We start from the raw sequence: 72,089 nt of genomic DNA, 5'->3' as shown, positions 1-72,089 counted from the left end.
TTTTATCGTATTGGAAACATAGAGAGGTGGAGATGTAGTTCCTCTCTCATAATAATTGCAAGTAGGAGCAGCAAGCACATGCATATTATATTCATCAAAATCATCATGTGTAATAGTAGAAGGCAACCCATCTATGTAATCCCTAATAAGAGCAAACTTCTCCGATATAGTGAAGTTGGGAGAGTTCAAAAAGATAATAGGACTATCATAAGTGGGTGCGATAGAAAAAATTTCATGTTTAACATAAGGAACTATAGAAAGTTCATCTTCATAAAAATCATTCATATTGGCATCATGGCCACAAGCATAGCAAGCATCAAGTTCATCAAAAAGGGATATTTCAAACGAATCCAAGGGATCATAGCAATCAACATAGCATTCATCCTTCGGTAAGAACGAAGGAAAATTAAACAATGTATGAGTTGAAGAGTTGCTCTCATTAGAAGGTGGGCACGGGTAGCTAGTCCACTCTTCCTCCTTTTGTTCTTCGCTCTCCTCGTCATCTTTTTCATCTAATGAGCTCACGATTTCGGCATTTTCTTCTTCCATAGTTTCCTGCAAAATATTAGTCTCTTCTTGGGAAGCGTAGAATTTCTCCATAAATTGATAAATATGGGCATTATATTCATAATTAGTATAACAATAACGAAGCATAACCAATTTTTCAGATCGGTAAGCATCATCATCATTATAATCACACCCTTTAAATAGAGCTTCAATTTCATAAGCACCCATAAAAGCAACAAACTCTTCTATTTGTTCCACATCATAGTAATCATATATACCATTAGCATAAGAAGCCAAGGTTTCATTAGCATTAAATTTGCAAGAAAAGGGAAGGTGTTTAGCCTTCATCCTGGAGCAACAAGTAATATCATATCTCGAGCATAGCTCCCAAGCATACCATTTCAACAAATGAATTTGATCCCATAATAGTTTCCCTTTTCGAGTCAAGCGATAATCCCTAAAGTATTCACGTTGATCCAATGTGTATCCCATTATATAATTTAACGGGGTTTTCTCAGGATTATTAAAGAAGTGCATAATATTTTCCATATAACGAGCATCGAGGGTTTTAGGAGGTTCCCCATCTCCATGAGTAGCAAGTACACCTAATTTTTTTGGTATTTCGTGTTCCATATCCATAACTAAAGATAGAGAACAACTTAGAACAGCAAATAAATCTACTTAGTGATAAAGCAAACAAGCACACACGAGAATATTCACCCCACGCTATTGCTCCCCAACAAGGGTGCCAGAAAAAGGTTTTGATAACCCACAAGTATAGGGGATCAATTGTAGCCTTTCTCGATAAGTAAGAGTGTCGAACCCAACGAGGAGCTAAAGGTAGGACAAATATTCCCTCAAGTTCTATCGACCACTGATACAACTCTACGCACACTTTACGTTCGCTTTACCTAGAACAAGTATGAAACTAGAAGTTCTTTGTAGGAGTGATAGGATAGGCTCGCAAGAAAAGAAAGAACACGTAAATAAAACTAGGGGCTGTTTCAATGAAGAAACAATTACATTAGTCTAACGAGTGTGGAAAAGTGGTCGTAGGAATTGCGGAATTGTCCCTAAGCAATTGACTACGTTACTAGACCGATAGCAAGTTTTATGTGGGAGAGGCCACTGCTAGCATGGCATCCCTTACTTGGAATTCTATGCACTTATGATTGGAACTATTAGCAAGCATCCGCAACTACTAACGTTCATTAAGGTAAAACCCAACCATAGCAATAAGATACATTGGTCCCCCTTCAATCCCGTATGCATCAATATCTATGCTAGGCTGAAGCTTCTGTCACCTTTGCCCTCCAATACATAGTCCTATCAACATACTACTAACCCTATGGTGTGATCCACGCGCGCGCTCATATGATGGGCACCAAAGGACAGCAACATAACCACAAGCAAATTAAACGAATCATAGCAATTCATCAATCACCGATAGGACAACGAAAATCTACTCAGACATCATAGGATGGCAACACATCATTGGATAATAATATGAAGCATAAAGCACCATGTTCAAGTAGAGGGTACAACGGGTTGCGGGAGAGTGGACCGCTGAATATAGATGAGGGAAGATGATGGAGGTGTTGGTGGAGATGAGGGAGGTGTTGGTGTAGATCACCGTCACATGATGATGTCCCGGGTGGCGTTCTGGCGCCACCGGGAGAGAGGGGGAGAGAGCCCCCTTCTTCTTCTTCTTCCTTGACCTCCTCCCTAGATGGGAGAAGGGTTTCGCCTCTGGTCCATGGTCTCCATGGCGGCGGAGGGGCGAGAGCCCCTTCGATATTGGATCTCTCTCTCTGTGTCCTTTTGTTTCTGCGCTCCCAGATTTTGCCTTTCACCGTTTCTTAAATTCCCGGAGATCCGTAACTCCGATTGGGCTGAAATTTTAACACGATTTTCTTCCGGATATTATCTTTCTTGCGGCGAAAGAAGGGCACCAACCGCCTTAGGGATTGGTCACAAGCCTGCAAGGCGCGGCCCCACCCCCACGCCGCGGCTAGGGGGCTTGTGACCCCCTCGGGCATCGTTTCGCGTTGATTCTTCTTCCCAAAAATCATAAATATTCCAAAAAAATTCCCGTAGGTTTTTATTGCATTTGGACTTCGTTTGGTATGGATAATCTGTGAAAGTAGAAACATGCAACAAACAAGAACTGGCACTGGCCACTGGATCAATATGTTAGTCCCAAAAATAGTATAAAAAGTTGCCAAAAGTATATGAAAGTTGTAGAATATTGGCATGAAACAATCAAAAATTATAGATACGAAGGAGACGTATCAACTTGCTCAATGTGTTGAATGACAATTCCGTCAAAGTCGTCACTAGAGGCGGTAGAATGACCCAGGAACCCTTGTATCGTGAGGGTCATCCGAAGAGAATTGAACAAGATTCTCAAGGAGTTAGCACTGATGCACCTAGTCATCCTAGAAAGAAGAGAGACGATAGGAACTTGCACGCTAGCAACCCAGATGTTGATACACCTGAGAATCCAAACGATGCCTCTATTTCTGATGCTGAGACACAATCTGGTGATGAACATGAGCCTAATGATAATATCAATAGTGATGTTCATGTTGATGCTCAATAAGGATGTGGAGATTGAACCTGTTGATCTTGATAACCCATAGCCTAAGGCTAGGAGATACGATAAGAATGACTTCGCTGCTAGGAAGCATGGTAAAGAAAGGGAACCATGGGTTCAGAAACCCATGCCCTTTCCTCCCAAATCATCCAAGAAAAAGGATGATGAGGATTTTGAGCGCTTTGTTAAAATGATTAGACCTGTCTTTCTGCAAATGCGTTTGACAGATATGCTCAAAATGTCTCCGTATGCTAAGTACATGAAGGATATTGTTACTAATAAGAGGAGGATACCTGAGGTTGAGATTTCCACCATGCTTGCAAACTATACCTTCAAGGGTGGAACTCCCAAAAACTAGGTGATCCCAGAGCCCACTATACCTTGCTCTATTAAAGGTAACTAAGTTAGGACTACTTTATGCGACCTTGGAGCCGGTGTTAGTGTTATGCCTCTCTCTCTTTATCGTAGACTTGAACTGGATAAGTTGACACCCACTGAAATCTCTCTGCAAATGGCCGACAAATGAACTTCTTTCCCTATCGGCATTTGCGAGGATGTGCCTGTTGTGGTTGCCAACGTCACCATCTTAACAGACTTTGTTATCTTGGATATTCCCGAGGACGATGCCATGGCGGTCATCCTCGGAAGACCTTTTTTAAACATTGCAGGGGCTGTTATAGATTGCAACAAAGGCAATGTCACTTTCCATGTCAACGGTAATGAGCATACGGTGCACTTTCCAAAGAAACGATATCGAGTACATTGCATCCATGCTATCGAAAAAACTTCATCGATTCTTATTGGGAGCTTTGAATGCCCTATACCTCCTGTCAAAATGAAGTATGATTTGCTTGTTGGGGAGATACACATCCCCATTGAGGTAACCTAGTGATTATTTGAAAATTCTTTGTTCTCTTTTGCGATTCGAAAAAGTTTGTCAATGAGACTTGATCAACCTCATTGACGGGATTTCTCTCGATGACCATGAGATGGATGAATCGAGGAGTCATAAAACCTCTGTTCCAAGCTTTCACCTTCGGTTGCTTAGAAGAAAAATGATAGGTTTAGTTTAGTTTTCCCTGTTTTCTGTTTTAGCGTCCCGTAGAAAAGTACCCCGAAAATAAAAGTTCTCCGAACGTCCTGAAAATCAAGTATGATTTTTTCTAGAATTTTTGAAAAATACAGAGACGAAGAGCTAGTCTGGGGGATGCGCGAGTGGGTCACAAGCCCAGGATGCCCCCCCTGGCCAGGCCTGGCAGGCTTGTGGGGCCCACATGCATCCCCTCCACTTATTCTAGCTCTCATCCAGTTATCCTACCTCAAAAAAAATTCATTTCGCAGCTCAAACCCATGTTCTCAACTTCTATTGATTTTCAGGACGTTCGGAGAACTTTTATTCTAGCTTCCCGAGATTTTTCCTTCCACTTGAGAAGTAATTTCTCAGCGTCATAGGCATCCTTACACGCAAGAAAATCCTCAGCTATCTCTCCCTCCATAACGTAACCCTCACGTATATCAGGCAATTCATATCTAGGAGAGCTAGATCTAGCAGGAGCAAAAGCAGGTTCTATCTCAATAGTATCGGTAGTATCAGAAGCATCACGAGCATTGGCAGTAACTCTAGCAATATGAGCATCAAGGAACACTCCTAGTGGAACATCAGGCAAAGGAGTATCTCTAGCAGTATCAAGCATAGCATCATCAGGCAAAATATCATATCTAGCATCATCAGGCAAAGCAGTATCAAGCATAGCATCTCTAGCAGTATCAAGCATAGTATCATCAGGCATAGTATCATCAGGCATAGTATCAAGCATAGCATCTCTAGAAGTAGTATCACAAGCATCATCAAGCACAGGCGACATATCAAGATTTCTAGCAGGAGGTGATGTCGCAAACTTACTCATAACTGAAGGTGAATCAAGTGCAGAGCTAGATGGCAATTCCTTACCTCCCCTCGTAGTTGAGGGCAAGACTTTGGTTTTCGGATCCTTCAGATTCTTCATAGTGATCAGCAGATATAAATCCCAAGTGACTCAGAGAATATAACAATACCTCCCCGGCAACAGCGCCAGAAAAATGTTGATTTGCAATCTCTGGCGATAGCTAGATGAATGCTGATGACAACAAACCTTCCCTTGCAACGGCACCAGAAGAATGTTGCTAGCACTCCCCGGCAATGGCGCTAGAAGAATGTTGTTGATGGCCCACCAGTGCGTGGGTTCGTAGCAGTTTTCGAGGGTAGAGTATTCGACCCAATTTGTTGGTTTGCACAACGGGAGGTGAGAGAATACTCTCAAGTATTAGCAGATGAATTTGTCAGATTCAACCACGCCTGAAAGATTAGTATCTGCAAGCACAGTAGTAACAACAAAGTAGCGAGTAACGGCAGTGCAACAAGCAAGAGCAGCGACAAGGTCCAGCAGTAGTGACAACAGTAGCAAGCGACAATAGTAGCAACAGTAGCAGCAGAGCAAGACAAGTAACAGCAGTAGCAACAGTAGCAGCAGCAACAGAGTAAGACAAGTAACAGCAGTAGCAACAGTAGTAGCAGCAGCAGAGCAAAACAAGTAACAGCAGCAATAGGACAAACTCGTAGGCAATGGGTCGGTGATTTGTTTGGATGATATTCATCATGCAACAGCTATAACACGGAGAGATATGTGGCTAGCTCCCGTTCGTCAATGTGATGTAGGCATGCATTCCGTGTGTCGTCATACGTGCTTAGGGAAAAGAACTTGCATGACATCTATTGTCCATCCCTCCCGTGGCAGCGGGGTCCAAAAGGAAACTACGGGATATTAAGGTTCTCCTTTTAATAAAGAACCGGGCCAACGCATTAGCACTTGGTGAACACATGAACTCCTCAAACTATGGTCATCACCGGGAGTGGTTCCGGTTATTGTCACTCCCGGGTTGCAAGATCATAACACATAGTAGGTAACTACAACTTGCAAGATCGGATCTAAAACACACATATATTGGTGACAACATAATAATTTCAGATCTGAAATCATGGCACTCGGGCCCTAGTGACAAGCATTAAGCATGGCAAAGTAGTAGCAACATCAATCTCAGAACATGGTGGATACTAGGGATCAATCCCCATCAAAACTAACTCGATTACATGATAGATCTCATCCTACTCATCACCGCCCAGCGAGCCTACGAATAGATTACTCACGAACAACGAAGAGCTTCATGGAATTGGAGAGGGAAGAAGGTTGATGATGACGATGGCGACGATTTCCCCTCTCCGGAGCCCAAGACGGACTCCAGATCTGCCCTCCAGATGAAGAACAGGTGGTGGCGGTGCCTCCGTATCGTAAACGCGACGAAAACTTCTCTTTTTATTTTTTTCTGGGACGAAAGGCAACTTATAGAGCTGGAGTTGGGGGCGGCAGGGCCGTGTGGTCCCCACAAGCCTGCCCATCGCCACCAGGGGGTGGTGGCGGAGCGGGGGCTTGTGGCCCACTGGCCCACCCCCTCAGGTGGAACTTGGCGCATATATTTTTGATATTTTCCAAAACTGCTCCCCGTAAATTTTTAGGACGTTTGGAGAACTTTGATTTGTGCACAAAAATAACACCAAGGCAATTCTGCTGAAAACAGCGTCAGTCCAGGTTAGTTCCATTCAAATCATGCAAATTAGAGTCCAAAACAAGGGCAAAAGAGTTTGGAAACGTAGATACGATGGAGACGTATCAGTAAGTGACTCCTCCATTGGTCCAATTAGTTTTTGCTCTAGTGCCTTATACTTCGCGTATTTTTGCTGCATTGGTGACCATGTTCTTGAGCTTTGCATGCTAATTCTAGCTGGTCCCAAGTAGTTTTGATGCGTAATATGGCCTCTAGGCACTTGTGGGAGTAGTTACTACGAGTTTAGTTGAGCCTTGTTCGCTTTTCCTTTGGGTCACTGAAAATTTCAGAAAAGGAAGATGTTCAGGAGAAACTATCATGGTGGTTCCCCAAGCAAGAGAGGTCCCCGTCTTGCGATTCGGGAGCCCGATCCTTACCAACCGAGGAACGCGCCGGTACAACCATGTGAATGGCCTTCTGATGAATTGATGATTGAGGCAGGCTTCAAAGACGAGTTTGATGCACTTGTTCACAACGTCGGACTCGAAGAATTCATCTATGATAAATGTGAACAGTATGTTACGCTCACTGCCTCTTTTGTTCGTAGATTCAAATTTTCAGTTGGCCGTGATACATCCGTACTGTTTGATCTCTATGACAAATCGTATACCATGGATTTAGAGGATTTCAATAGAATTTGCAAGATACCTATTTGGGGTAGTCTCAATGATCCTCCTAAATCTTCGGTTAGAGATTTTTTCTCTAGTATAACTATTGGAGAAACTAGAGATATTACGCAGGCTACCATGGGGAGCATTCATTTTGCTGCCTTGCATTACTTTGCCCTCTTCATAGGCAGATGCATTAATGGCAAGATTGATCATTGTCACCTCTACGCACCAGACCTTAGTATTCTTAAGAGCGCAGTAACGGGTGATAGAAGTTTCAACATGGGAGCTATAATAGTAAGGAGGCTGAATAATAATGCTAATGAAGGGGACTTCTTTGGTGGGATCTATGCCACTCGCATAGCGAATTTACTTGGAGTACTCATCCGCGAAGGAGATCCCCCGCTCCATACAACTATCCTTGACTGCGTCGCTTTGACACGCTACCAGTTCCTTGAGAGGGATGATGAATCCCTACTATACCGCTTAATATTTAACCGGCAGCGTGTTTTCCATATTACCCTTCCTGCTCCTGACTTCTTTGACTTTCAGGTAAAATGGAGATATTACATAACCAGAGGAGAGGTAGAGGAGTATGAGAGGGAGGCAAAGGTTGCTCGTCTCCGAGAGGCAGCTAATCAGGTAGTGGCTGCAGCGCTCCCGTACAACCCCCATTATGATTTCAGATATCGCCCGGACCATCCTTGGGAGTAGACCAACTTAGGCCAAAAGCCTAAGCTTGGGGGAGTACGTGTTTTTCACCGACTTTACATTCTTGCTTATGCTTTCACCTTATTTGTCGGTGTTCACACTTTGCCACTGTATCATCCATGCTAGTTTATTTCTTTTTCTCGTTTTCTTTTCGTGTGTCTGTCTAGTTTGAGAAAACCCAAAAAGATTTTCTTGTTCTTCTTTTGCTTGTTGGGAGCTTTCCCGTGTTAATATTTTTCTTTTTCTTTGGGTCAAGGTAGAAGATCATGGTTACAATGTTTAGTGGCTCTCGCATGCATGTCTGCTTATCTGTTAAAGAGTCATATTACTTTGTCTTCTCTTTTGTGTTTGCCTGCAGATTCCAGCTTTAGTCCAATGCACGAGCATGCTTATTATTGTTCACATCATTCGGTCGTGCAAGTGAAAGGCAATAATGATGATATATGATAAAGTGACTGAGCCTGGAAAAGCTAGTATGAAATCAATCTATTTTGTTTTTGTAAATATGACTAGCTCATCGTTCCTGATTCAGCTTTGTTGTGAGAGAAACATGTTTGCAATGACAACTTAGAGATCATAGTTGTTGATGCCATGCTTAATTAGCTAGGAGCTTATAATGGTTTGTCTTGGATGCCCACATGAATGTTGAGATGACTATGATGTAGTGTGATAGGATGGTATCCTCCTTTGAATGATTCAAGTGGCTTGACTTGGCGCATGTTCACGCATGTAGTTGAAACAAAATCAACATAGCCTCTATGATATTCATGTTCATGGTGATTTATGTCCTACTCATGCTTGCACTCAATGTTAGTTAATCTCAATGCATTTTGATGACTGTTGTCGCTCTCTAGTTGGTCGCTTCCAGTCTTTTGCTAGCCTTCACTTGTACTAAACGAGAATACTGCTTGTGCATCCACTTCCCTAAACCCAAAGTTGTTCCATATGTGTCCATCATACCTACCTATATGCGGTATCTACCTGCCGTTCCAAGTAAATTTGCATGTGCCACTCTCTAAATCTTCAAGAAATAATCTGTTTTGCATGCCCGAACCGCTCATGTGGTGACAGGGGGCTATCAGTATCTTCCATGCTAGGTGTGTTATCCTCAATATGTGTTTATTCACTATCAGTCACGAGAAAGGGGCCGATAATTGGAATTCCCAGTTCCATGATCAAATCGAAAAGATAATTGCAAACAAAACTCCCCCAGGATTGATGTTGGTATGGACGGCACCCGAGTATTCAGCTAGTCGTGGAGTGTGATTGATTGGTGGTGTGGGAGTCAAAACTTTACTTTTCTATTTGGGAACCGCCTATAGCATGTGTAGCGTGGAAGATGGTGAGAACTCTTAGTCATTGCGTTGACAATGAAAGCATGCCACCCAAAATTATTATCTCTGTTTTCAAAGCTTGAGCTCTGGCACCTATGCAAATCAATGCTTCCCTCTGCGAAGGGCTTGTCTACTTATTTTCCTGTTGAGTCATCCTCCTCTTATAAAAGCACCAATTAGATAACACCTCTGTCATTTTTATGCTTTGCTTTTAACTGTGTTGAGTATGACTGTGACTGGATCTTCTTTGCCATGAATTACAATGTTTAGTCAGCCCTTGGTCTTTGAAGGTGCTCTGCATTTATGTTTTGCGGTCTCAGAAAGAGGTAGCGAGATACCATCTGTTCGTACTGCTTCATGATTGTTTTGATTGAAGTGTTGACGTTTGAGACCTATTATTATTTGCTCGCTAGTTGATTATGCCATTGATATGAGTTTACCGTGAGACCTGGATGCCACTTGCTTTCGTGGTTTGCTTGTGATCTTGCTGAAATTCTGGATATGAGTTAGGTATAATTGCAACAACAAGATCAAACAGAGTTCGTCAAAGTTTTTTCTTTTGTGTCTTTCAGTTTGTCAACTGAATTGCTTGAGGACAAGCAAGGCTTTAAGCTTGGGGGAGTTGATATGTCTCCGTCGTATCTACTTTTCCGAACTCTTTTGCCCTTGTTTTGGACTCTAATTTGCATGATTTGAATGGAACTAACCCGGACTGACGCTGTTTTCAGCAGAATTGCCATGGTGTTGTTTTTGCGCAGAAATAAAAGTTCTCGGAATGACCTGGAAATCTACGAGGATTTTTTGTGGAATATATAAAAAATACTGGCGCAAAAATCAACTGGAGGGACGGAGCCAGGAGCCCACAAGCCCACCAGGCCCGCCCCCCCCTGGCCGGGCCTAGCAGGCTTGTGAGCTCCTCGGAGCTCCGTCGCCCCCAATTCCAACTCTATATATCCTATTTTGTCCGGAAAAAATCAGGGAGAAGAGTTCATCGCGTTTTATGATACAGAGGCGCCGCCACCTCCCGTTCTTCCTCTGGAGGGCAGATCTGGAGTCCGTTTTGGGCTCCGGAGAGGGGAGATCGTCGCGATCGTCATCATCAACCTTCTTTCATCGCCAATTCCATGATGCTCTTCACCGTTCGTGAGTAATATCATCGTAGTCTTGTTGGACGGTGATGGGTTGGATGAGATCTATCATGTAATCGAGTTAGTTTTGACGGGGATTGATCCCTAGTATCCACTATGTTCTGAGATTGATGTTGCTACTACTTTGCCATGCTTAATGCTTGTCACTAGGGCCCGAGTGCCATGATTTCAGATCTGAACCTATTATGTTGTCGTCAATATATGTGTGTTTTAGATCCTATGTTGTAAGTTGTAGTCACCTACTATGTGTTATGACCCGACACCCCCGGAGTGACAATAGCCGGAACCACTCCCGGAGATGACCATAGTATGAGGAGTTCATGTATTCACCAAGTGTTAATGCGTTGGTCCGGTTCTTTATTAAAAGGAGAACCTTAATATCCCGTAGTTTCCATTAGGACCCCGCTGCCACGGGAGGGATGGACAATAGATGTCATGCAAGTTCTTTTCCCTAAGCACATATGACTACATACGGAATACATGCCTACATTAGATTGACGAACTGGAGCTAGTTACATATCTCTCCATGTTATAACTGTTGCATGATGAATCACATCCGGCATAATAATCCTTCATCGATCCAATGCCTATGAGTCTTTCCTACCGGTCCTTGCTACGTTACTTTGCTGCTACTGCTGTCACTGCTACTGTTGTTACTCTGTTCCTACTGCTATTACTTTGCTGCAGATATTAAATCTTTCAGGTGTGGTTGAATTGACAACTCAACTGCTAATACTTGAGAATATTATTTCGCTTCCCCTTGAGTCAAATCAATAAATTTGGGTTGAATACTCTACCCTCGAAAATTTATGCGATCCCCTATACTTTTGGGTTATCACCCCCTCTGGCCCATCTTCGGTGATCCGGAAGCTTCTGTTTCGCTGATTTTTTATATATTTTTCTTGGAATTTTTCGGGCTTCGGAAAATTGGGTAAAAGCCCCTGTAAAATAGACATCAGCAGACAAAAACTGGCACTGGGTGCACTGAGTTAGTAGGTTAGTCCAAATATGTGTAAAATGATATAAAAGTGTAGCAAAACATATAACATTGTCACTCAAAAGATTATGGAATAAGCAGAAATTATAGATACGTTTGGGACGTATCAACATCCCCAAGCTTAATTTCTGCTCGTCCTCGAGTAGATAAATGATAACACAATAATTTTTGTGGTGACATGCTAACACACATATAAAAACTTCAAAGTAAAGCAAGTGAGATATGCAATTCAAGTCAAGACAATAACAAGCAAGAGTTTGTATCTAGTATTGAGATTAGCAAAGTAAGAACATAAAGATGCAAGAGCTCTCGCTGTGCGTGACTCGAATGTCTCCAAATGGTGTTTGCGTGCAAGAAGCGGGAGATGGGTTGGGATCATAAACTATTTTTTAATTGAGAACTCAATCTACTAAAATTTCATACTTGGTCTCCTTCGAAATCTTATTTTGACTCATCCCCAGACCACTAGTCAGACACAAGTCAAAATGATCCTCTCCCTTTCGATTTTGAGCACTCATGCAATGGATGAGTGTAAGCAAGATATGTTGGTAGTTATGATGGAAAATAGAATAATGATGGGGAAGGAAGACAAAAAGGTGTGAAAGGCTCACATCAACGAGGACAACCATAGGCGGGAGAAAGCCAAATGATAGATATGATGTGAGGAGTAGGGATTGCCATGTAACAGATGCACATATGAGCTAATGTAAGCTCTCCAATGGAACTAGTGGGGGTGCATCCAACTTGTTTTCTCATGAAGACCTAGAGCTCATTTGAGGAGGCTCATCATTGGAATATGCAAACCAAGTTCTATAGTGTAAGGGTCCCCACATAGTTATGCATGAATGATAATCTCTATGTAGTACCAATATAGCAATGGAGTACGAGTGTGGATCTTTCAAAAGGAATAGTAGTTTTGCCCCCTTATCTCTTTATATTTATATTTATATTTATTTTCTTTCTTTTATTTTTTTATTTTGTGTGGCCTCTTTGGCTCTTTCTTTTTGTCTCTCGTTTGTTCTCTTTGGAATCTTTTGATTTGTCCTCTTTAGGATCTTTTCCTCTCTTAAGGGAAACACTATATGTTTTACATGAATAAAAAGAAAAATCATCACACTTTATAAGAAGTACTCAACATAAATACAAGTGAAAGCTATCATGATGTATGCAAATGTATGCCTCTGCCAGTGTAGAAGGATATGCAATGATACTAGCGCGTCATTTAGCAATAATAAGGGCAAGGCCCAACTATCATGCGGCTCTACGATCAAGCAAAAGCATGTATGACATGAAGATCAAGTCATGAGATGGTGGATGTTGCATGACAATGTATCTCGGAAAGGCTATGGAAATGCCTTATTAGGTAGGTATGGTGGCTGTTTTGAGGAAAAATATAATGAGGCTTATGTATGCCATAGCATATCATGTCATGGGTTTGGATGCACCGGCGGAGTTTGCACCAACTCTCAATGTGAGAAAGGGCAATGCACGGTACCAAAGAGGCTAGAAAAATATGATGGTGGAAGTGCCAACAATCGAATACTCACATTAGTCCGAAGAACTCATACTATTATTATCGGTAACTCTCTATATAGTTAGAAAATTCACAAAGAGACAAGTACCCCGAGGAGGAGTGTTTGGGGGTTTGGTTATCCTTGCGCATCCTCGACTCATGGTAAAATGAGGGTACTCTATATATTCCAACCCCTCCAGAGGTTAGCGATCAATTTAGTAGCTAGAGTTCTCAACTAATTTTTAGTTTTCGAAAAAAAACACAGATTTCCCAAAATACGATACCTATCACTAACAGGCTCAAGCTCTTGGCACCAATAGTCCAAACATTACTCAAATCAATACCTCAAAACTATTGCAAGTTACTACTATACTTAAATAGCAACCTCAATTACCTACTCATGCAAGACACACAACTCAGTGCAACGAGCCAACTCTCTAAACAAGATAAGCATGATAACTCAAGAGAGTTCCAGAAGCAACCTAATTAAAAGCTCTTATAAAGATAAGCATGAAAACTAAGAGCTAAGCATGACAGTAGCTATGGAAAGGTAGAGAACACACAAAAAGAATAAGCATGAAAACCTATGATGTGTTCTAGAGTGGAATGGAGCGTGTTTCTCTCCCAAACAAGGTAGGATAGGTTCCGACTTGTTATGAACAGCAAGCAAAACTAAAACAAACTAAAAAGTAAAGAGCGGGACGCTCCAAGCATAGCACATAACATATGAAGTGATAAAAATATAGCATGGAGATGGACGAACTGATGATTGTTGATAGAGAAGGGGATGCACGGGGGCATCCCCAAGCTTATACGCTTGAGTCTCCTTTGAATATTTCTTGGGGTGCATGGGGGCATCCCCAAGCTTGAGCATTTGACACTCCTGTATCTTCTTTCATCATCTCCCATCACATACTTGAAAACTCCCTTCATACAGAACTCATCATAAGCTGATTAGAGTGGTCAGTACCCTTAATAAAATAATTCATTACCTACTTGAAATAATTATTTTCATGAAAAGCTACTATTTCTCATGATTGCCAAAAGTTTTTTGCAAAGGAAAAGCAAGCTTAAGATTTGCAAAATGATGAAAACGCAAAACATGGCAGAATCCGTGAAAAACAGAACAACAGGTAGTAAATAATTTATTCGGGGCACTTCTGCAACCCAAACAAAAAAACTCAGAACAGGTGCCATAAAGGAAATCATATATAGCATGCTGTCAAAAAAATTCAGATCAAAAATATGATCTGGTGATGTTTGGCGAATTTTTCCGTCAGGCAGACATAATATGTTTCTGGACAACATGTCACAATTTTTGAACTTTCTTGCAATCAGAGGCTATAACTTGGCACAAAGCTTGAAAATAAAGATACAATGATGTTGCTATAGTTGTAACAAGCATCAAGACCACTAAAACGGAAAGTAAAAACTAATTGGGTTGCCTTCCAACAAGCGCTTTCTTTTATGCCTTTGAGCTAGGCATAATGCAAGAAGATCAAGTTGTATCAATTGAACCATCATCAAGATCATCAAAAAGCTCTTCAATAATACAACTAGCCTTAAGAGGACTCTCAAAGAGAGGCTTAGTGGCAACACTTCTAGGAGCAAAAGCAAAGGTAGTAAGACCAATTGGAATTTCATTTCTAATTCTATTTAAGAGAGGTATCTCTTCCAAGGTCTTCACAGTTTCAACACCCTTAGCAATATGTATACTCGTTTTGGGTTGAGGAACCTTGGGTACGTTAACGAACCTAGGTCCCTTCCTTGCGGGGGTCTCTACCTTTTTAGTCTTGATGGAGGATAGAGTAGTTCCTAAAGTTTCAATAATATCCTCGATCTTATCAATCCTAGAAGGATCCACATCATGGGATTTAAGGGTCTCCAAAATTTTGTAAATTTTGTTCCTGGAGCTATCAAGTCTATTTAAGTTCCCTTGAATCCTACGATCTACTTCATTAATTTTACTCATGCTTGGCATCTCTAGCTCTATCTTCTCAAGTTTACTCATAACATGAGATAAAGTGATATCATCCTTTATGTCAACAATAGGTGGGATTCCGACAGGATTTTTCATAACGTTAAGAGCCTCCCCAACGGGAGCTTCCGAGAAATTCCCTCCTATTGTTGTGTCTAGAACAAACCTATGCCAAGAAGTAATACCAACATAAAAATTTCTAAGCAAAATAGTGGTGGATTGCTTCCTGGTGGCTCTATCTTGAAAATTCTTAATTCTATACCAAGCATCTTTCAAACTTTCTCCAACCCTTTATTTGAAGGTGAGAATCTCTCCTTCGGGTGCAACACTAGAGGCAAATGATTTAGACATACTGACTAAACAAAGCAAAGTAACTATTTTTTTGTGGTTTTTGGTATAAGACTCTAAAGCAAAAACTAAAAAACAAACTAACAAGACTAAAAAGGAAAGGTAAAGGATAGCGTGCAACTCCCCTATCTTGAAGACTGGAGTCCCCGGCAACGGCACCAGAAAACTTTGCTTTATGACGAGATGATGTATGTACTTCTCGCACCTCGTTGGTTACCCCGAGTGGAAGGTTGCGATGTAGTCAGCAGCAAGTTTTCCCTCACACGGGAACTTTAAGGTTTATCGAAGCAGGAGGACTCCTAGGATCAACAAGTAGGTGTCTTCCACCCAGGCGCTAGCAAAAGACGTGAACCTGCACACACAACAAATAACTTTGCTCCCAATGAGTACACAGAGGTTGTCAATCTCTCCGGCCTTGTAGTTTGCAAAGGATCAAAACACAAGCGGGAAAGTAATAGTGATTGCAACGGAAAAGTAAATGAAAGCGGTAAATGATGGAGGTGTAAACAATGATGGTGATATGGACTGGAGTCACATGATGTTCACTAGTGATGTCTCTCTCCCAAAAGACGATAAACAACTATGCTTGGGTAAACAAATCACAGTTGGGCAATTGACAGAATTATGAACGCACAACAATGCTAATTATGCTACTTGATAGTTAGAGGTTCAATAGTAATGGGCAGTACGTCAAGACAAGTACACCGTTTATTCATCAACATCTACTTACTAATCATCCATCTTGAGATATCTATCCAGAACATCTCGCCGATATTAAGTTGCGAGCCCCACCCAAAGTGTAAACTCAAAGCAACGGACAACTGCATTAACGAACTATGCGTAAGGTAAACACTCCTTGCAACCGTGGTCACAATCACCGTTGTTTTCTCCCTGGTGGCAACAACACATCCCCAACTCTCATGTTTCTATCACTCAAGCTAGACATCGAGGGGCATGAACCCACAATCATGCATAACGCTCCCTCTTGGAGTTACAATCTACTACCCGACCAAAGCAATAAATAGCAACAGAGAACATGCATGAATCACTAAGGAACATAATATAAAAGGATAATCAAATATATAACTCACAACAATCTGAACATAATCTCATAATCCATCGGATCCCAACAAACCGATCATAACAGTAGCAATAGAATTACATAAATGCCTTGATCATGTAGGGCAGCTCACAAGGGCTAAGCATTAAAGCACAAGATTGGAGAGAAGGCATCACATAGCTACTGGTCATGGACCCATTGTCCAAGGAGGACTACTCACGTCACGTCCGAGAAGTGTCCATGGCGGTGTAGAAGCTCCCGGAGGTCAATCCTCCCTCCGGCAGGGTGTCGGGAAGAGGTCTCGTGACGCTCCCGATCTCGGAAGCGCTGCGACGGCGGAACGATGGAGAAATTCATGATTCTGGAAGTTGTGGAAGGGTTTCTCTCGAAGGACTAAATATAGGCCAAAGGAGGGCACCAGAGGAGCTGGGGCCCACCCAGGCGGCCTCCTGGCGCGACCTAGGGCCTGGCCGCGCCAGCAGGTCGCCTCGACGACCCCATCTTCGGTGATCCGGAAGCTTCTATTTTGCTGATATTTTATATATTTTCCCTGGAATTTTTCGGGCTTCGGGAAATTTGGTAAAAGCCCCTGCAAAATAGACATCAGCAGACAGAAATTGACACTGGTGCACTGAGTTAGTAGGTTAGTCCAAATATGTGCAAAATGATATAAAAGTGTAGCAAAACATATAACATTGTCACCCAAAAGATCATGGAACAAGCAGAAATTATAGATACGTTTGGGACGTATCAACAACGTTGCCTCCTTGTGTTCCAAGCACATCCATGAAGTGAGGGTCAAGACTCGCTAGGGAGGCCTCCATGTTTTACCCAATCAACCAAAATGACCCTCAATTGAGCGCAATCATGCGGATATCGTATGACGTAATTAAACCCATTAAGCATCGCATGAAGTGCGGCTAACCAGCTATGCCACGTGGCGCAAGTTCATTGACCGCGGTAAAAAATCTTCTACAATTTTTTTGATGAAGGTGAGAATTATTTTTTATCATTTTTATTTATTTTAGATGAAAGTGAAGACCTCTGTTATTTTTTAAGTGAAGGGTTATGCAAAGTGACACTCGCTGATAGGTTATGATGGTCTTTTTTATTTTTCTAGATGAAGGTATGGACTTTAAAAAAATATTATTTTAGTTCTTTTAGGAAAGAAGGATAACTCCGTTCTCTGCATATGAGAGATGCATGCGGCCATTTTATTGTTTATTTTCGAGAACCTTACAAAATAGTACAACAACAAGATATTATCTCTCCCTGATAATAAAGCAAATAGGGTTTCTGGTCGTCCGTTGTGGCATTTTTGTGAAAACATCCCTGTCGTTTCGGGTAATTAACCCACAGTCCTATTTTAAGTGGATACTTTGAGAAAACGTTTCGTTCTTACACACAACCCCCTGTAGTTTTGCCTACTCAACCCGTGATCCCTTTTCACCTGAATCTGGATCGGGTCAACGCGGCGGCTCGAGCGGCTGGGGCGATGCGGCGACTCGAGCTCCCCCTCCCCTCCCGATCCCAGCCGCCACCGGGCGGACGACCCTGGCAACGCTCGATCCGGTACTGCCCCAGCCGACGCCCTTGCCTCCCGATCCCAGCCGCCAAGAGGTGACCGAACCCGATGACCCTCGATCCGGCATTACGCCGGCCGCCAGTCGACGCGACGGCAGGCGGTGGAGCAACCTCGGCGACGGAGGGCGGCGCTGGTCAGTCCATTATCCTCTCCATGCTCTCACTATCTCCCCTCCGTGGCTCCATGTGCGGCACCCCGCATCCTCATTCTCCATTCATTACTTTCAAGAGAATCAACATGCATAGCCTCACAAGCCTCAACAGCAATGTCGTCCCCCGCGACATCCCGAAGCCCGCCTCCGCCGATGAGCTCGCCAAGAATGGCAAGAAGAAGAAGTCCTTCATGTCCAACATCTTTCGCAAGAAGGGCCGCAGCGGCGCCGGCGCCGGCACCTCCGACAAGCACTCGCCCTCCCGCCGGGACCAGGACTTCCTCTTCGGTGTGTGCGTCGCCGTCATCGTTTTTCAAAGGTCATCGTTCTCCTCTGTTTCTGACGGGCGCGCGGTTTCCTTGCCATGGCCGATCAAACCTGAAAAGTTCAGTGAAGATTCAGATTACATATGGATTCATTTTTTTGGCCTATAATGCTATGATTACGTTAACTATGTGCATGGAGTACCAGAGATGCAAAAATTGCTTGCTAATAGGCTACCGTGAGCATGCAGAACCGTCGAGGAGGCCAAAGCTAGCGATAATCTGGTTGGAGTGAAGTAATTGTTTAACGTATTTCAGTCTCCCTGGTGCTGGAGACCGACTGCCCAGTCCGGAAAGGAGATCCTATACCTACCCAATTATTATTGGCATTAAATCTGTGCCGAGTTTTAATTAGTCATATCACAACAGGACTATCAGAAGGACAAACAATGGGTTGGCTCATGAACTAGCCAATATTGCTAAAGCTCATGGAGACCTTGTGGTTGTGGATCGTGTCCTGGACCAACAACATGATGTGCTCTGGAAGGAACACGATGCAGCCTTGATGTCAGCCTAAGTCTTGATGTAATCCTTAAAAAAATATTGCTTGCAGATAGGTTATACACAAACATGCATGTTGTAGATCTGTTGATTTTAAGTTTAGAATATTGAGATATGTTCAGATGAGGACTGAAGTTAGTGGCTAGAAAGCCAGCAGACAGTACCAAAGTTTGTTGGTTTTACTCAACTTGGTGTTGCTCTTCATCAGTACTCAATCAAGATGAGGGTGACCATGATAGCTGGTGTTGAGTATAGGTATATGCACTGAATTTTCCGTTGTGCCAAAACAAAAAATGGGAATCTTTCTATTTTCTGCTACCATATTTCAATGTAAGAACATGATGATGCAAATGAACCTCATTATGTAGCCATATGTAATGTCAGTTTTTTGCTATGTAAATTGTGATAGGAGTAGGCCCACATAAATGTGTATCCATTTAGCCTTCTATTAATCTATGACAAAAGGGATGTGATAGACTGAATGGCCGTTGCTATTGGGAACCGGCAATATTTGAATCAATAGAGGTTATCTTTCATATGGATTTTTATTATTAGATACTTGCATATGTGTGTCACTTCCTTAGGTCATGATTGATTCATATAACCATCAGTTATATTTATGCCACTGGCAGCCCTGCACATTCTTTTTTATCTGTTATAAAAATATTTCGGTTTATAAGCATCATACATTTCAGTCTATAAGTAAGATTATGAGTTTATCCAGTGCCGAAAACAAATCAGTTGAACATGTTTGTTCTAGCAGTTTTATACAATAATTAATGTGCATATGAAGTTCCATTCCATGTGAAGTCAAAGATTGATTTCTTATGTAATTCTTCAGGTTTGATTGGTGAACCTACATTGAGCAAAGAAGATATGTTTATTTGTGTTGAATATTTTGTAGGTAATATCCATCCAGCCATACATAACACTGATATTCCCATTCTTTATCAATGTGTACTTGGCCTCTACTGTGTCGTGCATTGACAAAAGGCTGGGACATCTATTATTGTTTGAATAATCTTACACTATAAAATAATTTATGGTAGGAAACATGTTAACCAGGGCACACATTTTGTTTATTAAATAATTTTAGAAGTACTATCAACTTTTTGGCTGATTTCCCGAACTAAATAATGGCTAATTCTAATTCTTTTAAATCAATTAGTTGTGAGCTACGGAGTAGAACAATTATTATTCACAGTATATTGTAATTAAGAAACAAGAGTGATTTAATGCTAGAAAATTACAAGATAAGTATTGCACCGCTACAATATCTATGTCACCAAGCCTGATGTCCGTACCTTTTATCCTTCCGTTACAATGCACGGGCATTTTTACTAATTTTAGACAAAAAACTGTATATTTTTTTATATAAATAAAAATATGCGCACATCTTTCTTTGACGGTTTCTGTGTGCCTCCTGACCTAAAATTTCCCCAATTTGGAGCACCGAAAACTCCAGGAAATCTGCGAGGCCCACCGCCGCCTCTCTATAAGCTTTTCTGATTACATCGATTTTCTTTTCCATTAATCCCATTTCGGCTTCGAAGCCCCACTAAGCCGTTTCCGTCTCGTGTCTCGCGCGCGCGGCATCGCCGCCACCACCACCACCGGAACCCTACGAAGAGACCCCTGGCCGTCCCGCCGCCTATCACCCGCCGCCGCACGCGGCGATGGGGGCGGCGCGGCGGGGCCTGCTGCTCGACCAGTGGCGCGGGATCCAGGAGGACGAGGAGGTGTACGACGACCGCGGCGACCCGTCCGCGGCCAAGCATCGCCGCCGCCGCCTCAACCAGGCCAAGGAGCAGTGGTACGGCCCTGGATTGCCCCCGCGCCTAGTCGCTCCCCGCTTCACGAATGAATCGCGCGGGTTTAGTGGCCGCGGCCCAGGTTTAGGGTACCGCCGGTTGGGACGAGCAATGCAGTAGTAATGGTTGCGCTGATGGGGATTAGGCAGCATAGCTGCGTGGCGGACATCCTCTGAATTTCTTTGGTTGGTTGGATTACGTAACACAGATAGAGCTAGCTATGCGCCTATGCTGTGCGATGATAAGTCCTGCAGACTTTAGAGTTTATTGACAACGCGAGTAGGAGCATTGATACCGTGGAATTCATACTTTTGGAAGTCGACAGTTACTATTCTGGGTTGCTAGGAATTGTGAACATCAGAGTTTGGAAATCACATTGTTCAGCATATTTGGAATGCACACAAAAGTAGACCTGTGGGCACCGAATTTGGAGTGCAAATGATATGTTGTACATGCGCTTCTGATATGCAAAACTGAATGATTACGATGTAGACTTGTTGGGTTTGAGAACAGAATTTCTTTTAGGGAGATCAATTTGAAATTCGAAATGTTATAGCTGGCCATCAACTGATAGAATACTCCAAAAATAGACCACTTTTTGGATACCAAATTCAAGGATCTAGATTCAACTTGTCAACAACATCCCCACATATCATGAGTTCTTGTTTATGTACTCCTCTAATTGTGTTTTCAGGAAAACAAACTAACCTTGCTACTTTTTTCTACATTAAGAAAGCAGCTTGAAATAATATGTAGCCAGTAGTGATAGAGGCTTCAGTTTGTGCAGTTGTGTGGAAATTGTGTCGTGTTACTTTGGTTAAAGTTTTTGGTATTTGGTCTATACTGGAAACTGACTTGCATCGGAACACCAAAAATAGTGGAAATGGGTGAATTTGTTCTTTTCCCTGCAACGTGCCTTAATTTTCTAGTCAAGAGTTTCTCAGCTAGTTGATGATACTCTTCATAAAATTGAGAATTTCTCTGATGATCCTAACAAAACCTAACTTGATTTTTCGAATCACCTGCAGGTTTTCACATTGTTTTGATTTTCTAGAAAGTTTGCCAAAAGAAGAGCATATTTGGTGTGGATATGCTGATATTATGGGACCTTTTTTAGAAATGTTCCATGGTTACTTTGATGAGCAGGAAAACTCACTCGTTAGAACAATATGGTCACGGATTTCTCAAGAACTGGACATCTGTACACAGTGTGTGTGTGAACACCACCAGGCACAGGAATCTTTTGATATTGAATGCCGGTCAGGTAGTATTGACCCCCTCCAGAAAGTATTACGGCATCTTGATGAAGAAAGGGTTACGAAGCACCTAGAAAAGATAAATGCAATGATTCAGCTTAAGGAATATGACCCTTCCTGTCATGGTGCAGAAGTTGTTTGCATAATGTTCGAAGTATGTTCCATTTATGTTATACCCCCCCCCCTCTCCTCTTATGCAACATTAACAGTACCGATTTCCATGTGAAACATATCTATAAACTTTTATTGCCAGCCTTATTTTTCTGACAAATATCAGCATGAAGTACCTTTGTAACCATACACCAGTGACAGCACTATTGGAGAATATCTACCCATGCTAGTATTATTCAGCATTGTCTTTCTCCCTAATTGCTTTTGTAAGACACACATCAAAAGAGCCCTACATGAAATGCTCAGCGCATGCCATACAGAGGGTTATTTTTATGCAGTGATGTGCAGTTTTTTTTTGGGAAGCTCTGTACTTACCAAATTAGCTGATTTTTGACATGCAAAGTGGTTGAAATCAGTATATGATGAATCATATCTCTTTGTGTAAAACAGTCACATAGTTTTCAGGGTCATAAGCTTTCATGGTGACCATGATAAATTGTTGTTTTAATCTATTTACAGGTTTTGATGTATCCTGTTCTATTAGATGACCAATCACTGGCTAATCAGTTCCAGAAGTTCATTGAAACAATTGATGAATCATATGAAGTGAGCCTTTCAACTAATCAGCAATATCCTGTAAGTTGCTTCTTTCCGTTTATGTATGCTCATAACAGTACAAGTTATGTCTCACTCAGTCATGTCACCACTTGGTGCTTGGGAGATGGATAAAGAACTGTCGTTTCGAACAATCAAGTAGTCCAGTATTCTGCTTGTCACCATTATTTTTTGCTTATTGCTGGAAATATAGTTTCTCACACCATGTACAATGTAGGGTGTTTACGCATTACTTTTCTTCAAAAGTGGTAAAGCTCGGGCAATTGGTCTTCGCTTATCCCGATCCATGGGGAAATTAAGGTGACGTATCTGCCATTTTAATGTTCGTTTTGATTCACAGAAGTTACCAGTTGTGCAATGTACGCTTTAGCTAGGCAAAAGTAATAAACTGTGCCCAGAGCTATCAAGCATGTGGTTGATGATCCTGTTTTTGGTTTTCTCATAGTTGTTAATAAACCCTACACTTGCAGTCTTGAAATCCATGTTAGTCTGTTCTCCCTCTGTAAAGAAATATAAGACTTTTTAGATCACTATAGCCTTAAGAGGTACCAGCCCTAAATGAAATATGACAACATACCAAATCAATGTACTGTTACTATTAAGGTGAGTATCATGTGGAAAGTGCAGTTTGTTCATACGTATCTTCTCTGTACTGTCTAAAATTGAATTTCTATATTAGACAGTGCTGGGTAGGTAACAGGCTAACAACAAAAACTAAGCTTGAGGAAACTAATCTCCTTTCATGTATTGGTTACTTTTAGCACCTCACAATAATTAAGATAGGTGGTAGTGCTACCAATTTTTTCTTTCAGGACATGTTGCCAAGACCAAATTCACAAATATAATGTACTCCCGCCGTTCCAAAATATAGTGCGTATAGATGTATCATTAGATAGATCATGAAACATATTTTTATATTGTACTCCCTCTATCCCAAAATTCTTGTCTTAGGTTTGTCTAAAAATGGATGTATCTAAATACTAAAACGTGACTAGATACATTCATATATAGACAAATGTAAGACAAGAATTTTGGGACGGAGGGAGTACTTGTTTGGTATTATTAATGCTGATATACACACTATATTTGGGAACACAGGAAGTATTAGATGATATCATTTGATTTTGGGTCGTCTTCTATTCTCAAATATCCAAATGCTTATTTCCTATCTGATTATATGCCCTTCAAAAGCATACTTTTCTGTATGACTTTCTTGTCTTTTATCCAACCTTCAACAGCCTGAGCCTACAACATTAATTCTATTAATCTAATATAAAGAGTCTTAAATTTGGTGAAATCTCACCTGTTTAACTCAACATGAGTAGTTGACTTTGATCAAGTGCTATAACTATCTTTTCAGGATAAGCATTTTGGGTTTGGCAGAACACTGTCTGATTTTAATAAATAATAACTATATAATGTCTGTAATTGCTTCATCAATCATTTGCAGGAAAGCGGTTGACCTGGAACCACTGCAACCCTTACTGCAAAAGTATATCGATTTCTTGGATGCTGAAGTTCTTCCATCTACTCCAGAATCTTCAAGGCCCAGGGTGCAGCTCCAAAGGGCTGATGTTTGGCTTGGATTTAAATCACTGTATGTAAGTTTAATACATGAATTGCATGACTAGTTATGTTTTCATATATAATAGATATTGCATCTGTTAATATAATGAGTATGTCTGCAGCCTTGGATTTCTCGAGGCACCTGCTTTTGAAGATGGAATCTTGGAGAAATACCCCATCTTCCTGAGTATTGTACTTAACCATGTCAGTGATGACGGATTTGATTTATCATGTGCTGTTAGTTGCCTCAAAGCGTCATTTGAAATGCTTGGTAAGTGTAGCTATTGAGTTTCTGATGGCCTATGAGTATGCTATGAGCCTGCACCTTTGCATAACTACATACCTTTGTTTTAGGCTGCAAACTTTGGTTGAGAACAACGCTATCTCCTAGTGTTATTCGGAACACATTATTGGGTCAGTGTTTTCACACTCGAGATGAGAAAAGTCACAAAGAAATTTTTGATCTTTTCATCCCGTTTCTCCAGGCATGTCTGTTGCTCTTTTGTTATGAAGTGACCCTCTTATCTTCCATATCTTGATGAATTTTGATAAGTTAATTCCTCTGTGCATTATGCAGTCCCTGGAAGCACTACAGGATGGCGAACATGAGAAGCAACGGAGGAATATTTTGTATTTTCTTCTTCATCAAGTAACTCGGAGTAGTAATTTCAGTGCACTGATGAGGAAAAATGCTACTAAGGTTAACTTCTTTTTATGGTTCTTTACTTCTTTAGTTCTTAAAATTTCAGTGCAAGTGCTCGCAGAAACTTGTGTTCTTGTATTGCCTCATTATTTTTCTGGCTATTAATAGCTTGTTTGAGACTTTGGGCTATCTGAATATCACTCTGGGTTTAAAAATATAGTTCTAATCTGACAATAATAGAATTAATGGCTAGATAAAGGGGAGGCAATACAGGAGCAACAACATTAGCACATTAGACGAACTGTGTTTGATTGATGGTCGAGAATATATTTCACACCAATGTCGTGTGGTAAATTATTGTATTAATTCACCCCTTTCTTTCGAAAGACCTAAACAAGCTAGTGATTTTGGAAACAAATGAAGTATGATCTACCTCAGTACTTCTACAGTCGATCATATTTGTAACTCTGCCGAGTGTGGTATCATGGAATTCACTGCATCTGGTGATGAAGTGGGTGGTCAAAAGGATCAATAGAAGTGTCTTTGGAGCCTTTTATTTTATTTTTTATGGGATCAGTAACCACTGTCCATCCACCATAAAAATAACTATTCGTATAATCCACATGAACCAGTTAGGACATGTTTTCTACAATTGCTGGAATCAAATCGGCATTTAGTAACGCTGGTGTACTAGGCTCTTAGGAGGATGTAACCCCCCCCCCCCCCCCCCCTTTTCAATGCAATGAAACGCAAAGGCTTTTTGCGTTTTCTCGAAAAAAAATCGGCAATTAGTGGGGACATGGAAACGTGCTTAGTAGACATGGAAATTCTTGTTTAGTAGACATGGAAACTCTTGTTTCCATGGAACTAGGTTCCTTGACGAGCCTCTTGCGTATTTGGAAGCAAAGGATTGCATCTCCGACAATATTCCCCCTAGTGTTAGATCTTTGTCGCACCTGTCAGAAAAGAGTTTCGTATTCAATCTCTTAGAGTTAAAGAGGGTCTGCAACCCTCCTCAAGGGCTTGACTGATTCTTCTGCTGTTTCATAGTTCAGTCCTAGCCTTGCTCGTCACTTCCTCCACAGCCCCTTTGCCTTGTATGTGTAGTCTTTTCTTTTTATAATATTACCCGCTCTATTTAAAAAATGTGAGGCACACACACGTCTAGGATTCAAGTTCCACAAAGAATCACACCGATGAAATTTGGGTCATGTGACACAAATCATATTATTAGACTTGTATTCCGAAGCATTTTCTTATGATATCACCTTTGTGTTGCATAATTTGCATTATGTTGGTCCAATTGTCGGTCAAACTTAAAGCTTAGGATGTATGCACGCCTTACATTACACTATCGGGTCCTTCTCTACAGTTCCCCCCACCCCCACCCCCCAGAAAGAGCAGTTCTACAATTTCTTGTGCGTCATCCAAGTCCTTTTCAAATATGTGCAGGCTATGCCACCTATGTTGGCAAGTAAACTGTTTGTTGTATCGATGTAGTGCTGCTTAGTTGTGCTTTGGTGAGATTACATTGTATAGATATTGTGTACATGCACTGTCTGTTTCTGAAAATTCCATAATAAAATGGACCTTCTTTTGCATGTGATATATACATACAAATTTAATGCACCAAATTTGAAATGTTTTTTATACCAGCTATACATTCCAATATGCAAGAAAGTCCCATTTTAAATGCTTAGACCATTAATTTTGTAAGTGGCATGTCTAGATGAAATCATAATAGAAACAATGTAGATCCATGTCAGAACAGGTAGCCAAATAGAGCTAGAGCACAAAGCTTTTATGCTATGCATTTGCAGCTGCTCACATACTTGTGGGATTCTAAGGAATAGTGATGCCATGTTGCTACATTGTTTGATGTAATATTACCCTTATAGTATGAACAGTATGATCAATAGCCACACGAAATGATCTAGATCTAGCGAGCAAATACATTTCTTAACAGTTCAAACTTTATTGATTGGATGTAATTTTGGTTACTGGTAGTGCATATATTATATATGATTTTTACCTGACACTATTGATACTTTTTACCTATTTCCTTCCAGATTGCTCTTCTTATTGTGCAAAGAGGCTACACAATGAACCCTCCTTGCCCAGCCTCGGAATGTGCCCATATGTGGTAATGACCAAACAGTACTTGTCTTGACGCAATCTATTAGGTCACTTATTGTGAGTGTAGAGGGTGTGACAGAATCTAAGCCTTTTTATGCCATACACCGGTGGTTCGTAGAATTCTTGTGCTGTTGATTATGTTTCTGCTGTGCGAGTATTATATTGTTTTATTATAGCTAACCCTGGTTTCCAACATATCACGTACTGATGACAATCAAGCTTTTAAAATCTCCCCTTCATCTGCGCTCTGTGAAATCTCAAATAAATAACAGTATAGCACAATGCCCAGTCATTGATACTTGTTATGGACTAAAAGCAGTTTTACTACATGTTCTAAAAGATCATACTACTATTTGTGTCAATTGTCAAACCATCCATACCCACAACTTATCAAAAATGTTCCTGCCAGAAGCAACAAGTCATGTTGCCTGATGGTGAGCATACTGCCGCCAGCAATACGCATCGAGGGATTATTAACTAATAGTTGTAAACAGCGATCATGCTGGCAATTCCTACCAATCTGAAAAATGTGATTCAAGTATGTGAAATGTCTTCTCTCATTAGCCTTAGACATAACAAACTGCTGGGCATGACGTTGTAACATATTAGCAGAATGCAGAGCCTTAGTTTTTTTACTTACTGTTTAAAATTGTTGTTTGAAAGTACATGCATCCCCAAGTCATTGCTCCCGGATTAATAAAATTGGAGAGCACCACTAACTTGTTTCTAGCAGACTACTTTTGGCATTCCACTCTTTATACCTATTTTAAGGCCACCTTAGTTTTTCTGTTTGTCACGGGGCATCCACTGACCTTGATTTTGTGAAACAGGGGACCATCTTTGATATGCTCGTTAAATGATACATCCTTGCATAGTTCTCTGCGTCAACCTGCGTTTGATCTCATCAATATTCTCATAGTTTCTGATGCTTCTGCCTTGATTTCCTTTAAACTGAAGTATGAGTCTGCCACAAAGGGTGATGTAAGCAACTCTGTCATGTTTGTCGAGGACGAGGATGAATTGCCTTTTGCCGATGATACCGCGGAAAAGGAGTATAGCTGTTGGAGTGATTTCAGAGCTCTGAACAAGTTGACGTTTAGGGGATGCAAGGATTGGACATGTGTCCCTTTGTTATGGTATCTGGTAATGGTTCAGTTGGAACCCTCTAAACTGCCTATGGCTTTTTCGAAAGCAGTGTTTTGGGCTCTATCTCATATTTCTATTTTGGAGCCTGGGTTAGCTATGGACTTATCAGTGCCTGTAAATGATTGGTTATCATCACATGCTGGAGAATTCTCGTCAACATTTTCATGGCAAGTTCCAAATGGTGCTGATGATGGTGGAGGTGGGAAGGATTGCATCAATACTCTCAAGGTGTCAAAATCTGGTACCCTGTTATTGAGAATATTTAAAAGGTTGGCTCGATTTTGTTGATCGCTGTTTCATCCTTTGTGATCTGAGTTTGTGTTCCTGAATTATATCAAGATCTTGCCATGGGGTTCCTGATATCAAGATCTTTCACTGATTGTAAACCTTAAGCCCTAAATTTACCTGGTATATCATACTTACGTGATATTAATATCTTTTAGATTTGCAATCCATGTCATCATGCAAATTGAGCAATGCGGGCTTCAAAAGCAATGGACATGGGAACCAATGATGGCAGAAAGCTTGATTTTGGCACTAGTTGATCCCAATGATGTAAGAGCATTACCATTATCTTCCATACTATCCCTGGTACATATAAGTATTTTGCAGTAGTGTATTACTCAGTACTGTACTTGATGCAGAATGTGCGGCAAGCAGGGAGGGCTGTCATGGAACATGTATCCCAAGCACGGGGTTTGACTCCTGGGCTTCAATTTCTGTGCTCGAGTGCATCTTCACTGTCTGCTGTTTTCGTGGGTCTAAGATATGCAGTGCAGCTGGTAATGTTTGACCATTATTTTTTAGTCATTGGAACTAGTTTGGAATTGGAGCATAAACTGACGTGAAATATGAAACCTCAGTTTATGCTCCAATTCCAAACTATAAACCTCAGTTTATGCTACCAGAAACCGAACCTTGACTTGAACCACATGCTAAGATTTACTTAATGTTTCAAAGTGTCTTGATTGTTTTGGGGATCGAGGGAACATGCTAACTTATCCCTTGCTTTTTACCCCATTCTGTCGATGTTTTCTGTCGAAGCTGAAAATAACCATGATAATTCCTTTGGAATTCCAGGTGGAAAGGCAGTCACTTTCGGCAGATTTTCATAGTCTCCATCACTTGTTTTTTGTCATATGCAAATTAGTCAAGGAAGACATTGCTCAACAGCCTTCAGTTCCACAGCCAGCAAAACCTTCTGAAGGTGGTTTCTTGCGTCAACCATTTTCAAATGCACCAATTACCCCACCAGAACATGCTGTAGATGTAATTTCCTGGGAGAAGTTCAGCACTTTGCTTTCAGCAACTCTCTGGCCTTTAATTTCCACGTGCCTGATAAAGGGAGAGGAACTAATAAATACCAAACAATGTCAGGTACATATGTATGGCCGTAATATCTTATAACATCAGTAGGTGCATCCTTTTTTTTTTTGCCTCTTCATATCTGCAGTTTTGTTTCAGATATCATGTGTCCGAGTGCTTGAGTTGCTTCCCCTAGTCTACAACAGAGTCAACTCATATGGTGCTGAACCATTCAGTATGATAACAATGGTTCCAGACCCTAGTGATATGACATGGCTTTTTCACTTGATTAACTGGGGGAAATCATCTCTGCTTGTGATCAGCAGACACTGGAAACAGTGCATGCTATCTTTATTTAAAATATTAAAGGGTTCACATGGCGACACCATTCAACGCTACATTGAAGATCTTGGTGATACCATTTCACACGGTTAGAACTTTATGTTTTTTAATTGAATTCTGGACTTTTAGAAGTTCCACCAAATGTTTGGTAATTACTTCTATCTTCCTTTCAGATGTAGTTGATATGGATGAACTTAAAGGGAAAATTTCTAATCTTAATCTTGCGGTGTTCAAGAAGGTGCCCACAAAATCAGTTGACACCATCCCTTCTCTGATTAGGCACACAGATCGGGAGATACATACTGGCCGGGACAATCTTGAGACCATGAAGTCCTCTCACGCGTCAGACACCGAACACATAATTCTTCTTTCAGACAGTGAAGAAAATTTGCCTACAGATGATGTGATTGGTGAGGAGGTTTTATCTTCAGTGAAGGAGAATGACGGATTTACTGCTTCAGATCTGTTGAAAAATCCCTCTGTACAAAGAATGCCAGTTGAAGATAGACATGCGTCCTTAAAACAGCAGACACGTAGTGATATTAGTGCCTCTTCAAGACCTGTATCGACGGACAATAGAAGCACACGTGCTGCCTCAAAAGGATTAGGTGGAACAAAGGTGCCAAGTGTTCCAGCCAATAAAAATAATACTTCCCTTTTACCAAACAAGGTTAAATCATCTGTTAGCGCCACTACTCAACCATCCCGTCCAAATTCGTCATCGGATATATGCAAGTTTAAGTCAATTTTCAGAGATATATCTGATGATGAAGATGATCCCTTAGAGCATGCACTTGATAATTACAGAAGACCACAAATTCGTGTAACAAAGGCTGCAATATTAGTTCCTAAAAGGCAAATAGTTCAACTTCAGTTGCCTGCTGAAAGGAGACAGTCTTCTGGCAGATCGGATACCAGTTTTCGACGTTTTAGTCCTCCTAAGCTGGACAGTTGGTTTAAGAATATATTGGAAATGGATTACTTTGCTATTGTCGGGCTATCTTCTTCCGAGACAGTAAAGAAACCTGCTTTAAAACAAATTCCTGTCTGCTTTGATTCACAAGCTCAATATGTTGAGATTTTCCAGCCACTTGTTATAGAAGAGTTCAAAGCTCAGTTGCAGAATGCTTATGTTGAAACCCCTCCTGAAGATATGATGTGCGGCTCTATATCTATACTCTCAGTCGAAAGAGTTGATGAGTTTCTTGTTGTTCGTGGGCGTGCTGAGAACACAGTGTGTGTCAAATCTAAAGGGTGTATAGAGAATGACCTAATACTGCTTGCCAAGGATCCACTGAAAAGCTCTGGACAGCAAGTCCATGTGCTTGGAAAGGTATTACTGTTGCGCACAAAAGTTCATCGTTCTAATAACCTAATTTTGTAAGTCTTGCCTAACGTATTTACTGTTCTCTAGGTGGATCGACGTGAGAGTGACAAAAATAAGGCTTTAATTATTGTAATAAAGTTCTACCTCTCGAATGAGATTCCACGTTTAAATAAAGTGAAACGGCTTCTTGTTGAAAGAAGTAAATGGTTCTTGAATCGGGTTTTGAGCATGACTCCTCAACTCCGAGAATTCAGCGCTCTCTCATCATTAAATGACATCCCAGTGCTTCCAGTAATCCTGAATCCTGTTTCATCTACTACAACCAACCATGAATCTGTAAAAGTGTATCTTGATAAACTTGCACGCCCTCTGCGGAAAGTATTGAAGTCATCATATAATGACAGTCAGCTCCAAGCTGTAAGTATTGCCATTGGGTCAGCAAGCTCGAAAACAAAATGTGACCTATCTCTTATTCAGGGCCCTCCAGGTTTGTTGTTTTGATCCTTATTAACAATTTTTAGTAAGTCCAGCCACCAGAAAAGGTAATCTTTTATGCTTGTGTTTCCTGCAGGTACAGGCAAAACAAAAACTATTGTTGCGATCGTGAGTGCATTGCTTTCTTTACATGCCGACAACTCTTACAATATACCAAGAAATGAATCCCTGGCTAGTGCTGAATTTACCAAGCCAAGAACAAAGATTAGTCAAACTGCTGCAGTAGCTAGAGCTTGGCAGGATGCAGCTCTGGCTAAACAACAGATAAAGGATTCCCAGAGAGAAAACCCTAGGACAGAACGGCTTTCAAAAGGCATCCTTTCAAGAGGAAGGGCTCTAATATGTGCGCAGTCAAATGCGGCAGTTGATGAACTTGTGTCAAGACTCAGTAATGGATTGTATGATACTGAAGGAAAGCTGTATAGACCTTATATAGTGAGGGTTGGTAATGCAAAGACAGTTCATCCTAATTCAATTCCTTTCTTTATTGACACACTTGTTGAACAAAGGTTGTCAGACGAGTTAAAGATTAACGATGAATCCAAAATTTCATCTGACGGCGAATCCTCTGGTTCACTTAGAGCTAGATTGGAGAAGGTTGTAGACAGAATTAGATATTATGAGTCACGTCGAAAACTAGTGGAGGGTGATAAGACAGAAGCTGGATCATCTGTGCCTGATGAAGATGAGATGGATGAAGTTTCTGATGAAGCAATTGGTGCAAAGCTCAATATTTTATATACACAGAAAAGGGCAGTTTCTTCAGAACTTGCAACTGCTCATGCACGTGAAAAGAAAATAGCTGATGAAAACAAATCTCTTAAGCACAAGGTAAGGAAGTCAATTCTCGGAGAAGCAGAGATTGTTGTGACAACGCTCAGTGGGTGTGGAGGTGATATTTACGGAGTTTGCTCGGAAACTGCTTCAGCTAAGAAATATGGGAATTTCTCTGAGCAATCTTTGTTTGATGTTGTTGTTATTGATGAAGCTGCACAGGTGGGGTCTCAGACTCTCAATACTAACTGTCCTCTTTCAGATCAAGCTAGCTTTATATTTATTTATTATATGCTAGACTCTAAGCTTCTTTTGCTTTACTCATATTTAGGCTCTTGAGCCTGCAACTTTGATTCCACTTCAGCTACTCAAGTCGAAAGGAACTAAGTGCATAATGGTAGTATGCTCTCTTTTAAGATATTTCTGATTGTACAATATTTTTTAGCTACACCTTGAAGCAACATTACAGTGTTATCTCTTACTTAGTAATGTCTCTTTTGAAGGTTGGTGATCCGAAGCAGCTACCTGCTACCGTGATGTCTGGATTGGCTAGCAAGTTTCTCTACGAGTGCAGCATGTTTGAACGCCTACAAAGAGCTGGTTATCCAGTTATTATGCTCACTAAACAGGTTGGTCATAACTGCTGCATATGCTTTCTCTGTAAACTTCTCAGCGGAGTTAGACTGTTAAAAATAAATTAAAATCCTTTTAGAGATCTTATGTACTCCCTCCGTCCCAAAATAAGTATTGTTGATCTAGTACAAAATTTGTACCGGTTTAGTATAAATCTGTGACACTTATTTTGGGACGGAGGCAGTACTATGTTGGGATCACTAAAATGGTTTGATTTTCAGGAGTGCTTCTGTTCTTGAGATTCATACCTTCAGCATTTTGCCTCACTGGCACTTAAGTAGACCATTTACTACTTTCCTGAATGTTACTTATTAAAGCGCATGTCAAACCATGTTGTAATTCTTGGATTTTAGTTTTCTATGTGCCATATCTATTTTAATTTTTATGTCCAAATAATGGTCTGATTCCAATGATGAGCAACCTTACGCAATTTTATGTGAAAAGAATAGCTACCTCATTAACATGATTACAAGTAACAAGCTCTGCAGTTTTTTATTAAGTTATGAATATTGCCCATACATAGTTCATGTGTCTTGTTTGAGTATGCACTTAATGGATTACTAAATTTGCATGTGAGAACTGAGAAGAGCTATCAACTGCAGGCTGTATGCTAATTTCTCCTCAATTACTTTGTATTGTCTGCAGTACCGAATGCATCCTGATATTAGCAGATTCCCGTCGTTGCATTTCTATGAAAACAAACTGCTGGATGGCGCTCAGAAGGCTGAGAAATCAGCTCCTTTCCATGATCACAGTTGTCTTGGTCCATACATGTTCTTTGATATTGCCGATGGTCGTGAGCGTGCTGGAACAAGTGCTGCTGCACAATCACTCTCTAATCAATTTGAAGCTGATGCAGCACTTGAAATACTGTCATTTTTAAAGAACAGGTAAGAAGTATTGTCTTTGCTTTCACAGTTTCACTGCCTACTGGAGGGGGTCTTATTTTTCAGGTAACTGAGGTTCTATACTTGCTTTATGAACAGATATCCAGCAGATTTCTCCTGTAGAAAGATAGGGATCATAACTCCGTACAGGAGTCAACTCTCCTTGCTGCGTTCAAGGTTCACTTCTTTTTTTGGGCCTGAGATTGTTGCTGAGATGGAAATCAATACTGTGGATGGATTTCAAGGTCGGGAAGTTGACATCTTGGTGTTGTCAACTGTTAGAGCCTCCAACTCCTCAGGTGACAGGCATCACACTGGTGAAGCACGTAGCATTGGGTTTGTTGCAGATGTTAGGCGTATGAATGTTGCGCTAACACGCGCCAGGTTTTCTCTATGGATAGTTGGTAATGCAAGAACATTGCAGACGAATTCACACTGGGCTTCCTTATTACAGAATGCTAAAGAACGGAATATGCTCATCTCAGTTCAGAAGCCCTATAGTCTGATCTTTCAAAATGTTCATGGTACTACCCATAATCACCTTAAGCAGCAGAAGGAAAATGAAAAGGCTGATATGACAAACTCGCGGACAGTCAATGCACAACTCCATAAAGAACATGTGAGACATGCTGACAGTTCAACAGAAAAGAAAGGTAAAAGTTTTCGTGAGGATCAGACAAAACAAGCATCACGCTGGGATCAAAAGACTCGTAAAACTGAAGGCTCCACCTTGAGAAAATTCAGTCAAGAAAATGAAGCGATAACGCAGAATGATGATATGAGAGCTACCAAGGGCTCATTGAAACAAGATATTGATCAGGATTCGGTGATAAGAAAGCAAGGGGCAGAAAAGAAGTTACCTGTGCAGAATGTAAATCAGCTGGAGCATGCTAAAAGGTTGGCAACAGGGGACCCCCATGAGGGCTCTCGTGTCCGAAGGCAAAGGGAATTGAATAAGCCTGTTAACGAGAATGCTGATATGGGAACTGATAAGGCCTTATTTAAGCATGGTCCATCTGAGAATCCCAAGGTGAGATTACATAATAACGACAAAAAGGCTGCCAACCAAAACAATGATATGGGAACCATCAAGGGTTCGTCAAAACATGATTCTGTTGTAAAATCAGTGGCCAAGCAGGATGATGGTTCTCCATCAGCACAACACCGTGATATGCAGAATTTGATACAAAAGGCTAAAGGAGTAAGGAAGTTTTCTGAAACACCAAGGTTTAGTAATTCAAACAAAGAGGATTCCTTGCTTAAACATGATGCAGTTTCGGAATCAGCAAATAGGAATAGTGGTACTGGTCCACCATCAATCCCTGATATGAAGAAAAATAAGGTCAAGGGGGCAAGGAAGTTTACTGAACAACCAAGATCTGGGAACTCGAATCAAGTGGATCCGTCAGCTTTATCACATTTTGATGGAACAGGTAGCCATATACGGGACCTCACGAAAAGCCAAGCTGCTAAGCAAACTGTAACTAGTCAAAAGGATCAAATTGCAGCGAGGAAGCGTCAAAGAGAGGACGTTGAATCTTTACTTTCTTCAGCTCTTATATCATCAAACAAGCCTAAGAAGAAACAAAAATGAGACCATGTAGCAAAGGCAAGTTCATTATACTACCTTCTGTTATCTGAAACAAAATGCAGAGCTGTGTTTTTTTGCTTGCGAGTCTTGGAAGGTTTGTCCATAAACATATTTGCACTCCCACTCCCACCATGTTTACCTATGTTTTGTTTATTCATCTCTAGTGTGTATATTCACATCCTCATTTGACAGTTTCTGATATATGCTGACCATTCGTCCAAAGCTAATATTGTTATCTGTGCAGGTGGTAGCGGACGATCCTTAGCAGCTTTTAACATGACGATGAACTGATCTCGGAATACCGTGGCTGCCATGATGTGCCGTCAAGGCCTGAGGCAGGAAGTTCTTTCTGACCTAGGTTGATATTTTGGAGATTTCCCCCTGACCATCCATTTGGAACACAAGAGGTGATGAAGATACTCGGTGTAGAAGTACGAGTTAATTTTTGTGCTGTAAATATTCGTACATAGACGGGATTAATGGTTCGTGTACTTGGAGGATGAAATGGATATCACGTGGAGGTTTGGGGTGGTATTCATATACACATTTGAACCGAATCATTTTCCTGCTGGGACACTGAAGCAGTGCGCACGAAGCAGCAACACGAGCAGCTTCAGTTAAACACTGTAATCTGTGTTCGAGATTGAAAATGGAAATCTCTGTTCTCATTGATCCAAGGAAGCAGCATATATACAGGGGGAGAGATACGACGACTCAGAGAGGCGTCGGTTCCAACCAGAGGGTCTAAGTGCCGGTTGCAGGAGTGCAACCGTACACTCGTTAAGGGCAAGGGGAGATTTACCCCTATTTACAATATATAATTAATCTTAACACTTTTCTTAATCTATCGCTTGACCATGTAGAATCATCCCACAATTGTCCGAGTAGTGCTATCATCTCAAAAAGATTCTCCTTCAAAAGTTCTTCAGGAATATTTGATGAGAACCTGAAACATAAACTCATAAAGAGATAGCATAATGTGGTGTTATAATTAGGGTCCCTTATAATTAAGGATATTAAGAAGAGACTCCTCCTTATGCGCAAGTTCCTAAGTCGTTGTATACCAATTCCATGAACATATTTTTGAAATGTTGAGTTTGATAGAGACTTAGTAAATAGATCAGCAAAGTTGTTGCATGATTTGACTTGCAATATGTTTATTTTTCCGTTTTTCTAAAGATATGGGGGAAAACTACTTAGAAGAAATATGCTTGGTGATATTGCTTTTGATGTATTCAGTTTGCATTTGTGCAACACAGGTCGCATTATCTTCATAGATAATGGTGGGTGATTCTATCTAACCAATTCTACATGATTGTTGTATGTGGTTTATCATTCTGCGAAGCCATACAAGTTCACATGATGTTTCGCATAATGAAATTATTTCAAAATGATTTGTAGATGTTGCCATTAGTATTTGTTTTGAAGACTTTTATGATATAACAGTATCACCATGTAGGAACATAAAGCCGGTCTGTAATCTGACATTATGGGGATCAGACAAATAGCCGGCATCTGCAAATCCAATCATATCAGAGTCCAGATTTTGCTAGAACTGAAAAAATAGGCCAAGATCATTTGTGCCTTGGAGATATTGAAAGATATTCTTCATTCCAGGCCAATGAAGTTTGGTGGGAGCTGCGCTATGTCTAGCAAGTAGATTCATTGCAAATGCAATGTCAGGTCTTGCAATTTGCAAGATACATAAGCGCTACAACGACACTGAAATATGAAACTTTAGGTCCCAACACCTCTTCTCCATCATCCCTTGGGTCTGAATGGATCTTTCTCTACGTCTAGAGATCGAACCGTCATAGGAGATTTAGATGGATAGAATTTGTCCATATTGAATTTCTCCAATATTTTCTGGATATAGGCAGCTTGGTGTACCATGATCCCGAGGGAAGGTGCTTGTCACGCCCAAGAAGCGACCCTATCCTCAATTTGGCACGGGGGCCTCGTGAGGGATAGAAGCGCATCTCGTCGTGTCGCAATAATGGATATCGTTACAAGTACATGTACTGAAAAGAAGAGATATATAAGGAATTGGCTTACACTCGCCACAAGCTACATCAGAGTCACATCAGTACATTACATAAACATCAAGAGTAAGAGCAGGGTCCGACTACGGACGAAAACAAACGAGAAAAAAATAAGAACGACGTCCATCCTTGCTATCCCAGGCTGCCGGCCTGGAACCCATCCTAGATCGATGAAGAAGAAGAAGAAGCAACTCCAAATGAATAATCAACGTGCTCGCGTCAAGTAACCTTTAACTGTACCTGCAAATGGTGTTGTAGTAATATGTGAGCCACAGGGGACTCAACAATCTCATTTCCAAAGGTATCAAGACTAGCAAAGCTTAATGGATGAGGCATGGTTAAGTGCTGAGGTTGCAGCAGCGGCTAAGCATATATATTTGGTGGCTAACTTACGAGTACAAGAATAAGAGGGGGGAAGATCTACGCATAACGGACGTGAACTACTGATGATCAAATGAATGATCCTGAACACCTACCTACGTCAGACATAACCCCACCGTGTCCTCGATCGGAGAAGGAATTCATGAAAGAGACGGTCACGATTACGCACACAGTTGGCATATTTTAATTAACTTAACTTCAAGTTATCTAGAACCAGTGTTAAACAAAGTTTCCACGTTGTCACATAACCGCGGGCACGGCTTTCCGAAAAGATTTAACCCTGCAGGGGTGCTCCAACTAGTCCATCACAAATTACCACAAGCCGCATAGAAATCCTCAATCACGAAGCTCACGATCTCGTCGGATTCCCTAGTGGAAAACCTCAACTCTGAGTTTACCCAAAACATCACCGGAATCCCGATGCACAAGATATCTCGTCAAAGGTAAAACTAATCCAGCAAGGCCGCCCGGCGTGTCGACGATCCCGATAGGAGCCGCGTATCTCGTTCTCAGGACACGACGGATAAGCGAAGCGTACGGGTGCCAAACCTCGAGTTTCCTCGCGGTGGCCCCGCACGGTGCTCTGTTTTGGACCAACACTCATGAGGAGCACTGGCCTGGGGGTTGATTAAATTATCCTCGGGGTCTGGAAAGTCCCTATGCAATTTTATTAGGTGATTAGGCAAATGTAGTACCAATGTTGGGCCTTGCCAGACCAGCTTTAATCTAAAACGAATTATCAAGGGGGTCCCCATAACAACCCCGATCGTGTTAGGAGCGCTCATTTATGGAACATAACACCGGTAGCCGGAAACTAAGGGGGCAAAGGTGGAACAAAACACCAGGCTAGAAAAGGGCCGAGCCTTCCACCTTTTACCAAGTATATAGGTGCATTAAATTAAATAGCATTTAATATGGTGATATAACAAGGAACCCATGCTTTCACATGGAAGCAAAGCACCTGCAACTAGCAACGCTAACACAAGGTTAAGCAAGCAGTAACATAGCCAATCAGTGGTTTGCTAGGTTGAACAGGTTGAAGGTTTTCATGGCATTGTTGAGAGGCTGATGTTTAACATGTGGTAGGCAACGAGACATAATCGGTAGAAACGGTAAACTAGCATGGCAATGGTAGTAATGGTATCTGGGGAAATGATCATCTTGCCTGAGATCCCGCTTGGAAGAAGAACAACTCTGTGAAGTCAGCGAACCAACATAGTCGAACGGGTCCTCACATTCCGACATGCTTGCGGGACTCTATCGAGACGGGCAAACCGGAAACAAACATCAACACAGATATTCACCACGGCAAAAGCAAGACATGATGCATAACCTACTATGATGCATGATCAGATCAAAATGCACGGGATGGCATGGCAACTCACCTCACGCAAACACTACACATTAAGTGAAGCTCGATATGCAACGGGTTACATATCGACGAAACTCCACGATTAATTATTTAGTTCACTCCCGATTATTTACACGGCAATATTAAATGCGGTTAACATGGCTAGGGGTGAAACGGTGATCCTACATGGCATCCTAGACGGTTTAACTCGCGGAACATAGAACGGAGCTACGACACAAGAACGTGCAACACAAGATTATATGCCATGAATGCGTTATGCATGCAAGTTCAACCACGACAAGAAGGGAAAGAAGCAGGTGTCGCCACGGCGAGCGAAAGGGAACCATGGCGGCAAAACGGAAACGATGCCACGACAACGTTCCTATCCTGATAACTCATCGAGATATCGTGCCAACGTATAGGGAGCGTGTGTGGGAACGTTAAATAAAGATGGGGTGATCCCGGTTACCGGGTTCCCATGTGTCGAGGCGTGACAGAAAGAAGACAACGTGCAACGGGCTAATATACGGCGCAAACATACATTCAACTCATACAACACATGCATACGGTTCTCGGCCACGTCTCATCGTTATACCTTCGACACGCGCGAATCGGAGGGGAACGGGTCGTAGCGGACGTCGTGGAAGTAGTTGTCGACGTGGTCGTCGGGGAAGTAGTTGTCGTCGTGGTCGTCGGTACACGGTCTTCGGCGACGGTAGTCGAACACGGTTCCGACGATGTTCGGGGTCCGTCGAGGACGTCGTGGTACTCGGCGATCTTGTCGGTTCCACGGCGGAGGGGAACCGCGCACGCGGCGACGCATGCGGCACCACAACAAATGCATCGGCGCCGGCAGACAACGGCAAGCAGCACGGCAACCAAGCCTAGCATCTAATAGCAAAAGCAACAGCAAGCATAACAGCTACGGCCACGACAAACTTCAGGCCATCAAGCATCTCGCAGCGGGCAAGCAATAGCGCAACATAGCACGACACAACAACGGTACAGCCAACAGCAACCAGCAACGGGAAGCACTGGCACAAGCTAGCAACGGCAGAGCAAGCTACAGCAGCATAAGCAACCAGCAACAACACGCTTCAGGCTACAGCTAGCAGCAGCGGCAACAACCATCGACAGGAACCAACAGCCAGCTTAGCAGCGCAACATCAGGGCAGCAATCGTCAAGAGCAACAGCAGGCAAGCTGCACTGCTCGGCATCAACAATAGTAGCGCGGGGCAACAGCATGCGCAGCAGCAACAACAAAGCAGCGGCACCTAACAGCAACTTAGCAATGGCAGGACGCACAGCAGCAGAAGAGGCGATGGCATTGCGGCGCCGGCGGGGCCTCGGGCCGGCCAGGAGAAGAGGCGACGCGCGGGGATGGGCTCGCGAGGCGGCGCGGACAAGCACCAGCACGGCGGGCGCGGCGCAGAGCATCCGGCGGGGCTCGCGAGGAACCTGCAGGCGGGGCGGCAGCACACGGCCGACACGGGGAGGGGCGCTGGCGCAGAGCTGCTGCAGGCGGGCGACGGCAGGCCACGGCGGCGGGGACGCGAGGCCATGGGAACGAGCACGCGGGGACGGGGCGAGGCGGCGCGGCGAGCCGCTGGGAACGGCGGCGACTGGGGAGGAGGAGGTCGGCCATGGCGCACGTGGAGGAAGGAGGTGCACGGGGGGATGGGAAAACGGGAGGAGGAGCTGGAGACGACGGCGCTCGGGGAGGAGCCAGGGGACGAGGGGAGCGAGGGCTGTTCGCTAGGGCAAGGGGAGGCTTGGGCCTGGGCCTGGCCTTAGCCGGTTTGCTCTCTACTGTTTTTTTACCTCTTTAAAAACAGAAGAAAACACACACACACACACACACACAAAATAAAATAAAAGGATTTAACAAATACAAATAAAATACCCCTTGGCCCCTTTAAAAACCACACCCCAACTATAAGAAATAGTTGGGCTTTTTTTTAAATGAAATAAAATAAAACCTTTTTATTTAAAGAATAAAATAAAAGCGCTTTAAAAGTGACAAGAAAATGAGAGGGTTTTGAAATAAAACAAAAGGAGAAAATAAAGAAAACCCAAGGGGTTGCCCCCACATTTAATAAAAGGATCTTTTGTTAAAAAGAAGAAGACAAACCCCCTTTTTTTTAAATAGGGGTTTAAAACGGGAAACTTTACCAAACCGCAAAAAAACAGATAAAAGAGGAGAGGAGGGGAGAGAAGGTTTTTAGGTCCTCGGTGCAACAGGGTTACGAGCTTGAACTTGTTGCACCCAATCACGTTGCAAGGCCCTAAGGCACATACACACATGCGCTCACACTCAAACAACGAGGTGCAACTAGCCACACCAGACAAGCACAGATGACATGATGCCATGCATGATGCGATGATGCAAACTACATGACGATGCAATGAATAAATCTAATCACACGACGGAAACGGAATAGAAGGGGGAATCTTCTGGAACGTCGGTCTCGGGCTGTCACAGTGCTCAAGTTGGACCCCTAAGCAAAATTTGGTTTACCAAAATCCTTCATCTCAAATTCCATCTTTACGTGATTGCGTGCTTCATCAATGTCTGGTGTGTTGCCAATGATATTGAGATCATCAACATACACAAAAACGATGCAAAACCATGTAGAGGACTTCTTGATAAAGACACATTGGCAATCATCACTATTGGAGTAACCTTTCTGAAGATTGATCTCACTTAGTCGGTTGTACCACATCCGTCTCGACTGTCTTAAGCCAGATAATGACTTATTCAGCTTTACACAATACATGTTGCGTACTGTTATTCGGGACAAAGATTCCGTCAGGAACCTTCATATATATGTCCGAATCTAGTGACCGGTAAAGATATGCGGTCACGACGTCCATAAACTGCATGGATAGACGATTTTGCACTGCCAACGATATAAGATATCGGAAAGCGGTTCCACTCATTACTGTGGAGTATGTTTCATTGAAATCAATGTCGGGTTTCTGCGTGAAACCTTGTGCTACGAGCCTTGTTTTATTTCTCACCACCTCATTGTTCTCATTCCGTCTCCGGAGAAAAAACCCATTTGAATCTCACAGGGAAAACATTGGGAGGTGTAGGTATTGCTTCAGTGAATACCTTTCTTTTGTTAAACGAGGCAATTTCTGCTTGGATTTCATCCTTCCATTTAGGCAAGTCGGAGCGCCTTTGGCACTCAACGATAGACCTTGGATCATGATTAGTGAGAACGGTCGACAATCATAGTCTTACGGTCAAATGACTCTCCAGAGTCAACATATTTGATGGAAATTTCCTGCACCCCTAGAGACTCTTCGTGATTTCCCAATACGATTGAGTGTGTGTGTTTCGGTGTTCCAGCCAGTTTGTGCACACTGGAGCTGGGTTGTGGAGGTTGCGCTTCCACTGGGTGTATCCTACCCATCAGGTGTTTTCCAACATTGAGTTGATCTGCATTTACTTATTTCAAGGTTTTTCTCCTCGATTTCCTTTGCTGCTTGCTAGAAGCTTGCTCCAGGTCAGAGGCCGTACTACTCCCCCTTTTTTTAGGAACATGGAGTTGAGTGGTTTTGATTGGTACCTCCACTCTTTCTGGCGCGTTTCTGGCCGAATTTAAGGATTTTGTAACACCTTCCACATCAGTAAATGAATATGGCAGATTATTTGCATCATTTTGCAAATTAATTATCTTCTGAACTTGAAGTTCAGTCTCATGGGTACGTGGATCAGAGGATGAAATGGCATGAGCATTCCAATCAATTTTCGGGCATTCTTTCTGGTACTTGAAATCTCCCCCTAATGCAGAAAAATGTTTCTCATTGAATATGCAATCAGCGTGACGAGCTGTGAGCAGATCCACAGTAAGGGGTTCTAGGTACTTAATAATTGACAGCGATTTGTACCCCACATAGATCCCCAACTTTATGTGTGGGCCCATAGATGTCCATTGTAGTCGTGAGATCGGGATGTATGCCGCACATGCGAACTTACGCAGATGGGAAATGCTAGGGAAGAACTGTGATATGCAGTTGGCCTCAGTTGTATCAAGTCAGTAGCGTGTAAAACAACATGACCCCAACAAGAGGTTGGCAAGTTGCAATTCGTCAACAAAGGTCTTGCAATGATTTTAATCCTCTTAATCAATGCTTCAGCCAAACCATTTTGTGTATGGACATATGGAACAGAGTGCTGAACTTCAATCCCCAAAGCCATGCAATAATCATTGAAAGCACGTGAGGAGAATTCTGCAGTGTTGTCCATTCGAATTGACTTGATTCGAATTTCACGATAATGGGCTTGCAACTGAATGACTTTCCTCATTATCTTGGCAAATGCATGGTTCCATGTGGATAGAAGACACACACGTGACCATCGTGTAGATGCGTCAATGAGAACCATGAAATACCTGAAAGGTCCAGATAATGGCGGAATGGGACCACAAATGTTTGCTTGAATACGTTCAAGGAACTGAAATGGTTCAACTTGTATTTTGAGATGTGAGGGCCTCAAAATTAGCTTTCCCGTGGCACAAGATGTGCACACAAAATTAGAAGATTGAGGAAATTTCGACTCAAGTAAATTATGACCAATGGAATTGCTAGTAATTTTTCTCATCATCCCGATTCTGGGATGGCTCACGCGATTATGCCAGGTTTGGAACGCGTCAACATTCTGAAAAATTACTTTGTATGCAACATGTTCCACGGGTTTGATGTACGTATAGTACAAATGAGACGATAGAGAAGAAATTTTTCTCATGTACCTTTTTGCCATATTCGTGATCTTTAGTAAAGAGTAGATACTCCTCTTTGTTGTCTTCATGGGTTTCAATATGAAAACCATTCTTACTGATATCTTGATAACTGATCAGGGTACGTGATGAGTTGGGATCTACTGCTCATTTGCACACTACCCACTCTTACTGTGAGGTCTACGCTTTATCAATCTCGACAAGCGATTACCTTCAACATATATTCCTTATATCTGAATTGTAGCATACACATGGTAATGGCAATGTAGCCCATTACTGTGAAATCTGAGTGATCTTCAATGTGTTATGTTCACACAATTAAGGTTGAGAATTTTTCAAGTTTTCACTTGACTATCAAATTTTTGTATTCTTATTAAACAACCATGATGGTTTTTAATTTAAAGCCCGTAAATTAATTATCTCTGGTTCCCATGTAGGCAAAGATGACTGCCAAAGAGTTTGAGGAGCTTACGTTTGCAGGTAGCGACATGATTCACACCTCGCCATAATGCTTAGGTAACAACACATCGAGTTAATTGCAGAAAACATCAACATTGAAGGCTAGGGTTGCAGGAACCACACTTCTATGAATTGTGCCCAAAAACACTATTTTCAAGCTATTTTTTTGCAAATAACACTAGTCGTTCGGTTAGGCTGTTTTAAGTATGATTATGACAAATGGAGCCCACAAAAGCTGACATGGCGTAACTTTTCGGACTAGACGCTGCTAGATCATTTTTTTGCAAAAAAAAACTTCAGTATTAAGAAACAAACAACCAACTCCTTCCTTTGTTCATAGAAAACATCCAACTCCCCCACCCATGGTCATGCGTACTTAGGGGCGTCGTCGCCGATGGCCTCGTTAGCGGCAGGCCTATGCACGTCGCCGCTCCTCCATCCCCGTCGCCGCCATCTCACGGGCCCCCGTCGCTGGCAGGCCTCGCACGCCGCCGCTCCTCCCTCCCCAGCGCCGACAGGCTTGTGCACGTCGTCGGCACGTGACAGGCCTGCGCACGCCGCCATCTCACGGACCCACGTCGCTAGCAGCCCCAGGGCGACACCTTCCCGCTCCACCCCTCGTCGAAGCAGTCCAACATGGACGAGATCGATAATTGCATCCACGCCGCTCCCATCGCTGCTGCCGTCGTGCCTGTGAGGCCCTTCTCCCCTCCGCGCGCGTCCCTTGTCCGGAGCCTGTTTGGAACACCTTCAAGTGCGACCTCGAGGGTGGGGACTCCGTCCGTGAGCACGTGTTGTTGCCACCTCCGCGAAGGACAAACAAGGAGGCAGGCGGCGGGGTGGGGGCCGATTGCTTTTATTTTTTATTTTTGAGAGGGGATGTCTTTGTGAAATTAGAGTGGCTGTTTTGCAAATCCCCGTCTAACACCATCACATGTAAACCGCTATGCCATGTCAGCTTTTGCGGGTCCAACCTGTCATAATCGTCATCAAATGGGCCAAAACCACCAACTAGTGTTATTTGCAAAAAATAGCAAGAAAAATAGTATTTTAGACACAATTCCATAGAAGTGTGGTTCCTGTAACCCTAACCTTCAGTGTCGCTGTTTTCTGCAATTAAATGGCAAACAATGAAGAAATTAGAATACGCTAGCATCGTTCATTCATGACCATAGCACATACCATTAAACGTGGCATATTTAGAGCATCTCCACTCATTGCCCCCCTAGGAGCCACTTTTTCACTAGTTGGGGTCATGCCGACAAAAAATTTGACCAGGGGGGGGGGGAGTTTTCCAGCCATGCCCCCACCCAACACTAGATGACAAGAGAGATGAGAGGAAAAACGAAATGAAGTGGACGAGAGGCATGCACATGGGTGGGCCTATTGCATGCAAGAGAGAGAGAGGAGAAAGGGAGTGGGAGGCTTACAGTGGGCCTGTTGCATGCAAGTAATAGCGTCGGCGCCCTCGGGCGCCCCCAGCGCGTTGGCTTCAGCTTGGGACCGCCAGGACCAATTTCGATCCTAATCGGCGAAAAACGGATTCCTGGAGGCGCGACCGGGCCGTCCCGTTGGAGATAAAAAATGACTTTGGGGGTCTGTTGGGGGCGCGGCTAGAGATGCTCTTACTCCGCATATGCGATGGAGTCGTCTTCGGTTTCCTCCTGTCTCGTGTTTGTCTAGGTTGCCCCTCTGCGGCGGCGCCGATGCCAGAAAAACAAATAAAATAGAGCAGCCGACCAAGAGAGAGAAGAGAATCAGTCCGCGTGTTTCATTGTCTCGAGCCTGTCACTTGGCGTCGTCACACCATGGGGCTGCTGGCACTCAATCAACTCATGTGAGTCATGTCTATGTCCGTTTCAAAAAAGTCATGTCTATGCAAAGGGATTGGCGTCGCCGGGCAACTCAAGGTTGTAGTAAGTTGTGTGCCGCCCGTTTGGGTCCGTGCACATAGAATAGACGGCCCAACACGCTGACCCAAACGGACGCGCGTCCGCTTTTCGTCTGCGAGCCGACCCATTTCCAGCCCAATTTTGAGCCTGATTTGGGTCAACATGGTACAAAGCGGACGCGGATGATGCACGCTTTCTTCATCCCCTGGATCGCCAGTCGGTGGCACATTGGTCGTTCTCCACCCTTACTGACAGCATCGACAACTAGCCCTTGACTCGCCCCCAGCCCCGTCGCCACTGTCACCTAGTTCCGACGACTCCTTCTCCCGTACCTGCCCAACGCCTACCCACGCCGCCGGGCAACCATAGCTTCCCGACCCCAATCCGTCGTCACCGGTAAGCTTTGTCGTCCACGCCTGCAAGTTGTTCGACAGTTTGCCTCAAGGTACAAATGGACTACACCGATGAGTTCTTTTTCCATAATGTTCTATGCGACTATGATGATTCCTCATGCGACGATGAGGAGATGCTGCTTGTTGTGTTGGTCCATGACCACCTTAATAGGCAGCGGTGAAAGTGCGTTATATCGACTAGAGGGTGGTGAATAGGTGATTTTTAGAATTTCATCACCGAGGAAATTCCTTTTGAAGAAATTCCTCACTGATGAATAACGTGCAGCGGAAACAGAGCAGGATCAGAGGTGCAAAGATTACAACATCAGTTTACTTGATGAAGGTTATGAGAATCGGTTTGCACAGTATGCATGCACAGAATAAGCAGGTGAAGATTAACTGGTATGAAGAATTTGAGGTTGAGGAAATTCAGAGAAAGTCTTCAGCAAATTCTTCAAACAGTGACAATGAAAGTCTTCAACATACAATATTGAGGAATTGAAATAGTTGAAGAAATAGAACCCGTATCATGATGTAGATAGTAGTTGATGACCCAGTTCCAACTGCTGTGACAGTCGTACGTCTGGTTTGGAGCGGCTTGGTATTGAAACCAAAGGACAAACAGTCCCTACCGTATTCTCCTTGAGCTAAGGAAACACACTCCTCGCCCAACACTTGTGGTAAGTCTTCAGGGCAGACTTCCAAACCCTCACAAACTCGGTCACCCGGCGATCCACAATTGACTGCTGGATGCTCTAGACCATGACGCCTAACCGTCTGGAGGATGCACAATCCTCAAAGGTAAAATACTTCAGTTCCACATAGGAACAAAATCTTTAGTGATGCTCAATCACTTGGTTTTTGGTTTGTGGTTTGGTGTTTGGGGTATATCCTCACTTGATGATTTACTCTCGAAGACTCTGAGGAATTTGGGTTGCTCTAAATGACAAGTGTTAGTTTCTCGTGGAGCTTCCAACCAACTAGTGGTTGTGGGGGTGGATATTTATAGCCTGGGAGCATCCTGACATGATTTGACATAAATGCCCTTAAATATTGTGACCATTGGTGAGGATAAGATCGGTGAGGTGGCACGAATCGCGGCAGCGGTCGGAACTCTCAGCTGTGAGAGTCCTCATGTCTCTCATATTCCTCACTTGAGGCTTTTGTAGGTTTAGGCTTGGGTTGAGCATCATGAGGAAATTCATTCCGTAGTATTACCTCGACCCCTTTAATAGTACGGTGTTCCTATGACTCAAGAGTAAAGAAAATGAAACAGAAAGAATAAATCTTCACGCTTCAAAGTCTTCGAATTGATTTTCTTCAGGACGCACCGAATTTCTCATCTTCAATATCTTCATGAGGAATTCCAATTTCATCGCAATTTCTTCGCGATCAAAGTCTTCAAGCTTAGACCAATTTCTTCAGCCGAAGACATACATTTTTAGGGGTCGATATTCATCGTATAACTCAAACTCGTCGCGACTTATAGAGCCCGTGTACACTTATAAACACATTAGTTACTTAACCTATAAGTCTTCAAACCACAAAAATCACTAAGGGCAGTAGATGCACTTACAAGCAGCCATTGTTCCAGGGCTCGATTCCGGGGCATGTTTCAGCGTTGAATCACAGCCGAGAGAGCGACCATTTCCTTCTATGGAAGGACTACTTTGACACAAGCAATCCTGTGTTCAAACATCAGAAATTTTGGCATCGTTTCCGTATGGCTAGGTATGTTTTCAACCGGATTCGAGAGGGGGTGAAAGCACAATTTATCCCTAGGGTGGTTTTGATAATTGATCACAACATATGCATCATTGGACTAATGTGTTTTCCAAGTATATTTCAAAAAAGTTCAAAAGATGCTATGGCTTAAGGTTTATGTGGAGATGCCCCAACAAGGAGTTCATTGATATACCCCATTTATCACCTTTTGGAGGGTGGTGCCTCCTAGATTGGTTAAGTGTCGCTTGGGAGCCTCCCACTTCATGTTGTGGAGTTCAACCAAGATGTTTGTAAGGGCAAGGAGATCGGCTACTTCGTGAAGATCTACCGTGAGTAAGGCTAGTCCTTCATGGACGGAAGCTGTGGTGGGATAGACAAGGCCGCTTCTTTGTGGACCCTCCGTGGGTGGAGCCCTTCGTGGACTCTCGCAGCCGTTACCCTCCATGGGTTGAAGTCTCCACTAACATGGATGAACGATAGCGCCACCTATTGGAACCATGCCAAAAATTGCCATGTCAACCTTATGCGTTTGATCTCCCTACCTTACTCCTCTACTTTACACTTGCATGTTTTACTTTCTGCTGATATACTATTAGAACTGCCGTAGTTACCTCTCAAGTAAAATTGGGAAAAGGCAAAAAAAAATATCTTGTCAAGTAGTCTAATCACCCCCCTTCTAGACATACTTTCGGTCCTACAAGTGGTATCAGAGATTTGGTCTCCATTTCATTGGTTTAGCAACCTAGTAGAGTATGGCATCTAGTGAGGGAAATTATCATCGTAGACGTCCTTACTTTGATGGCACTATGTGACAGCCCGAGACCGACGCTCCAGTAGATTCCCCTGTTGTTCCGTTGCCGCAGTGTGATTTATTTGCTAGTTGCATTCATCATCGCATCATGCACATCATCTGCATTGCATTGGCACTCTGTTGTTGTCTGTTTACAATACTTGCATTCACTATTAGTTGACGGTTCCCTCCGTTCTCGTCGTTTACCGTTTTAGGACCAACCACACACGCCCGCGCCCGCGACATCGATAAAATATTGTTTTTGAAAGTGTCCAGGAAATATTCTTGGATTGGGTTGAAACTTGGCGTGCGGTTTTATTTTTATGTAGGTAGGCTGCCTGCCAATTTTCGTCGCAATCGGAGCTCGTTTGATACCCGTACCGTTTATTATATAGTGACACTATAGTCGGTTATCGTCGGACGTTTTTTGGTGTTTTAAAAATATCGTGTCGGGCCGCACATTCCCTCTCATCTCCGCCTATCCACTCTACACAACCCAATAACCTATCCTAACCCTAGGGCGCAACCTGAGTCGTCCGATCAAGATCGGAGGGTCCGAAAACGTCCCAAATAGCAAACCCTGCCCCCTGTGTCTATAAATAGACAACCAACCCTATCCACCTCGGGATCCGCGCCACCACCAAACCCTAGCCGCCGGCCTCCTCCCACCTCCTCTCTCCTTAGCGCAGCCTCCAGGCGCCACAGTCTCGCCCGAGCCCATCTGAGGCCCGCCGGGCCCAGAACCGCCATCGCATCCATGCCCCTCGTGCCCGAGCTCCAGATCGGGGAGGAGTCCCGGTCCAGAGCCCCTTCTCCCGCCCCTCCCCGTGCCTTGCCTTGCCCCACGCCACACCTCGCGACACCAAGCCTCGAGCCTCCGTCAGCAGGAACACAGCTGCCCTGGCCGGATCCGGCGAGATCCGCGCCGCCTCGCCCTTCCATGCCCTCGCCGTCGCTGGTCCCGTGGAAGCCGTCGCCGCCATCGTTGAGCCGCCGCCGCTGCTCTATTGCGGGATGCGAAGCCCGCACCCCTGTTGCCGCTCGCCTCGCCTCGCGTGGGCCTGGCCCAGCCTCGCACCTCCCTCGGCCCGTCCGCCCCGAGCCGGCCTAGACGCCTCTCGATGGCCAACCTAGCCCAGCCAAGCTCCTCTCCACCGACCGGCCTGATGGTCCGAGGTGAGCTCGCGCCCCTATTCCCCTCCCCGGCGAATTTTAAGTATATTGCGTCGCTGCCTGATTCACCCCGATAGTAGATTAGGCCCGGTAGTTTTATTTTTGTATGTTTCGGATTTATTATTTTAGAAAAGAGCATATTTTCAAACCCTCGTAATTTCTATTCCGTGCGTTGTATTCCGACAAGTTAGATATGCAACTTGGCTAGATTTTCGCGTAGATTAATAATTTCCAACTTTCATGCATATTTAAAGCTGTTTAAATTGTTGTTTACATTGGTTTGCGTGTCGGCGTGATAAAAACGGTTTAGGTCGTAGATATTTAACCGTAGTTCTGTTGGAGATGAGCCATATATCTAAATGGACCAGAACGACGAGTAGAATCACGTGAACCACTTTGTTTTGCCGGTTAACAGATATAAAATGTTATTATGACAAATCTAGACAGAATTAGAATGCAACGCGTGGGGTCATTTCGGAGATGCTATATGTCGTTTCGGGCCTAACTAAAAATGCCTAGATAGGTAGTTAAATTTGCGCTTCACCCTTGTGCCATGTTTAAACAACATTTATTATTGCCGGTAAATAAAGGAGAGCAAACTGAATAATTCGTCTGTGGAGTTCCGTCAATATGCAACTCGTTGCATATTGAGCTTCACTTAATGTGTAGTGTTTGACTGTTGTGAATTGCCATGCCATGCCTTGCATATTTAAACTTAACATGCATCTTATTAGAGTGTGCATCTTGTCATGCATGTGCCGTGGTGAATACTGTGTGTTGATTCTTGTTTCCGGTTTGCTTCGTCTCGATAGAGTTCCGCAAGTGTGTCGGAATGTGAGGATCCATTCGACTACGTCGGTTCGTCTGCTTCACGGAGTCATTCTTCTTCCAAGCGAGATCTCAGGCAAGATGACCATTTCCCTAGATACCATTACTATCATTGCCATGCTAGTTGTTTCGTTTCTATTGTTATGTCTCGCTTCCTACCACCTGCTAAATATCAGCCTCCCAACATTGCCATGAAAACCTTCAACCTTTCTACAACCTAGCAAACCACTGATTGGCTATGTTACCGCTTGCTTAACCATTGGATAGCGTTGCTAGTTGCAGGTTCAGTTGCTTCCATGTGATAACATGGGTTCCTTGTTATATCACCCTATTAATGCTATTTAATTTAATGCACATATATACTTGGTAAAAGGTGGAAGGTTTTGCTTTCTAGCCTGGTGTTTTGTTCCACCTTTGCCACCTTATTTTCGGCTACCAGTGTTATGTTCCATAAATGAGCACTCCTAACATGCTTGGGGTTGTTATGGGGACCCCCTAGATTCTCGTTTTTTGATAAAACTCGTGTGGCAAGGCCCAACTTTGGTACTACATTTGCCTAATAACTAATAAAAGTGCATAGGGACCCGTCAGCACCCGCAGAGTAATTAATCAACCCCCGGTCCAGTGATCCTCATGAGTGTTGGTCCAAACTGGGCGATGTCTGGCGCCCCTTGTTCACCCAGGGTTTAGCTAACCCGACATCTTGCCCATCCGGTCGTGCCCTGAGAATGAGATACGCGGCTCCTATCGGGATTGTCAGCACGTCGGGCGGCCTTGCTAAACTTGTTTTACCTTTCTCGAACGTCTTGTGCGAGGGATTCCGAGGATGCTTTGGGTTATCTCGAGGTTGAGGTTTTCCAATAGGAACCCGAGGAGATCACGGGTTTCCTCGATCGAGGTCATTCCGTCGCAGCATGTGGTAGTTTGTGATGGACTACTTGGAGCACCCCTGTAGGGTTAAATCTTTTGGAAAGCCGTGTCCGTGGTTATGTGGCAACGTGGAAAATTTGTTTAACATCTCGTTCTAGACGACGTGAAGTAAACTTAATAAAAATAGGTCAACTGTGTGTGTAACCGTGACTGTCTCTCTCGTGACTTCCTTTCTTCGACTGAGGACACGATGGGGTTATGTCTGACGTAAGTCGGTGTTCAGGATTATTCATTTGATCATTATTAGTTCATGTCCGTTATGCGTAGATCATACCCCCTCTTATCCTTGTACTCGTAAGTTAGCCACCTCAAATAAATGCTTAGTGGCTTGCTGCAGCCTCACCACTTAACCATACCTCACCCATTAAGCTTTGCTAGTCTTGATACCTTTGGAAATGAGATTGCTGAGTCCCTGTGGCTCACATATTACTACGACATTAGTTGCAGGTACAGGTAAAGAGTTACTTGATGCAAGCGCGTTGATTGTTCATTTGGAGTTTCTTCTTCTTCTTCATCGATCTAGGATGGGTTCCAGGCCGGCAGCCTGGGATAGCAAGGATGGACGTCGTTATTTTATTGTTTGTTTTCGCCCATAGTCGGATCGTGCTCTTCTTCATGATGATTGTATGTATTGTACTGATGTGATTCTGATGTAGCTTGTGGCGAATGTAAGCCAATTCTTTATACTCATCTTTTCAGTACATGTACTTGTGACGATATCCATTCTTGCAAAACGACGAAATGTGTTTCTATCCCTCTCGAGGCCCTCGCGCCGATATGAGGATAGGATCGCATCTTGGGCTTGACAAGTTAGTACCAGAGCAGTACCAACCTAGGAGCCCCCTTGATTGATCGAACCTGGCCGAGTCGAGTCTAGTGAAAAACTACTTTGAGTCTAGTTATATATCGGAGAGTAGGATTCTTTTCTCTCCTCTTGTATGCTCTGGTGAGGAATCTTGACGTAATAATTTTAATTCTACTCCTCTTGTGACTCAATTTTTTTTAGGATCACGCGGATATTTTTGAAATCTATATGATGTTGATGTGATGGAGTTCTCTTGGTGCCTCCTATCTGGCTTGATTTCTTCCAGGGAATTCAGCTCCAGGGGATTCTTGAGCACATCGTTATCATTCAGATTTCTTAGTATCTCAGGACGGAGGATGTTCAAAATTTCTTCATTACTAGTAGTGGCGAGAGGAGTCTAGCTTCCCCAGTACTGGTGCAGATAGGTCTGGATGTATCGCCATACTTAGTATCATTGTGATTACGAGGACCTGAGATAGATGAGTTTCCGAGATCTCTGGTTATGTGTTGATGGATGTGATACACTGGACGGGTAGTGTTATTGCTAGGAGTTGAGTGATGGATTTTTACTCCTTGTATCCGTGGACCCGATTGCATGACCAGAAATTTCGGGAGTTCTTAGGTGGGAATTCAAGTAGTTACTTATAGAACAATCTTCGAACAGATGCATGATGTGAGGTTGGGGTTCAACATCTAGTGGATTTGTTTGTTCACGGTCGTCTTACAACGGTTCTTGTTGTGTCTTAAGAGTCCTTGTAGCTTGTTACGACTCGGGGACGTTTCGCGTGTCGGGTGCACTGCCTTGTACATGATGGCTACTATAGGATAGAGCCCGTGCGATCCTATCCATGATAATATCAGACGAAATCTCTGTCATGAATTTGTTCCGGCTTGTTCCGTAAGCCTCATCCTTTGTTTTGTTGGAGTTTGGTAATTCGAGCTACTTCGATGTCAAATAGTGATTCATAAATTTCCAAGAGGCGCTCTCATATTTTTATGGGAATGCAGATTCTTTTGCTCAATCAAATTGTCTTATCAATTCTTGTCAACCGGAGTTGTCATGTCAATTCTTTTTCATCCGGTGTGCTTCTCTTTAAGTCAATTCTATCCTTTTAAAATTATTGTAAGTTCAATCTCTCATTCTTTCCGAAGTTCATCTCATATGTCCCAAGTTGTCTTTGTTTTCCCCGCCCTCTCGCCCTTTTCTTTAGTGATCCAGTTATCATCCAAGTGCACTTCATTTCATTGTTTCTTCCGCTATCTTCTCTTTCGTGTTGTATCCGGTGATTCTTGTGAAGATTCTCAGGAGTTCGAGTTCATCATTTCTTCATGTTGTTTTCTTACCCGGTGGATTCAATTCAAGATTTTGGTGTCATCATATCCTTTCTATTTCTTCAGTGCTTTCGGTATTGGAAATTCTCTTCAAGCCTCTCTTTCCATTCGTCCATCTCTGTTCTATCCGGAGTGTTCAAGATATCTCAGAAGTTTCTTGTTTTCAATTGTTTCAATTATTTTGAGGTTCGCACCTCATTAAGTTTTCCTTGTACCAGTGCAATTTCTCTCTTTCTGAGTAATCTTTTCAACGGTGTTTTATTTTGAGTGGCCCATAACCCACAGGTTTATCCCAGGATCTTATCTAGCTCTTCTAATCTTTTTCTGGAGATCTCTAATTCTTTTTAAATACGACATAAGTATGAATTTCATCAGTCATATTCCTTCTTCAGGATCGCTTCAAATTTATTTCTCATCATTGGCTCAACTTTTCCTTGTTCTTATTCCGGAGTGTCTTAGTTATTCTGTTGGTGTTCCTTCTCATCATTCTGAGCTTGGAAGACCGAAGGAGTGTTTCTCTTAAATCTTGCTTCATTCTTTTGAGATTGTCATTTCAGCTTGGTGCTATTCTTCCCAATTGTTTCCAACCATGAGTAATTTCTTTCTTGCTATCCGGTGCATTTCAGATTCGTTTCATTCTTGATCCTCCGAAGGCCATCATTTCGGAAGATTTCTTCGCTCTCGGCTTTCAGCTTTCGTTCTCAAATTCTTCTCAATTGTTGTTTCTTCATTCGTATATCAATTATTCCGGTGCCTTGTTCAAGTTTTTCTCTCAGGTGGCTCATGATCTCTTCATTCTCATGTATCTCCATTCATTCTTGTTATCCCCATCCATTCCAATTCTTACCGAAGTCTCCTTCAAGGCTTGTTAAAGTTTGTGCTCATATATCTCCTCAATCTTTCCAAGAAGAATAAGTGGTATGCTAAATCCGTTGCTTGTCATCAATTTAATTTGATGAAGGATAAGCATAACATAATTCTTATTCTTGTTTCATAGCGACTTCAATTCTTCTTCCAGAGTGGCTCATGATATCAATTCTTTTCCCAACTGCTCCATCTTTTCCTTTTCCTTTATCCTTTGAGGTGGTGTTATAACGTTCTTGTTAGTGGAGGAGTCTTGAAGACAAGTTGTTTCAAGAATTAAATATGTAAAGCCACCAAATCCTTTGATCATGAGATATTTTGACCCATGGTTTATTCATTGAGTTATCTTGGATTAGACTTCACCTAAAACTTTGTCTTAGGATTCTTGCTATTATGGTGTTGCCATTAATCCAAGTCTTCAATATATCCGCTTGGTGTAGGAAGTTTTGCTTTTCTTGCTGCATCCAATCAATCCTTGTTTTGTTAGTGGCTGGTTGTCACCTCACTGTTGAGATGGTTTTCGTAAGTCCACTACAAGCTTGTTCTTTTCGTTGTTGGTTTGCCAACAACCCCGTTCAACTCTTCTTGCAAGAATGCTTGCCAATTCAATTGTGGTAGTAGTTGTCATTCTCTTCTTCATTCTTTCTTCCCAATGATCTAGTTTCTATTCTCTTGTTTGGAGTTGTGTTGATGTTGCTCTCTTCAATCGATCATCTTGTTCTATCAAGATCATGTTCTCTCCTTAGTTATTCTATTTAGTTAGTGTGTTGTGTATCTTCTATAAAACTTTCCATCTTATCCAATTCTTGTCCCTTTTTCCTATCGAAGTGCTGCCAAAATTTTATGTGAATTCTTGCTTCTTTCTCATATCATTCTTCATCTCTTTGCAACCTTCAAGGATCGTTGGTTTTACTCATTTGTCAAAGAAGCGAATAAGTTTTACCTCTTGCTCTTCCCTTCCTCTTTCCCCCCTTTCATTCTTAGATCTCGGGGCGAGATCTCTTGTTAGTGTAGGAGAGTTGTGACAGCCCGAGGCCGACGCTCCAGTAGATTCCCCTTTTGTTCCGTTGGTGCTGCCGTGTGATTTATTTGCTAGTTGCATTCATCATCGGATCATGCACATCATCTGCATTGCATCGGCACTCTGTTGTCGTCTGTTTTCAAAACTTGCATCTGCTGTTAGTTGACGGTTCTCTCCGTTCTCGTCGTTGACCGTTTCGGGACCAACCACACACGCACGCGCTCGCGGCATCGATAAAATATTTTTTTTAAAAGTGTCTTGGAAATATTCTAGGATTGGGTTGAAACTTGGCGTGCGGTCTTATTTTTATGTAGTAGGCCGCCTGCCAATTTTCGTCGCAATCGGAGCTCGTTTGATACCCGTACCGTTTATTATATAGCGGCACTATAGTCAGTTATCGTCGGACGTTTTTCGGTGTTTTAAAAATATCGTGCCGGGCCGCACATTCCCTCTCATCTCCGCCTAGACACTCTACACATCCCAATAACCTATCCTAACCCTAGGGCGCAACAGGAGCCATCCGATCAAGATCGAAGGGTCCGAAAATGCCCCAAATAGCAAACCTTGGCCCCTCTATCTATAAATAGACAGCGAACCCTATCCACCTCGGGATCCGCGCCACCACCAAACCCTAGCCGCCAGCCTCCTCCCACCTCCTATCTCCTTAGCGCAACATCCATCCGCCGCGGGCCCGCCTGAGCCCATCTGAGGCCCGTCGGGCCCGAAACCGCCGCCGCATCTGTGCCCCTCGTGCCCGAGCTCCAGATCGGGGAGGAGTCCCAATCCAGAGCCCCTTCGCCCGCGCCTCCCCGCGCCTTGCCTTGCCCCATGCTGCGCCTCACGACATCGAGCCCCGAGTCTCCGCCGCTAGGTACGGAGCTTCCCTGGCCTAATCCGGTGAGATCCGCGTCGCCTCGCCCTTCCATGGCCTCGCCGTCGGTGGTCCCGTGGAAGCCACCACCGCCATTGTTGAGACGCCACCACCGCTCTATTACGGGAGGCGAAGCCCGCACCCCTGTTGCCGCTCGCCTCGCCTCGCGTGGACCTGGCCCAGCCTCGCACCGCCCTTGGCCCGTCCGTCCCGAGCCGGCCCAAGCGCCTCTCCATGGCCAGCCCAGCCCAACCAAGCTCCTCTCCACCGACCGTCCCGATGGTCCGAGATGAGCTCACGCCCCTATTTCCCGCTCCGGCGACTTTTAAGTATTTTTGCGCCGCTGCCTGATTTGGCCCAATACTAGATTAGGCCCGGTAGTTTTATTTCTTTAGGTTTCGGATTTATTATTTCAGAAAAAGAGCATATTTTCAAACCCCCGTAATTTCTATTCTGTGCGTCAGATTCAGACAAGTTAGATATGTAACTTGGCTAGATTTTCGCGTAGATTAATAATTTCCAACTTTCATGCATATTTAAATCTGTTTAAATTGTTGTTTGCATTGGTTTGTGTGTCGATGTGATAAAGCGGTTTAGGTCGTAGAAATTTAACCGTAGTTCCGTTGGAGATGAGCCATATATGTAAATGGACCAGGACAATGAGTAGAATCACGTGACCACTTTGTTTTGCTGTTTAACAAATATAAAATGTGATTAGGACAAATTTGGACAGAATTAGAATGCAACCCGTGGGGTCGTTTCGTAGATGCTATATGTCGTTTCCGACCTCATTAAAAATGCCTAGATAGGTAGTTAAATTTGTGCTTCACCCTTGTGCCATGTTTAAACAACCTTTATTATTGCCGGTATCTAAACGAGAGCGGACTGAATAATTCGTCTATGGAGTTCCGTCTGTATAGCGTTTGACTGTTATGAATTGCCATGCCATGCCTTGCATATTTAAACTGAACATGCATCATATTAGTGTGTGCATCTTATCGTGCATGTGTCATGGTGAATACTGTGTGTTGATTCTTGTTTACGGTTTGCTTCGTCTCGATAGAGTTCTGCAAGCATGTCGGAATGTGAGGACCCGCTCGACTACGTCAGTTCGTCTACTTCACGGATTCATTCTTCTTCCAAGCAGGATCTCAGGCAAGATGATCATTTCCCTAGATACCATTACTATCATTGCAATGCTAGTTGTTTCGTTTCTATCGTATGTCTCTCTGCCTACCACGTGTTAAATATCAACCTCCCAACATTGCCATGAAAACATTCAACATTTCTACAACCTAGCAAACCGCTGATTGGCTATGTTACCGCTTGCTTAACCATTGGATAGCGTTGCTAGTTGCAGGTTCAGTTGCTTCCATGTGATAACATGGGTTCCTTGTTATATCACCCTATTAATGCTATTTAATTTAATGCACCTATATACTTGGTAAAATGTGGAAGGCTTGGCTTTCTAGCCTGGTGTTTTGTTCCACCTTTGCCACCTTAGTTTCATCTACCGGTGTAATGTTCCATAAATGAGCGCTCCTAACATGCTTGGGGTTGTTATGGGGACCCCCTAGATTCTCGTTTTGGGATAAAACTCGTCTGGCAAGGCCTAACTTTGGTACTACATTTGCCTAATAACTAATAAAAATGCATAGGGACCCGCGGAGTAATTAATCAACCCCCGGGCCAGTGCTCCTCATGAGTGTTGGTCAAAACTGGGTGATGTCCGGCGCCCCCTGGTCACCCAGGGTTTAGCCAACCCGACGTCTTTCCCATCCGGCCGTGCCCTAAGAACGAGATACGCGGATCCTATTGGGATTGTCGGCACGTCGGGCAGCCTTGTTGTACTTGATTTTCCTTTCTCGAGCGTCTTGTGCGAGGGATTCCGAGGATGCTTTGGGTTATCTTGAGGTTGAGGTTTTCCAATAGGAATCTGAGGAGATCACGGGTTTCCTTGATTAAGGTCATTCCGTCACAACATGTGGTAGTTTGTGATGGACTAGTTGGAGCACCCCTACAGGGTTAAATCATTCGGAAAGCCATGCCCACGGTTATGTGGAAACGTGGAAACTTTGTTTAACATCCGGTTCTAGACGACCTGGAGTAAACTTAATAAAAACATGCCAACTGTGTGTGTAACCGTGTATGTCTCTCTCGTGAGTTCCTTTCTCCGACCGAGGACACGGTGAGGTTATGTCTGATGTAAGTAGGGTTCAGGATCATTTATTTGATCATTATTAGTTCACGTCTGTCATGCGTAGATCATCCCTCCTCTTATCCTTGTACTCGTAAGTTAGCCACCTCAAATAAAAGCGTAGTCGCTTGCTGCAGCCTCACCACTTAACCATACCTCACCCATTAAGCTTTGCTAGTCTTGATACCTTTGAAAATGAGATTGTTGAGTCCCTATGGCTCACAAATTACTACAACACTAGTTGCAGGTACATGTAAAGAGTTACTTGATGCGAGCGCGTTGATTGTTCATTTGGAGTTTCTTCGTCTTCATCATCGACCTAGGATGGGTTCCAGGCCGGCAACCTGGGATAGCAAGGATGGACGTCGTTATTTTATCATTTGTTTCCGTCCGTAGTCGGACCCTGCTCTTCTTCTATTGATTCCACTAATGATTCTCTTAGCCAAGTTACACTTGAGCAAGAAAATGATTTATTGAAAGGGATTATAGAGAGAGGTGTCTTCAAGAGTCTTGCCGGAAGTAAGCAATTTGAGGAAATTGTGTGCAAGCAAGGAGGACATCGGAAGAAACAAGGTGTTGGCTATTTCAACGTCAACGGAGATGTTTGGGAAGAAGGTCTGATAACCCACAGGTGTAGGGGATCACAACAGTTTTTGAGGGTAGAGTATTCAACCCAAATTTGTTGGTTCGCCAAAGGAGAAGCGCAAGAATATTCTCAAGTATTAGCAACTGAGTTTGTCAGATTCAACCACACCTGAAAGATTAGTGTTTGCAAGCAAAGTATTAGTAGCAAAGTGGTATGATAGCAACGATGCAACAAACGATCTGTTGACGGCAGACTATTCCTAACTGTTGTATCAATGGCGCCAGTAAGTTGCCCGTGGACGGAGAACTATTCTTCCCCGACAACGTTGACAAAAAAAGGATCTTGCAACAAATAACAGTGAAGTAGCAAGGAACAACAGTAGCAGCAGCAGCAGAGTAACAACAGTAGCAACAGAGTGGCCCAATCCCTTTTGTAGCAAGGGACAAGCCTAGACAAAGTAACGTAGCAAGGACCAGTAGTAAAAGACTCGTAGGCAGTGGATCGGTGATGGATGAGTATGACACATGTGATTCATCATGTAACAGCTATAACAAGGAGAGATATGTGACTAGCTCCCGTTCGTCAATCTAATGTAGGCATGTATTCCGTATGTAGTCATACGTGCTTAGGGAAAAGAACTTGCATGACATCTATTGTCCATCCCCCCCGTGGCAGCGGGGTCCTAATGGAAACTATGGGATATTAAGGTTCTCCTTTTAATAAAGAACCGGACCAACGCATTAACACACGGTGAATACATGAACTCCTCATACTATGGTCATCTCCGGGAGTGGTTCCGGCTATTGTCACTCCCGGGTTGCCGGGTCATAACACATAGTAGGTGACTACAACTTGCAAGATAGGATCTAAAACACACATATATTGGTGACAACATAATAGGTTCATATCTGAAATCATGGCACTCGGGCCCTAGTGACAAGCATTAAGCATAGCCAGGTAGTAGCAACATCAATCTAGAACATAGTGGATACTAGGGATCAATCTCCGTCAAAAACTAACTCGATTACATGATAGATCTCATCCAACTCATCACCGTCCAGAAAGCCTACGATGAGATTACTAATGAAGGATGAAGAGCATCATGGAATTGTCGATGGAGAAAGGTTGATGATGACGATGGCGACGATTTCTCCTCTCCGGAGCCTGAAACGGACTCCAGATCTGCCCTCCAGATGAAGAACAGGATGTGGTGGCGCCTCCGTATCGCAAAACGCAATGAAACCTTCTCTCCGATTTTTTTTCCGGGCGAGACGGAAGATATAGAGCTGAGTTTGGGGGCGGTGGTGCCACGTGGGCCCCACAAGCCCTCACGGCGCGGCAAGGGGGGTGGCCGCGACCCAGGGGCTTGTGGCCCACTGGCACGCCCCCTCTGGTGGATCTTTGCGCAAGTATTTTTCATTTATTCTAGAAAAATTCTTCGTAAATTTTCAGGACATTTCGAGAACTTTTATTTCTGCACAAAAACAACACCATGGCAATTCTGCTGAAAACAGCGTCAGTCCGGGTTAGTTCCATTCAAATCATGCAAATTAGAGTCCAAAACAAGGGCAAAAGAGTTAGGAAAAGTAGATACGACGGAGACGTATCAACTCGCCCAAGCTTAAAGCCTTGCTTGTCCTCAAGCAATTCAGTTGACAAACTGAAAGAGACAAAATAAAAACTTTGACGAACTCTGTTTGATCTTGTTGTTGCAACTGTGTCTAACTCATACCCAGAGTTTCAGCAAGATCACAAGCAAACCACATAAGCAAATGACATCTAGGTCTCATGGTAAACTCATATCAATGGCATAATCAACTAGCGAGCAAATAATAATAAGCCTCAAATGTCAACACTTCAATCAAAACAATATGAAGCAGTACGAACAGATGGTATCTCGCTAGCTCTTTCTGAGACCGCAAAACATAAATGCAGAGCACCTTCAAAGACCAAGGACTGACTAAACATTGTAATTCAAGGCAATGGAGATCCAGTCACAGTCGTACTCAACACAATTAAAAGCAAAGCATAAAAATGAAGAGGTGCTCTCTAATTGGTGCTTTTGTAAGAGGAGGATGACTCAACAGGAACATAAATAGACAGGCCCTTTGCAATGGGAAGCATTGATTTGCAGAGGTGCCAGAGCTCAAGCTTTGAAAACAGAGATAATAATTTTGGGTGGCATGCTTTCATTGTCAATGCAATGACTAAGAGTTCTCAACATCTTCCATGCTACACATGCTATAGGCGGTTCCCAAACAGAAAAGTAAAGTTTTGACTCCCCCACCACCAATCAATCACACTCCACGGCTAGCCGAATCCTCGGGTACCGTCCATACCAACATAATTCCTGGGGGAGTTTTGTTTGCAATTATCTTTTCGATTTGAGCACGGAACTGGGAATTCCAATTATCGGCCCCTTTCTCGTGAATGATAGTGAATAAACACATATCGAGGATAACACGCCTAGGATGGAAGATACCAATAGCCCCCTGTCACCACATGAGCGGTTCGGGCATGCAAAACAGATTATTTCTTGAAGATTTAGAGAGTGGCACATGCAAATTTACTTGGAACAGCAGGTAGATACCGCACATAGGTAGGTATGGTGGACTCATATGGCACAACTTTGGGTTTATGGGAGTGGATGCACACGCAGTATTCCCGCTTAGTACAAGTGAAGGCTAGCAAAAGACTGGGAAGCGACCAACTAGAGAGCGACAACAGTCATCAAAATGCATTGAGATTAACTAACATTGAGTGCAAGCATGAGTAGGACATAAATCACCATGAACATGAATATCATAGAGGCTATGTTGATTTTGTTTCAACTACATGCGTGAACATGCGCCAAGTCAAGCCACTTGAATCATTCAAAGGAGGATACCATCCTATCACACTACATCATAGTCATCTCAACATTCATGTGGGCATCCAAGACAAACCATTATAAGCTCCTAGCTAATTAAGCATGGCATCAACAACTATGATCTCTAAGTTGTCATTGCAAACATGTTTCTCTCACAACAAAGATGAATCAGGCATGATGAGCCAGTCATATTTACAAAAACAAAATAGATCGACTTCATACCAGCTTTTCCAGGCTCAATCACTTCACCATATATCGTGATTATTGCCTTTCACTTGCACGGCCGAACGATGTGAACAATAATAAGCGTGCTCGTGCATTGGACTACGCTGGAATATGCATGCAAACACAAAGGAGAAGACAAAGTAATATGGCTCTTTGAAAGCTAAACAGGTATGCATGCAAGAGCCACTAAACAATGTAACCAATATCTTCTACCTTGACCCAAAGAAAAAGAAAACTATCTACACGGGAAAGCTCCCAACAAGCAACAGAAGAAAAGAAAATCTTTTTGGGTTTTCTCAAACTAGACAGACACACGAAAAGAAAACGAGAAAAAGAAAATAAACTAGCATGGATGATACAGTGGCAAAGTGTGAACACCGGCTTACAAGGTGAAAGCATAAGCAAGAATGTAAAGTCGGTGACAACACGTACTCTCCCAAGCTTAGACTTTTGGCCTAACTTGGTCTACTTCCAAGGATGGTCCTCGCGAAACCCAAAATCATAATCGGGGTTATACGGGAGCACTGCAACCACTGCCTGAATAGCTGCCTCACGGAGACTAGCAGCCTTTGTCTCCCTCTCATACTCCTCCGCCTCTCCTGTGGTTATGTAATATCTCTGTTTTACCTAAAAGTCAAAGAAAGCAGGAGCAGGAAGGATAATATGGAAAATACGCTGCCGGTTAAATATCAATCGGTATAGGAGGGATTCATCATCCCTCTCAAGGAACTGGTAGCGTGTCAAAGCGACGCGGTCAAGGAAAGCTGTATGGAGCGGGGGATCTCCTTCGCGGATGGGTACTCCAAGAAAATTTGCTATGCGAGTGGCATAGATCCCACCAAAGAAATCCCCTTCATTAGCATTCTTATTCAGCCTCCTTGCTATTATAGCTCCCATGTTGAAGCTTTTGTCACCCGTCACTGCGCTCTTAAGGATACTAAGGTCGGATGCGCAGAGGTGATAATGCTCAATCTTGCCATTAATGCATTTGCCTATGAAGAGGGCAAAATAATGCAAGGCAGGAAAATGAATACTCCCCATGGTAGCTTGCGTAATGTCTCTAGTTTCTCCAACTGTAATACCAGAGCAAAAATCTCTAACCAAAGATTTAGGAGGATCATTGAGGCTACCCCAAATAGGTATTTTGCAAATTCTATTGAAATCCTCTAAATCCATGGTATACGATTTATCATAGAGATCAAATAGTACCGATGGCTCACGGCCAGCTGAAAATTTGAATCTGCAAACAAAAGAGGCAGTGAGAGCAACATATTGTTCACATTTATCGGAGATGAATTCTTCGAGTCCGACGTTGTGAACAAGTGCATCAAACTCATATTTGAAACCTTCCTCAATCATAAATTACTCAGACAGCCATTCACATGGTTGTACCTGCGCGTCCCTAGGTTGGTAAGGATCAGGCTCCCAAATCGCAAGACGGGGACCTCTCTTGCTTGAGGAACCACCATGAAAGTTTCTCCTGAACATCTTCCTTTTCTGAAATTTTCAGTGACCCAAAGGAAAGGTGAACAAGGTTCAACTAAACTTGTAGCAACTACTCCCACAAGTGCCTAGAGACCATATTACGCATCAAAACTACTTGGGACCAGCTAAAATTAGCATGCAAAGCTCAAGAACAGGGTCACCAAGGTAGCAAAAATACGTGGACTATAAGGCACTAGAGCAAAAACTAATTGGATCAATGGAGGAGTCACTTACCAAGGAGTAATTTCCCCAAAACAGTTCGGAGAACGGTGATTTGAGCAAAGAGATCGAAAATCCCAGCAAGAGGAGCAAGAACACGGGTTTGAGCTGCGAAACGATTTTTTCTAGAGGTAGGAGAACCAGATGAGAGCCAGAATGAGTGGAGGAGGTGCCTGTGGGCCCCACAAGCCTGGGTGGCGCGGCCAGGGGGGTGCCCACACCCCTAGGGCTTGTGGCCCACTGGTGTGGCCCCCAGATAGACTCTTTGTCCCGGTATTTTTCAAAAATTCCAGAAAAAATCATACTTGATTTTCAGGACGTTCGGAGAACTTTTATTTTCGGGGTACTTTTCTACCGGACGCTAAAACAGAAAACAGGGAAAACTAAACTAAATCTATCATTTTTATTCTAAGCAACCGAAGGTGAAAGCTTGGAACAGAGGTTTGTGACTCCTCGATTCATCCATCTCATGGTCATCGAAAGAAATCCGTCAATGGGGCTGATCAAATCCTCCTCGACAAACTTTCTCGAATCGCAAAAGAAGATGGAGAATTTTAGAATAGTCACTAGGTCACTTCAATGGGGATGTGAATCTCCCCAACAAGCAAATCATACTTCATCTTGACACGAGGAATAGGGCATTCGAAGCTCCCAATAAGAATCGATGAAGTTTTTTCGATAGCATCGATGCAATGTACTCGATATTGTTTCTTCGGAAAGTGCACCGTATGCTCATTACCGTTGACATGGAAAGTGACATTGCCTTTGTTGCAATCTATAACAGCCCCTGCGGTGTTTAAAAAGGGTCTTCCGAGGATGACAGCCATGGCATCGTCCTCGGGAATATCCAAGATAACAAAGTCTGTTAAGATAGTGACGTTAGCAACCACAACAGGCACATCCTCGCAAATGCCGATGGGGAAAGCAGTTGATTTGTTGGCCATTTGCAGAGAGATTTTAGTGGGTGTCAACTTATCCAGTTCAAGCCTACAATAAAGAGAGAGGGGCATAACACTAACACCGGCTCCAAGGTCACATAACGCAGTTCTCACGTAGTTGCCTTTAATGGAGCAAGGTATAGTGGGCACACCGGGATCACCTAGTTTCTTAGGAGTTCCACCCTTGAAGGTATAATTAGCGAGCATGGTGGAAATCTCAACCTCAGGTATACTCCTCTTATTAGTCACAATATCTTTCATGTACTTAGCATACGGAGACATTTTGAACATATCTGTCAAACGCATTTGCAGAAAGACAGGTCTGATCATCTCAATGAATCTCCCAAAATCCTCATCATCCTTTTTCTTGGATGGTTTGGGAGGAAAGGGCATGGTTTTCTGAACCCATGGTTCCCTTTCTTTACCGTGCTTCCTAGCAGCGAACTCATTCTTATCGTATCTCTTAGTCTTAGGCTGTGGGTTATCAAGATCAACAGGTTCAATTTCCACATCCTTATCTTTACTAGGTTGAGCATCATCATGAACATCACTATTAATATTATCATTAGGCTCATGTTCATCACCAGATTGTGTTTCAGCATCAGAGACAGAGGCGTCGTTTGGACTCTCTGGTGTAGCAGCAACAGGGTTGCTAGCGTGCAAGTTCCTATCATCTTTCTTCTTCTTTCTAGGATGAGTAGGTGCATCAGTGCTAACTCCTTGAGAATCTTGTTCAATTCTCTTCGGATGACCCTCAGGATACAGAGGTTCCTGGGTCATTCTACTGCCTCTAGTGACGACTCTGACAGAATTGTCATTTAACTCATTGAGCAAGTCATTTTGAGCTTTAAGTACTTGTTCTACCTGAGTAGTAACCATAGAGGCATGTTTACTCAGAAGCTTAAGATCATTGACATTTCTGTCCACACAAGCACTTAAATGACTAAGCATACGAGCATTCTTTTCCAATTGTCTGCTAACATAATCATTGAAACTCTGTTGTTTGGCAACGAAGTTATCAAATTCATCCAGGCATAAGCTAACAGGTTTATCAAAAGGAACATCACTCTCATCAAACCTACGCAGAGAATTTACTTCTACTACCTGTATCTGGTTATCGAGACCATGGATCTCTTCGATAGGTGGTAGATTTTTGACATCTTTAGATTTAATGCCTTTCTCTCGCATAGATTTCTTGGCTTCTTGCATATCTTCAGGACTGAGGAATAGAATACCTCTTTTCTTTGGAGTTGGATTAGGAGGTGGTTCGGGAATAGTCCAAGCATTCTCATTGCACAAGATGTTATTCAGTAGAATCTCAGCTTGTTCTACAGTTTGTTCAGTAAAAACACTACCGGCACAACTATCTAAGTGGTCTTTGGAAGCATCAGTAAGTCCATTATAGAAGATATCAAGTATTTCATTCTTATCAAGAGGGTGATCAGGCAAACCATTCAGTAGCTGGATGAGCCTCCCCCAAGCTTGTGGGAGACTCTCTTCTTCAGCTTGAGCAAAGTTGTATATTTCCTGCAAGGCAGCTTGCTTCTTATGGGCAGGGAAATATTTTTCAGAGAAGTAGTAGACCATATCCTGGGGGCTACGCACACAACTAGGAGCAAGAGAAGTGAACCAGGTCTTACCATCATCCTTTAGCGAGAAAGGAAACAGCTTGAGCATGTAGTAGCGGCGGATCTTTTCCTCACTAGTGAATAGGGTGGCTCTATCGTGCAATTTGGTAAGATGGGCTACAACCGTTTCAGACTCATAACCGTGAAAAGGATCAGATTCGACCAGAGTGATTAACTCAGGGTCAACAGAGAATTCATAATCCTTATCGGTCACAAAGATAGGTGAAGTGGCAAACTTCGGGTCGTATTTCATCCTAGCGTTCAGAGATTTTTCTTTCCACTTGCGCAGAAGTTTCTCAACATCATAGCTATCCTTACACGCAAGAAAATCCTCAGCTATATCTCCCTCCATAACATAGCGTGTATCAGGCATACCAGGCAATTCAGGCATAGTAGCAGGTTCTACTTCAATAGTATCAGCAGTTTCAGAAGTATCATCACATCTAGCAACAACTCTAGCAATATGTGCATCAAGGGCACCAAGTGGCAAAGTAGTATCAGGCATAGCATCATCAGGCATATTATCAAGCATAGCATCATCAGGCATAATATCAAGCATAGCATCATTAGGCATAGTATCTAGCATGGCATCATCAGGCATAATATCAAGCATAGCATCATCAGGCATAATATCAAGCATAACATCATCAGGCATAGTATCAAGCATATCATCATCAGGCATAATATCAAGCATAGCGTCATCATAAGCATCATGGGCAGCAGAAGTAGCATCATCAAGCACATGCGACAAATCAAGATTTCTAGCAGGAGGTGAAGTCGCAAACTTACTCAGAACTGAAGGTGAATCAAGTGGAGAGCTAGATGGCAGCTCCTTACCTCTCCTCGTAGTGGAAGGTAGGATTTTAGTTCTTGGATCTTTCGGATTCCTCATAGTGACCAGCACACGTAAATCCCAAGTGACTCAGAGAATATAGTTGTGCTTCCCCGGCAACGGCACCAGAAAAAGCCTTGATGGCCCACAGGTGTAGGGGATCGCAACACTTTTCGAGGGTAGAATATTCAACCCAAATTTGTTGGTTCGCCAAAGGAGAAGCAAAAGAATATTCTCAAGTATTAGCAGCTGAGTTTGTCAGATTCAACCACACCTGAAAGATTAGTGTCTGCAAGCAAAGTATCAGTAGCAAAGTGGTAAGATAGCAACAGTGCGAGAAACGATCTGTTGACGACAGACTATTCCTAACTGTAGTATCAATGGCGCCAGTAAGTTTCCCGTGGACGCAGAACTATTCTTCCCCGACAACGTTGACAAAAAAGATCTTGCAACAAGTAACAGTGAAGTAGCAAGGAACAGCAGTAGCAGCAACAGTAGAGTAACAACAGTAGCAATAGAGTGGCCCAATCCCTTTTGTAGCAAGGGACAAGCCTAGACAAAGTAACGTAGCAAGGACCAGTAGTAAAAGACTCATAGGCAGTGGATCAGTGATGGATGAGTATGACGGATGTGATTCATCATGTAACAACTATAACACGGAGAGCTATGTGACTAGCTCCCGTTCGTCAATCTAATGTAGGCATGTATTCCGTATGTAGTCATACGTGCTTAGGGAAAAAAACCTGCATGACATCTAATGTCCATCCCTCCAGTGGCAGCGAGGTCCTAATGGAAACTACGGGATATTAAGGTTCTCCTTTTAATAAAGAACCGGACCAACGCATTAACACGCGGTGAATACATGAACTGCTCATACTATGGTCATCTCCGGGAGTGGTTCCTGCTATTGTCACTCCGGGGTTGCCGGGTCATAACACATAGTAGGTGACTACAACTTGCAAGATAGGATCTAAAACACACATATATTGGTGACAACATAATATGTTCAGATCTGAAATCATGGCACTCGGGCCCTACTGACAAGCATTAAGCATAGCCAAGTAGTAGCAACATCAATCTAGAACATAGTGGATACTAGGAATCAATCCCCGTCAAAAACTAACTCGATTACATGATAGATCTCATCCAACTCATCACCGTCCAGCAAGCCTATGATGAGATTACTCATGAACGATGAAGAGCATCATGGAATTGTCGATGGAGAAAGGTTGATGATGACGATGGCGACGATTTCCCCTCTCCGGAGCCCGAAACGGACTCCAGATCTGCCCTCCAGATGAAGAACAGGATGTGGCGGCGCCTCCGTATCGCAAAACGCGATGAAGCCTTCTCTCTAATTTTTTCCGGGCGAGACGGAAGATATAGAGCTGAGTTTGGGGGCGGTGGTGCCACGTGGGCCCCACATGCCCTCACGACACGGCCAGGGGGGTGGTCGCGGCCCAGGGGCTTGTGGCCCACTGGCACGCCCCCTGCGGTGGATCTTTGCGCAGGTATTTTTCTTTTATTCCAGAAAAAATCTCCGTAAATTTTCAGGACATTCCGAGAACTTTTATTTCTGCACAAAAACAACACCATGGCAATTCTGCTGAAAGCAGTGTCAGTCCGGGTTAGTTCCATTCAAATCTTGCAAATTAGAGTCCAAAATAAGGGCAAAAGAGTTTGGAAAAGTAGATACGAGGAGACGTATCAAGGTCCATATCCAACTCCCAAGTTTGTTCCCTAGGAGGGGAAGTCCACTCCTTCCGAAGGAACAAGCTCACAAGATGACCTTCCACAACAAGACTACAAAGGCAAGGGAAAGCTTCAAGATGACATTGGCCTATTTGAAGAAGAACCCCAAGCCAAGGTCAACTGGGTTCCCAAGGATACTACTAGCTCTACCTCAACAAGTGCTACAACAACTCCAAGGATTCCCATCAATTTGATGTGGATTCCTAAGAGGGAGAACTGGAAGTTCTTGAGGGGTGACTCTGCCAATGAAATTCGCTCTTATTCATTTTGGCAAGAACTATATGCAATCAACCTCAACCTTATGCATTAGTTCAAGGAGTCACACATTCCCTCAAAGGTAAGAAAGGAACTAGGTAATCAATGCATCTTTGGACATCATCCCATTTGTGCTTCACTCCATGTCCATAGATATACTTGCATATGTTCCTTTTTGTTTGGGACTAACCCATGTAGGTGAGAAGAGTATGAAAACGACAGGGATTGCTCCCAACTCAAGATGATCTTCATCAACTTTGAGCATCCACCACTACTTCACCTACTTGAAGTCTTCCACGACAAAACCCAAGGTTAGTTGATCCCTCTTTGTGGGATATCAGATCAAGGGAGAGCTTTACTCTAATACTTGAGTATAAGCATCTCCTAAGAATATGAACACATTAATGCTTATGTAAAAGTGGTAACCCCACTTGTGCTTAACGATGAGTATGACCTATGATCAAGTATTCTTGCTTAGCTCCCATGTCAATTTACTCATATATAGATGACCTTGTCATCGCCCAAGTGCTTGATATCTGCTAGGATGTTTGTGAATGTTCACCATGTTTGTATCTTCATTCTTATTGTGTGAGCATGTTGGTCTGCATGAATTTAATCATTCGAGGACATCCAATTATTGTTATATGGATTTTGTTTTATCTTTTGCCAATTGGATGTACACGAATGCCTAGGACCCTTCTCTAGCTATCTATGCTATCTCATCTCAAGTTATATTCATGCTTCGTCACAAAACTTGAACAAGCACTTGTCGATCCCTTTGTGTGAAGGTGCACTCGGAGTTGAGTATCGTCAAAGGCTGCCTTCCAAAACCTCTTTCAAAAACTCGGTGTGACCAACTCCACAAACTCGGAGCCATCGATTTTCCAAACTTGATCAAGTTTTCTCATCTCGGTACCACCGGAACCGCCAACTTGGTTACACCGAGTTTCCCTGTCTACTAACAGTTGAGGAACTCGGTGACACCGATTTTGCCATCTCGGTGACACCGACAGCGCACGGGAATATATACCTGTGGACCGGACCTTTTGATTTCACTTCGTCAAAATGGTTCGTTCGCCAAATCTTCGCTGCCCCCAATACCCTAGGTCATCGCCTTGACTCCCCGAGCGCCACCACCGCTGGGGCTTGCCGTCATCAACGAAATCTGCTCCTTCATCGTCGTCGTAGCCGAACCGCCACCGGCTAGGGTATGGTTTGGTCCCCTTTGCGTTCCCCGCCTGTTTCTCACGCATTGGATCTTTTAATTCTTCTTTCCACTTTGTGCAAACCTCCTGTCCACCAGATAAAATCAGTAGATTAGGAGAAGTAGGAAATTTCAATCTGATCTGCCGCAGAATGCAACTCGGTGAGACCGAGTTTGTAAAATCGGTTGCACCGATTCCTATTTTAGGGTTCCTGAGAAGCAACTCGGTGAGACCGAGCAACTATTTTTGGTGCCACCGAAAATGACTGCCAAGTTTCTGTTAAGCGAGTCTGTTTTCTCGGTGACTCCAAAAATGCCAACTTGGTGCCACCGATTTACATCATGTAGAAGATCATACCCTGAGTTTCAGACTTCAAATTTTCAAAAAATATCTGAATTTTGTGATGCTCATCCATTCTGTCTTTCCTACATCCACTTCACAGGTTCTGTTGTTTGATGTTGTGCTTGTCTGTTAGTATGTCAGGTTTAGGTGACAGTCAGAATGATTTCAGAGAGCAGAGTATCGAGATGGATGCTGGCACTAGTCCAGAGAGGACTGCTTTAGACCCTAGTTCTCCCAGTTCCCATGGCTTCCCCAAAGAAGCCACTAGGCAAAGGAGGAAGATAGTTTCTGATGATGAAGACTCAGAATTTTTGCCA

General features: G+C 43.1%; 1 protein-coding gene across 3 annotated transcripts; it reads left to right on the top strand.

Annotated features, from left to right (window-relative positions):
- Positions 1–20,556: 20,556 nt before the first annotated feature.
- Positions 20,557–36,774, top strand: LOC123399545. Of its 3 annotated transcripts, none has more exons than XR_006610392.1 (22): positions 20,557–20,812; positions 21,839–22,220; positions 22,697–22,813; positions 23,010–23,092; positions 24,243–24,389; positions 24,481–24,629; positions 24,713–24,843; positions 24,936–25,058; positions 27,071–27,144; positions 27,968–28,552; positions 28,727–28,838; positions 28,928–29,065; positions 29,364–29,660; positions 29,748–30,018; positions 30,104–31,263; positions 31,345–31,744; positions 31,829–32,748; positions 32,858–32,923; positions 33,030–33,155; positions 33,805–34,049; positions 34,146–35,731; positions 35,882–36,774. XR_006610392.1 is itself a non-coding variant. In XM_045093948.1 (22 exons), exons 1-21 carry the CDS (start codon positions 20,676–20,678, stop codon positions 35,638–35,640), a joined length of 7,158 nt encoding a protein of 2,385 aa, XP_044949883.1. In that variant the 5' UTR covers positions 20,558–20,675; the 3' UTR covers positions 35,641–35,655; positions 35,882–36,774. The 3 variants fall into 3 exon arrangements, 2 of the variants coding, with proteins under 2 accessions (XP_044949883.1, XP_044949884.1); XM_045093948.1 differs by having other exon boundaries at positions 20,558–20,812; positions 34,146–35,655; XM_045093949.1 differs by lacking the exons at positions 20,557–20,812; positions 21,839–22,220; positions 22,697–22,813 and having other exon boundaries at positions 24,243–24,393; positions 34,146–35,655.
- Positions 36,775–72,089: the final 35,315 nt, after the last annotated feature.

The sequence above is a fragment of the Hordeum vulgare genome, chromosome 5H (assembly GCF_904849725.1).
Source record: "Hordeum vulgare subsp. vulgare chromosome 5H, MorexV3_pseudomolecules_assembly, whole genome shotgun sequence".
In the NCBI taxonomy this organism is placed as follows: Eukaryota; Viridiplantae; Streptophyta; class Magnoliopsida; order Poales; family Poaceae; genus Hordeum; species Hordeum vulgare.
Note: the sequence above shows the minus strand (reverse complement) of the source record. Positions and strands in the feature narration are given on the sequence as shown.

Bases quoted from the DNA above. Each gene is read 5' to 3' on its own strand.
- LOC123399545 (XM_045093948.1), top strand. From the start codon at position 20,676: ATGGGGGCGGCGCGGCGGGGCCTGCTGCTCGACCAGTGGCGCGGGATC. The intron at 23,093-24,242 runs GTGACGTATCTG...AATCATTTGCAG, and splicing joins CGATCCATGGGGAAATTAAG to GAAAGCGGTTGACCTGGAAC. The intron at 28,553-28,726 runs GTTGGCTCGATT...AATATCTTTTAG, and splicing joins TTATTGAGAATATTTAAAAG to ATTTGCAATCCATGTCATCA.